General features: G+C 45.7%; 1 protein-coding gene across 1 annotated transcript; it reads right to left on the bottom strand.

Annotated features, from left to right (window-relative positions):
• Positions 1 to 18,200: 18,200 nt before the first annotated feature.
• LOC102900887 (ubiquitin-conjugating enzyme E2 variant 2-like) lies at positions 18,201 to 18,798 on the bottom strand (the record flags this gene model as incomplete). The annotated part of the gene is made up of 1 exon (XM_045050373.1): positions 18,201 to 18,798. A coding segment is annotated over one exon (489 nt), but the record flags the coding sequence as incomplete, so codon positions are not given.
• Between the last annotated feature and the right edge of the window lie 53,291 nt (positions 18,799 to 72,089).

Here is a 72,089-nt window from a genome sequence, read left to right on the forward strand (position 1 = left end):
CTGTAAGGCTCACTTATGTTTTATTAAAAGTTTTTGACATTTGAGTAATCTCTACACCCTCTGTGGGGCTCGAACTCACTCACGACCCCAAGATCAAGAGTTGCACGCTGTTCCGACTGAGCCAGCCAAGCGTCCCTGTTCATCTTACGTTCTTAGGGCAGTGTACTGCCTGTTTTCCAGTGTCCAAAAATTAGTGTCTCCTATATTTTGACCAGTTTTGTAGTTGTTTACGGTGAGCGAGGGTATGTTGAGCCCCAGTCATTCCACTATGGCTGGAAGGTTATTCCCCCGTCTATGCGCCTCTAACTAAAGCCACATTTCTTCATGAAGAGCTTGGATAGAAAGACCAACACTTTTCCAGTATCTCAGCTATGGTGTTTACCAGGAGAAAAGCATTGTTAACTATAGCTTTCCTGTATTACGGAGAAAGGTAAGTTTGGAGATTGTGAAAGTGATGAGAGATTTGCTTGGAGACTTTGGAACAGTTCCAAGGGTCATTAGGGTAAAGAGAGAGTATCTAATATAATAAATGCCATTGATATTCTGCCCCATATCCTCCTGGTTTGCTTGAGTCACTTGAAACTATGGACATTGCAAACAAGCAACTAGCTTCCCACCGCTAGTGGGAACAGATATATATATCTGGGTTTTTTGTCAAGGGCTTTCCCTAGCACAGCAAAACTTGCTCAGCTCTGTGCAGGCTCAACCTGTACAGGATAGTTGGTGGTCCTAGGGACAACTCTCAACCAAGGGGTGGGGAATAGGAGTGCTGGATATATTCGTCAGCATCCTCAATCCCCAATGGGACCACTTTTTTTAAGTGTTTGTCTATTTTGAGAGAGAGAGAGAGAGAGTGAGCAAATGGGGGAAGGGGAGAGAGAGGGAGAGAGTGAGAGTGAGAATCCCAGGCAGGCTCCGTGCTGTCAGCAAAGAGTCCAATGAGGGGCCTCATCTCATGGACTGGGAGATCATGACCAAAGCCAAAATCAAGAATCAGACGCTTAACCGACTGAGCCACCCACGTGCTCCGAGGCTGCATATGATTTTTAAAAACCAGTTGGAATCAGGGTAAAATTGTCAATGTAGAAGGACGAAGCATAAAATATCAAGCATTGTAAGTCCAACCACCCTCGGGATAGCCTGATTCATGCTCAAGAGTGAGCAAGGTTACACAAAGTACTGCCAACCGGTAGAATCTCTTACGCTTCCCTGACACTTTTTTTCTGATTTCCAGTCGAATGTCACACATGTTCTTTAGTTTAATTCAAGACTATGGGCTGTTGGGGCTGACTGTGGCGTGAATATTAATAGTGTGGTCAATGTTTTTTGGGGAAGTCATCTTATAATTAATTGTGTGTGACATAAGAAGAAAAGTGAAGCCTAAGTCTAGTTTTGATACCTAGAAAAAAAAATCAGCTGCTATTTTAAAAAAAATGTTTTAATGTTTATTTATTTTTGAGCGACACACACACACACACACACACACACACAGTGTGAGCGGGGGAGGAGCAGAGACAGAGGGAGACACAGAATCCGAAGCAGGCTCCAGGCTCTGAGCTGTCAGCGAAGAGCCCGATGTGGGGCTCGAACTCACGAGCCGTGAGATCGTGACCTGAGCCGAAGCCAGACGCCTAACCGACTGAGCCACCCAGGCGCCCCTTTTCTTTATTTTAAAAAAAAATTTTTTTTAATGTTTATTTATTTTTGAGAGAGAGAGAGAAAAATTAGCTGCTGTTATAGGTAGTGCAAATTTCTGCAAAAGGGAATCATGCCCTAGGAAAATAAGGTGTTTTGTTAAAGGGTAGCATGTCCAAAACTTTGTAAATTCAGATTTTTAGAAGATCAATTGTGACTGCTTTGTTCTTTCTTTTTTTTTTTTTAATTTTTTTTTTTTCAACGTTTATTTATTTTTGGGACAGAGAGAGACAGAGCATGAACGGGGGAGGGGCAGAGAGAGAGGGAGACAACAGAATCGGAAACAGGCTCCAGGCTCCGAGCCATCAGCTCAGAGCCTGACGCGGGGCTCGAACTCACAGACCACGAGATCGTGACCTGGCTGAAGTCGGACGCTTAACCGACTGCGCCACCCAGGCGCCCCTGTTCTTTCTTTTTTTAACCCCATAAGGTTGAATAAATACTGCGTTCATACTAAGGAGTTATTATTTATTATGCAGGCATTAGTTGAAATGTCATCTCATATTTTTATTTTTATTTATTTAAATGTTTATTTATTTATTTTGGGAGAGAGAGGACCAGAGAGAGGGAGGGAGACAGAGCACAGGGCCCAATGTGGGGCTTGAATGCACGAACTGGGAGATCGTAACCTGAGCCCAAATCAGGAGTTGGCTGCTTAACCGACCGAGCCACCCAGGTGCCCCGAAATGTCGTCTTAACGTTTTTAAAGAGCTTTAGAATTTTCCGAGCAGTTTTTCATTTTACTCTTTTTGTGACTTCCTAAGAACATGTAGATTATAAACATGTTCAAGTAAGTAGAACAGGACGATTATAAACAACAGAGTGAGAATGCAGGATGCTGTGAGAGTAATTCCCGCCCCAGACCGGGTAGAAATCCCATTCGGTTGAGGGAGGAGTGTCATTTGGAGAGAAAATGAGGGGGTTAGAGATAACTGAGTCCGTAAGGGACAGTGGGGCCTGGCTCTCAATCTCTGGGATGGGTCTGGGGTGGGAGGAAGGGATGCATGCCTGTGATGGGATGTGAGGGTGAAAGAAAATATGGCACCCATGTCAACTGTGGCCTGGAGACTGCAAACCTTTGAGTAGCCTCTCATTTAGCAAGGCGCCAGAGCAGAGGATACTGATGGTGACACAGGTCCCCCGGGCAGATGTACCTGATGTCGGCCTCACAGGGGCCCTGCCCGTTGGGAGGAGAGCGGCTGAATGTTCCTAACCTCGGAAAGTCTGGGAGCGCACTAGTGGGCCTGAGGAGTCTGGGTTCAAGATGGCGAAGGATCAGGATTATGTTTTGGTCGTCAGAGGCCATGATGAGATTCTGGGCTTTAGCAATGAATGCCGGAACTGAATGACAAAGGCCAGGCGAGCACGTTAAATTCCGATTCATTCTGGTAAAAGGCAGGACCTGCGTATTTGGAAACCCTGTTCATATTGAAGCCTGATCTGTAGTGAGTCACCCAGGAAGAACCTAGCTTATTTCTGAGGAGAAAGGGGATGTGAGTGTCCATCTGGAAATGGCTGAATTACCTTGGATTGGGCAAGATGACGCTTTCTACTGCTGACTGCCTTGGGGGCTCCATAGCTAAATTAAATCTAGTTAAGGAGAAAAAAGGAAGTTTCGTTTAGTTATTTGAAAGTCCTTTGAAAGTGTAACGATTTTAGACAAGATGTATTTAAAACACATTGATTATTTACAGGATTTCTATAGTGATGACTGCAACAGTGAAAAAGTTTCCTATGTAATTAATGAGTTATCTAACTTCCAGCAGGATATTTGCACATTAGATTTAGAAGTCACATGTTTCCACACTCACATTTGGGGACTGTGAGTTTCATATGTACTACCTTTGTGCAGTTAGGTCACAGATTTCCCTATCTCACGGAAAAAAGATTTTCTGCTCTTGGAGGGTTGTAGACGGCATCTGTCTATCTGTCTGTATTTTCCTCTCCATCGTTACCTCTGTCTCTGTCTCTGTCTCTGTCTCTGTCTCTGTCTCTGTGTCTACTTCTGTCTCTCACTCCTGCCCTTCTTTCTGTCAAGAGTTCTTGGAGTCTCTCAATGAGCTCCATCCCTGGTGTTCCCAATAAATGGGCCAATATAGTTTATTTTTTCGTTTAGCTCATCTGCTTTGGTTCCTGTCGGTTGCAGCTGAAATTCTGGACTAATTAAAAGAGTCTCGCCAAGGGGGGGGGGGTGCGCAGGCTGGCTCGGTAGAGCGTGCGACTCTTGATCTCGTGCTGTAAGTCCGAGTCTCAGGTTGGGTGTAGAGATTACCTTAAAATAAAGTGTTAAAAGGAGTCCACTTAAAAAAACAAAAACTTACAAGTCTTTTATGAATGAAAAACTACAGTACTTTACATTATGTTCTAGAAGAAGATCTGAATATAAATGGAGAGATAGAGCAAAATTCAGAAAACTAGAAATTATTCACAGGCATAGTGGTCATCAGAGTTCAGCAACATGGGGCGCCTGGGGGGGCTCGGTCGGGTGAGCATCGGACTCTTGGTTCCAGCTCAGGTCATGATCTCCCAGGTTGTGAGACCGAACTCCGAGTCAGGCTCTGCGCTGACACACCCTAAGGTGACCGTCCGATGAGTCATGCCCTTGAATAACCACTTTCCTTTGAGTGTGGGTGGAATCTGTGACTTGCTCCCAGCCAATAGAATAATGAAGCAACCTGCTGTATCGTGCGGGAGCCACATAGCAAAAAACACTAGGAGGTGGGAGCAGCCCGTGACCAACAGCCACCAACAAGGCAGGGACCTCAGCCCTACCGACGCAAAATGCTGAATTTTGCCAACAACCAAGTGATCTTGGACAAGGACCTGGAGACCCAGATGATCATGCAATGCCTTGATCGAAGTTTTGTGAGACCCTTGGGACAGGAGCCAGTTACGCGGGCCCAGTCTTCTGACCCAGGGAAATCGTGAGAGGACAAACGTAGGTTGCTTTAAGGTGCTACATTTGTGCTAAGTTGTCACACAGCACTAGAAAGCTAACAGGCCAGGGGCACCTGGATGGCTCAGTTCGTTGAGTGTCTCATTCTCGGTTTCAGCTCAGGTCGTGATCTCATGGTTTGTGAGTTCGAGCGCAGAGCCTGCTTGGGATTCTCTCTCTCCCTCTCTCTCTGCCTCTCCCCTGCTCACGCTCTGTCTCTCTCTCTCTCAAAATAAATAAATAAATAAAAACTGAAAAAAAAAAAAGTAGCAGGCTAACCATATTCCTGCTGGGATTAAAACCCTACAAGCTACGTTCCCCAAACTGCCTGTTTAGCTGGCTTTCTGTTGTGTTTTGCTGATGGGAAATCATGGCGGAAATTTTAAAGGCAGCGGACAAGTCCTTTCTCCCACTTTTGGAGGAAGTCTCTGACAAGAGCACCACCGGAGAAAAGAACTGAGAGTAACCGGAGAAGGCTCTGGGCATTAGTGCGAGTGTGGGATACTGGTTTCCTGCTCAGCCATAGTGCAGTTTCTTTTCCGTGGTTTCTTTCTTTTAATTTTTTTTTTCAACGTTTATTTATTTTTGGGACAGAGAGAGACAGAGCACGAACGAGGGAGGGGCAGAGCGAGAGGGAGACACAGAATCGGAAACAGGCTCCAGGCTCTGAGCCACCGGCCCAGAGCCTGACGCGGGGTTCAAACTCACGGACCGCGAGATCGTGACCTGGCTGAAGTCGGACGCTTAACCGACTGTGCCACCCAGGCGCCCCTACGTGGTTTCTTTCTTAAATAGGTTTCACCCCCGGCGTGGAGCCCAACGTGGGGCTTGAACTCGCAACCCTGAGATCGTGACCTGAGCTGAGGCCGAGAGGCAGACCCTGAAAGGACCCAGCCACCCCGGCGCCCCCAAAGTGCAGTTTCAATGGCAGTGGCAATACTGTCTTCAGAAGCTCGACGGTGACCACAGGCTCATGGGCCCCGGCCCGGGCACAGGGGTGTTGTACTCATGATCTCTGACTAACACTCTATGCACAGTTCCTGCCTCACCCTTTTTCTCTGGCCTCCTTCTTCCGTTTGCTCTTTCAGCCCTTCCAACACCCTTGGAAGAAATTCCTTGTGTTAAATTCCCTCTGCTTGAGCGTCCAGGATGGTTTCTGATTTTTCAATTGAGCACCGAGCGACCCAAAAACTGTAGTTATGCATCTTATTCTCCGGCCTCTCTTCGTGTTTGCTTTCCTTCCAGACCTTGGTGTTTCCTAAGTGTTCTGAGTTCTAGAAGAGCTCTACTATCATTTCAATATATTCCTTTTGTATTTAAGTTAGCCGGAATCTATTTGTTTTTTTAAGTTTTTACATTTATTTTGAGAGCAAGAGCAGGGGAGAGAGAGAGAGAGAGAGACAGAGCACGAGCAGGGGAGGGGCAGAGAGAGAGAGGGAGACAGAATCCCAAGCAGGCTCTGCACGGTCAGCGCAGAGCCCGATGTGGGGCTCACACCCGCAAACGGTGAGATCATGACCTGAACCGAGATCAAGAGTTGGGCGCTGAACGGACGGAGCCACCCAGGCACCCCTAGCTGGAGTCTGTTTCTGTTGCTTGCAATCAAATATCCCAACTGTTGTAGAAAGTGCAATAATGTAGAGTGTATTAATTTCTGTTGCTACTGCAAGAAAATTACTAAGCCTTTATTTTTATTTATTTTAAAACTTTATTTTATTATTTTTTTAGCACGCTCCACACCCACCATGGGGCTCAAACTCATGCATGCTCTTCTGACCGAGCCAGCCAGGCACCCCTGAAATTGCTACAACTGTAGCGGCTTAAAACAACATTGGTTTATTTCTTTATAGCTCTACTGTTTAGAAATTCAACTTGGCCTTCACTGGGCTAAAATAAAGGTGTCAGCAGAGCTATATTCCTTTTTAGAGGCTCCGGGAGACAATCCATTTCCTTGCCTTTTTCAGCTTCTAGAGGCCACTGCATTCGTTTGCTCACGGTCTCCTTCCTCCGTCTTCAAAACCAGCAACATCGCACCTTTCTGACGCTTCTTCCAAAGTCCTAGCTCCCTCTGACTCTGGTCTTCTGCCTTCGTCTTTGACTTTTAAGGACCCTTAACGATTACTTTTGCCCTACCCAGATAATTCAGCAAAATCTATCTTTAGGTCAGCTGATTAGCGACCTTCATTTCCACCTACAACTTTAATTCCCCTTTGCCATGTAATAGAACATATTAATAGGCTCCAGCATTAAGACATCTGCCTACCACATAGAACTGTCATTTCCCCCCAGAATTAACGCATAAATTTAACGCAACGTTAATTAGAATCTTGATTAGGTGATTCTGAATTTAATGTAAAAGAGATAATGTACAAGAATAACAAGGAAGTTTTTGGAAAGTAGGGATAATGAAGAAGGACTTGCTCTGCCAGACATAAAACACGTTCTAAAGCCAAAATAGTAAAAATACTTTGGCATTGACAGCCAAAGTAAAACCCTTCTAGGTCAAATACGAAATAAATTGCAGATGAATTAAATGGCTAAAGGTTAGAATAGCTTTGGAAGTAGTAGAAGGGGGGAAAAGTATTTTTACAAGGCTGGAATCCAAGAGGGGAAAATATTGACATATTTGAATAGATGCAAATGTCACAGTTTTGTACATTGAAATATACCATAAACCGAGGTAAAAGTTAAGTGACAGGATGGGAGTGTATTTTAAATACATATATGAGGGGCGCCTGGGTGGCGCAGTCGGTTAAGCGTCCGACTTCAGCCAGGTCACGATCTCGCGGTCCGTGAGTTCGAGCCCCGCGTCGGGCTCTGGGCTGATGGCTCAGAGCCTGGAGCCTGTTTCCGATTCTGTGTGTCCCTCTCTCTCTGCCCCTGCCCCGTTCATGCTCTGTCTCTCTCTGTCCCAAAAATAAATAAACGTTGAAAAAAAAAATTTAAGTACATATATGAAAGGATTAATACCCATTGTGTGTGTGTGTGTGTGCGCGCGCGCGCGCGCGCACGCGCAAAAGGAAAACAATGCAATTAAAATTGATTACAGGAAATATTCATTTATTGAAGAAGAAAATTCAATGTCCAATAAACGTGAGGACTAATGCTTTTTTGAAATCAGGGAAATGTAAAATAAGCTATAATAATCTGTTTCTAAGAAGATTAGGGAAAAATATGTAAAATATCTAGTATTCACTAGGGTGGTGGAAATGAACCTCTATACCCTCTTCGGAATTGCATTTTTTTTTTTTTTTTGGATAGTCAATTTGGGAGTAATTTTGAAAATTAAAACTACGTCCATATCTATAAATAGAAGTGATCTCCGGGTGCCTGGGTGACTCATGCGGTTAAGCATCCGACTCTTGACTTCGGCTCAGGTCGTGATCTCACGGTTAGTGAGTTCGAGTCCCACGTAGGGCTCTGCGCTATCAGCACAGAGCCTGCTTGGGATTCTGTCCCCCCCTCCTTCTCTGCCCATCCCCAGCTTACTCTCTATTTCTCTCAAAGTAAATAAAAATAAACTTCAAAAAACAAATGCTCTCACATTTATAATACTCTATGTGTAATTACATTTGCTGAGACACTTTAAAAAAAAAGTATGCACATGATCATGTTGCAGTAAAAATTTAAAAACAGTCTAAGTGGCCATGGATAAGAGAAGGGTCAGAAATAACATGGTACATGCACTATTTGCATAGTTTTTAAAAATGTGGCAGATCTGGGGCACCTGCGTGGCTTAGTTGGCTAAGCTTCCCACTCTTGATTTCGGCTCGGGTCATGATCTCGCCCTTTGTGAGATTGAGCTCCCGAGTCGGGCTCCACCCCTGCTTGGGATTCTTTCTCTCTCTGTCTGCCCCCCCCTTTCTGGGACTCTCTCAAAATAAATAAATAAGCTTAAAAAGAAATGTGTCAGATCTATATGCCCCAATATGCAAAAGTCTCCAAGACATAATGTTAAGTGAAAGAAAAAGGTGCAACAAATATATCTAGAATTATCCCATATATGTAAAACAAAAATATATAATATCTGCATATAAGTAATAAATAACTTATTATAATGCAATAGAATCGTGTATGAACTATGTGTTTAGAAGAGTACACACCATATTGATCTTTTTAAAAGAACCTTGTAAGCCTTTGATTCTTTGACTTGTCTTTAAAAATTTTAAGTTTTAAGCAATCCCTACAAACAACGAGGAGCTCAAACTCACAACCCCGGGATCACGAGTTGCATGGTCCACCAACCGAGCCAGGCAGGCACCTCTCTTTGACTATTTATAACAAATATGTGCTCATATATATATATTTAAAGTAAATTGTACACCCCTCGTGGGTCTGGGACTCATGACTCCAAGTTCAAGAATCACGCGATCTACGCATTGAGCCAGCCAGGCACCCCTCTTTGACATTGTATAATAAACATGTGTTCACGTATTACATGCGTGATTTAAAAAAAAAACATAATAAAAGTGTGGTTTTTCTTGATTAAAGAAAATCCCAGGATAGAGAAAATAGATAGGAAAAAAATGCCCCCAGATTAACAGAAGATTTTTTGGGACAATAAGACCTTGACTGCATAGATAATCCTTTTATGCCATTTGTATGTATAGGTGTGAAAAGAAAGAGGAAGAAAAGTGTTTCACGATACCTAACTTAAGTTCATTTCTGCTGGATGGTAACGGGTAAAGTGGTGGAAGCAAAGACGTGCTTTAGGCTTTGAAGTCCAAAGCCCTTCGTCTATACCCTTGTTATTATATCTTACTCTCTTTGAATTTAGTCCAATTATTTACCATCTTCAAGCGTTAGTTTTCTCATCTGTAAGGTGGATTGATAATGACACTACTTAATAGGGTCATTTTGAGGGTTAAATGAGCTAATGTATGTAATTAACTAGGGGCATTGCAGGTGCTCAATAACCATTCATTCCTTCCTCACGTGACAAACGTCAGGCTGCCTTAGACACTTTTGTGCTGCTCTTCCTGTATTTTCCTTAGGCTACGTTGCACTCCTCACGTGTGTGTAATTATAATGACCGCTGGATTTTGTACAGTTTTAATGTTTACAAACATTTTCACATACTATTCTTTGCTACACATCTTGAATCCTTGTACAGACCTGGGTCGATCTTTTTTTTTTTTGAAAGAGAGAGCGCGCACGAGAGAGAGATAGAGAGATAGTGAGAGAGTGGTGAACGGGGCACAGGATGAGAGAGAGAGAGAGAGAGAGAGAGAGAGAGAGAGCATCCCAAGTTGACCCCACGTTCAGCACCGAGCCCGATGTGGGGCTCGATCTCACAACCCTGGGATCATGACCTGAGCCGAAATCCGGAGTGGAACGCTCAACCAGCTGAGCTACCCAGGCGACCCCAAATTGGGTCAATCTTATTTTTAGCTTCCTTCCACTTGGGTGCTCAGGAGTAACGAGGGTGGTATGTATATCTCTAAGAATGTTTCTACAAGAAGAAAATTCTAGCGCTCCCTCAGTCCCCTCATTCTACAGCGTTACAGAGTGCTTACGTGTTCTAAGGGCCGTGATGTCAGTGAGCTTTGGCTGCACCGCAAGTACCCTAAATCTTAGTGGCTCCAAGTAGCCATTTATTTGGCTCTTCAGCGCGATGGCAGTTTTTATGACCTGAAGCAGTGCAGCTTTTCTGGACTGGGCTCCCTGCTGTGCCTGGAACCCTGGCTGGAATGGCTGGCGTAGCTAGATCGCCTGTCTACACGGGCTCTTCACCTCCAGTAAACTGGTCCAGGTCTATTCACTTAGTGGTGTCACCTTCCAAAAGCAGCAAGACTTACAACTCACATGAGGTCACTTCAGTTGCTGTCTTGCAGCCAAAGCGAATCTTGAGAACAGCTACGATTTTAAGGGCGGGGCGATTTTTGATGGTTGAAGCTGAAACGGGGAAAAGCGACGGTCAGGGGTTTTTTGCAGTCTATCCTGATACATAGCTAATTAGTGGCTGTGCTTTGAAGAGAAGTCAAATCTGATGAGTGTCGAGCCAGCAATTCCACTTCCGGGAATATAGCCAAAGGAAATGAAAACACCACGTTAAAGAGATATCTGCAGCCCCAGATTCACAGCACCGTGATTTACGATAGCCAAGTCACAAAGGCAACCTAGAGGTCCATCGATGGATGAATGGATCAGCAAAATGTGAGATAGGGATACATACATCATTCAGCCATCCCGACGTTTGCAACAGCATGGATGGTCCTTGAGGGCATTATGCTAAGTGAAATAAGTCAGACAGAGAAAGACAAATACTGTGATCTCACTTACACATGGTATTTGAAAAAAAAAAAAAACCAAAAAACTCGTCGAGGGACACCTGGGTGGCTCAGTGGGTTAAGCCTCCCACTCTTGGTTCCGGGTCAGGTCACGATCCCACGGTTCATGAGATCGAGCCCCGCATTGGTCTCTGCGTGGACAACACGGAACCTGCTTGGGATGCTCTCTCCCTCTCTCTCTCTCTCTCTGACTCTCCCCTGCTCATGCTTGCTCTCTCTCAAAATAAATAAACTTAAAAAAATATATATGTATATAGCTTATTACCTATAAAAAAAAAAAACCAAAAACAAACACAACACCTCGTAGAAAAAGAGATCAGACTTGTTACCAGAGGCAGGTGGTGGGAAATGCAGGAATTGAAAGAAAGGGGGCAAGAGGTACAAACTTCCAGTACCAGGTTTCTCACCAAACAAACAAAGCCCAGATGACTGATGAATCTAGACCCAGTGCCATCTATTTTTGTAACAACAAATACCGAAATCTGAATGCATTCTTAATTTGCTCTTGCCCTCTTCATGCCCTTAGAAATGCACGAGTTTCACCGGTGCCTGGGGGGCTCAGTTGGCTCAGGTCCTGATCTCACGGTTTGTGAGTTCAAGCCCCGCTTCGGGCTCTGTGCTGACAGCTCGGAGCCTGGAGCCCGCTTGGGATTCTGTGCCTCCTTCTCTCTCTGCCCCTCCCCCACTTGTGCTCTGTCTCTTTCTGTCTCTCAAAAATAAATCAATGTAAAAAAAAAAAATGCACGAGTTTCAGTCAAAAGACTGGAGTTAGCCGTCTCAGAGAAGTAGAATGACTTCTTCGTGACATTCTTAAACAGGGACAGTAAAACTTGTCTTCTATAGACCGAATCTAGGACAAAAGTGTTGAAAAAGATGAGGGGGTGATGGCAATATACATAAGGCCTTTAATGTCCCTGAGTCAGTCACGAATGGAAAGTTAAAAAAGAAAAAAAAAAAAAAAAACAACCCACAATACTTAAAAAAGTCCGCCTCAGGCAATCTCAAAATGTTCGACATTTCATTTATTGGAAAAATGTAGCTTTTTGTAATTAAAAAAGTTTTGAAACTGAAAGTGACTTTAAGACCTGTTCAAATCAGGTCAGCGAGGCTGCTGCTGATATCCAGGTTTTTATCCTAACGTTGAGGGCTTTGGAGGCTGTGGTTTCGGAGCTGTACCTGTGATAGGGTACCGCAGAGGGAAAATGCATCCCGGTGAAACATTTTTAGATTGTGATGATGCATAGGGTTGCCGAAGCCTAGGGGATCCAAAAGAAGTTTTATTCGTGTCCTACTTTTACATGGCAACCCTGAAAGAAATAAGCCCTATTAAGGTAGTGTTTTAAAAAAATTTTTTTAATGGGTATTTATTTTTGCGATTGAGAGAGAGACAGAGCGTGAGCAGGGGAGGGGCAGAGAGAGAGGGAGACATAGGATCCGAAGCAGGCTCCGGGCCCTGAGCTGTCAGCACAGAGCCCGAAGTGGGGCTTGAACTCACCAACGGGGAGATCGTGATTATGGTAGCATTTTGTTGGAAGTGAACCTTATTTGATTTGTCAACTCTGTCAACAGCATCTTGACTGCCGTGGTCGCCTAGTGTCCACGGGATCGAGATGAGCTCCCGACAGCAGTGTGAAAGCAAGAAAAGGATTAATTACGCCAGTGCGGTCCTCCCCTCCCCTCCCCTCCCCTCCCCTCCCCTCCCCTCCTGGATCTAGGTTCAGTGCATCCCTTATTTGTGTCCACACTGGTGGATGCTGGGATGGTCCAATCACTGCGCATAGTTCGCTCTAGATACATAGCCTATGCCACAGCAATTGCGAAGGAAAAGTGGTCTACTTCTGGAACCGCCTCTGAGTGATTATCGGACCATAGCTGTATTGTATTTGCACAGCCCCGCAGTCTTCAGCCTCCTTCGACGCGAGCTCTCCCTGTTCTCGTAGCTTCCTGCGGCCCGCTTGCTCTAGGGCCAGGGGAGGAGTGTGCCAGCTCTTTTCATGTGCCAGGGAAGGCACTTTGCCACTAAGGGTTCTTCACAAATAAATCTCTTGCATGCTCAGTTTCAGGTAGACTTTCTTCTTTGGAGGGAAAGTAACTGACTCCCGTCCGCTGAAATGATAAAGGCCTTCATTGGGAAGGTACCACGTGGCCCACCGAACCAGAAAAAAGGCTGAACTGGCAAGCCTTAGAAAAGACGGGAACTGGGGACGCTTCAGGAATCAGGCGGCAGGAATTAAGGCGAATCCTTCCAAATTCCAGAGCGGGGAGGGGATCGTATTGGTCTGGCTTGTATCAAATTGGCCAGAACAAGGGCAGGCCATCTTGATCGACACTCCACAGAGACCGTAGGTGGTGTGGGAGGGGGTGATCGCCTAAGGAAATTGGAGATCCTTCCCTGTAAGTGAGGGGGCAGGGGGCTGCCTGGCTGGTTGCCTCAGTGGGGAGAGCGGGCGACTCTTGATCTCTTGGGGTCATGAGTTCAAGCCCCGCTTGGGGTGTAGAGATTACAAAAAACATAGATTAAATAAATGTGGCAGGAGGGCACAGCAGATGTTCCTACACTTGGAAACCTAGGTACTTCTGGTCAAGCACCCTCTCTGGGTGAAGAAGTACGGGGATTTGTTTTGTAATGTTCCATCCCTGAACTTCATGGAACTGTTCTTGAGTAGGCAAAGGGGTAACACGAGGCAGGGATAAATGAGGGACCTTCAGGGAGGCAGACCACAGGTACACTTGGGAGGGGAAGGAGAGGACCTGTCTGGGCTAGATGCCGTGCATGAAGTCTCACAAACTTTCTGATCAGGTCCCAAGAAAAAGCTCCGGGCAGAAACTGTCTGTGGCCACCCACTCGGGTCCCCTCTCACTCTGGAAAACTTTACCCTTTCCCCCGAACTCTATCGCGTTGCTCACTCGCTGTCGTGTGCGAGATTCATCCTTCGACTCGGTGAGACAGGGACCCGTGTCTCCGCCACCCTTCTGTAAACACTCTGGGCCACATTTAGCTGGATTTTGGAGACGGTGTGCCTGGATTTGAAGCCCGGTGCTGCCATTTCGTAGCTTTGTGAGCTTGAGACGTAACCTGTCCGGATCTTGGTTTTCTTATTTGAAAAATGGAAATCATACAAACATTTTCATCACAGTGTTGTTATGATGATATGGCTATAATTAGGGAGAGACAATGCATTGTTGTGTTGTCTGAGATCTTCAATTATGGTTTAAAATATTCATTATTCTTGGGGCCCCTGGGTGAGTGTCTGACTCATGATTTTGGCTCAGGTCACAATCCCTGGATTGTGGGACTGAGGCCCACATTAGGCTCCGTGCTGAGTGCAGAGCCTGCTTACGATTTTCTCTCTCTCTCTCTCTCTCTCTCCCCCCCCCGCCCCTCTCCTCCCTGCTCTTGCGTACGCGCTCTCTAATTTTAAAAAAGAAAAGCAAAAAATTATGCTTATTGAAACTACGAAGTGGCCTTCCTCTCCTGGCTTCCCAGGTCATAATATTCCTGCTGGATTTTCACCACGTCAGTTTTCTTTGCTGCTGTAATAAATGAGCACACGTTTAGTGGCTTAAATATATGTTTATTTCTTGCAGGTCTGGGGGTCAGGGTTTCATTCCTTTGGGAGGCTTTAGGAGAGAATCTATTCCTTGCCTTTTCAGTTTCTAGAGGTTGCCTGCATTCCTTGGCTCCTGGCCGCTTCTTCTGTCTTCAAAGCCAGCAATCCTCTCTGTTTTCTGGCATCGCATGACTTCCCTTTCCCTTATAGGGACCTCCTCCCTCTTTCCCTTACAAGGACCCTTACATTACCTTGAGCCTGCCTGGATAGTGCAGGATAATCTCTCCATCTCAAGATTTTTTTCCTGTAAAGACTTTATTTATTTTTAAATTTTTGATTCTTTATTTAAAAACAATTTTTAATCTCTATTTATTTTTGAGAGAGAGACAGAGCATGGTGGGGGGGAGGGGCAGGGAGAGGGAGACACAGAATCCGAAGCAGCCTCCAAGCTGTCGGGACAGAGCCTGACGCGGGGCTCGAACCCACAAACTGCAAGATCATGACCTGAGCTAAAGCGGCCGCTTAACTGACTGAGCCACCCAGGCGCCCCAAGACTGTATTTTTTCTTTTTTTTTTTAAGTAATCTCTACACCCACCGTGGGGCTTGAATTTACTACCTTGAGATCAGGGGTGGCCTGCTCTCCCGACTGAGCCCGTCAGACACCCTTCCACGTCAAGATCCTTAACGTAATCACATCTGCGAAGTTCCTTTTGCTTTGCAGCTTCTGCGGATTAGGACAGGGACAGCTTTTGCGGGGACATCTTTTGCAAGCACTTAATAAACAGGTGCAACATTATAAATTTCTAATTAGTTCTTATCAAGAATGGTGAAGCCTGTTCACCGAAGTCGACATGGCTCCTTTGTTGACCTCTTCTATCAGATAGATCTTGGCTAGAGTTTGAAATGCCAAGATTTGAAATGCCAAAGTGGATTAAGAAAAGGATCCGCTCCCAAATATAGTATTGGCAAGTTTGACACCTTTGAATTAAGGAAGTGTAATCCTTGGGGTTTGGCCCCGGGGGGGGGGGGGGGAAAGGCTTGTGTATTCTGTGTCAGGTTCTAATTAACAGACTCTTCTCTGTAGCTTACCTGTGAATGGCTTTGTGTCTCCCGCAGTGCAGTGGTTCTGGATGGGGGGGGGGGGGGTGATTCTGCTTCCCTCCCTCACCCGGAGGCTATTTTGATTGTCAATGACAGGGTGGGTGGACATTTGGTGGGCAGAGGCCAGGGATGCCGCTAAACAGCCTACAATACAGGGAACAGCCCCCCACACCCCGCAAGAAAGAATGTTCCCACCCCAAATGTCCCTAGTGTTGAGGCTGAGAAACCCTGCTTTAGTGAGTATTCCAATTTTGTCCCTTGACTATTTTTTTCCCCTTGATTATTTGATTCGTTCTGAGACAGTACCTTACAGATTACAGGAAAGGTTGTTTTAGCCAATTGAATTTAGATTTTACCGAACCATGTTTTCCTATCATTAAGCAAGTATAATTTTGTCTGTTAAAAAAAATAACCTATACTTTGTGATGATTCTTTTAGAAACGTCATGATATAAGACTAAAAAATATGCTGGAAATAAGAAAGAAATTCATTTTAGACTCAGTGTTTCAGCTTTTTTTTTTTTTTTTTGTAACTCTTTCGTAACATTGATTTAAATAAAACATTTATTTTCCTTTTATGTGGGAGGGGAGCCTGACTATAACTGCAAATGTTTTCTCCGTGGAGGGTTTGTGAATCCTTTAATGAACTTTCTGATTTTCTGCACCAATCCGTCATGTGACTCCCTGATTTTGTAAAGGCAGCCTCTGTTTTGGAGTTTTCTTGTGAGGCTATAGATTCGGTACCTGACCGAAATGCACAGGGCTGTGCGACGTCTCTCTCCGAGCCCTAAAGGACCAGGGGGAAGAACGAGCTCTCTTTCCCTGAATGATGAAGGTGATGTTAATCCAGAGCTGTGACTTTTCTCCTGGCAGCTGGAGTCCTGCAGCTGGGTGAAAAGCAAGCAGTCCCCTGGAGATGGCAGTCGCAGGCAGGGATGGAGATGTTTTGCCAAGCAGCCCCAGCCAGAACGCTGGGCTCCTGCCGGGATCTTGGTCTGTCCGGACAGGTGGCCGTGATGGGTGCTTGTAGCCGCAGAGGGCTGCTCTTGCTGGTGCCTGTCCCGGTGAAATTCCACCTTCGCTTTCTCTCAAGTTTAGCGGTCAAGGGCTGCCTTAAGTCCTTTTTGAACAACGTCTTGTGTAAGTGAACGAATACGGAAATAATATTCCTGGGGCTGGCTACACGCTACTGCATTTCAAAACCTATTGAATTGCAGGCACGATATTCCCAGGACTGAGGTCCAAAAGGTAGTAAGAGCGAGTCCTTGGGCTGGAGAGGTTTCAAAACACACGAATCAAGGATTTCAGCATAATGTACGACGAGCGGCCTCGTAACCCAGTGCTATCAACGCCGGGGGATCAGCTTAACCCAGCCAGAGGGGTAAGAAAGCCTTTCCCGAGGAGATGGCACCCGGCCTGAGTTGAAAGGAATAAATAAGAATTAGCCAGGTGAAGAAAGATAAAAAGAGTGTTCCAGGGGCGCCTGGCTGCTTCAGTCGGCAGAGCGTCTGACCCTGCATCCTGGGGCTGTGACTTCTAGCCCTGTGTCCCCATGTTGAGCATACAGATTACTTAAAAAAAAAAAAAAGAAAGAAAAGAAAAAGAAAAAGGGTGTTCCAGACAGGCGGCACAGGATGCGTAAAGATCTATGGGTGGGACACATCATGACATTTGTTTTATTACTGGATCGCAACACGGAAGCCAGGGTGACTGGAGAGTTAAGTAGCGACCAAATCGAGGAAGTGCTAAAAAATAAAGATGCTTTGGTATTAAAGACGTCAGTGGTATACGCAGCGGACTCATCTGGGGGTCTCGTTTTCAACGGATTCCCTGGGTCCATCTGTAGAGATTTCTCCACACCCCGCCAGCCAGTGGACCTCGTGTTGGAGTTGAGTGAATCTCGTTCCTCAGTTCAAAGCGCGTTGACGTCTGTCTGGGCAAAGTTCTTCCCTTTGATGCTTGCCTGTCTGTCTTCTTACCATTTACCAATTCCCCCCCCTTTGCCCCTGATCCTCACTGCCATTCCACTTCAACTCTGCTCCCCTCTCTATTCGTGGATCTTTATTTGAAAAGGAATAGCGTGTTTAGAAACATACTCATTTTTTTTTCCTGAGGACACGTACCACCTTTTATTTACATTTTAAGACTAACTTTAATCTCAAAATCACATATCCATACACCTGATTCCTTGTTTTGTTGATTTCACTTAAATGCATGGTTTGTCAAAGACTGTAAACAAATATTTACCGTGTCTGTTACATGTAACACACAGGAACGGCTTTTAACAGATACTCATCGGCCTCCCCCACGACATTTTTTTTTTTTATCATAAATACAGGTATCAAAACAACCCTGAACTTATTTTTCATATTTCTCGCAGTCAGCACCCACACCGCTTCAAAAATTAACACAATTTGTGACAAGAGTCATCGTACCTGCCACTTTAGACAATTTCAACTTGAAGCTCTTTCGCTAAGCAAGATGGATAAAGCATGCCGTTTCGGTTTTTCCTTCTTGAGATTTTTTGACTTTTCAGAAACATACATGCTTCCACAGCATCTGACTTTTCTCTCCGTGCTTTCATCTTGTAAACCTGAATTCTATGTTGAGTACTCCAGGTTTATGCTTAAATGACAGTGCCTTAATGTGTGGGTATTTTGCATTGTGATAATTTAATCAAGACATGAACATGAGTAGAAGGGCTGTTGATTCAAGACAAGTTTGAGATCCACTAAAATTAATTGTTGTATGTTTGTCCTTCTGGTGGCTGTGGAAGCTTCATATTTTCTTTGGACATCGTTAGACGTCTTAGCTCTTGAAGTACAACTTCAATGCTATATGAGTTTTGCCATTTTGCTAACACTGGTATGCTCCGTGCATCCACCATGCCACTGGAATTATTAATTCCATTCATATTAATTTTGGTTACAAATCTAACTGATGGAGGAGCTTCTGGGTATTTAGGTCCACATTCTACTTTCAGGCTATATATTCTGTTTTCATAATTTGTCCTTGGTGGCCCAGTAATCATGCCTGTCCGCCTTGTAAGTGTCATATCTTCATCATCTTCAAGGCTCCAGCTAACCGTACCATCGCCTACTCCTTTCTGTCCTTCTTCAAGTTCTTCCAACAAGTGAAAATTACGAGGAACTTTAACTCCTGGCGAGACCTCCGTCTTCTCCTGCAGCCCGACGCCGAAACATACTCGTTTTAAATGTACACAATGTTACTGTGCTCCACATCAGGTCTCTTGCAATTTTTGTTCAACTCTTTGTTTTTCTACCCTCGTCACCTTGCTCTGTGGTACATCCCGTTCCTTGCTTGTTTCTGACTGCAGTATGACTGCACACATTTTGCTTATCCAAGGTATCACGGCTGATACATTGTTTTTCCAAATCCTTCCATGGCAAACAGCTCTCTGATGAGCGTTCTCATTCACACCCCCTTACGGACCAAATAAACACTCTTCTGCCTCCCAAAGTCCTGATTCAATAGGTCTGAAGTGGGTCACAGATAATTTTTTAAAAATTTATTTAAGGGGCTCCCGGAGGGCTCTCTCGATTAAGCATCCAACTCTTGATCCCAGCGCAGGTCGCCATCTCACGGTTAGTGAGTTCGAGGCCCGTGTCTGGCTCTGTGCTGACAGCGTGGAGCCTGCTTGGGATTCTCTCTTCCCCCTCCCTCTGCCCCTCCTCAGTTCTCACTCTCTCTCAAAATAAATAAATAACCATTTAAAAAATTAAAAAAATTTTTTTTAAAGTAATCTCCATAGATGCCTGGGTGGCTCAGTTGGTTAAGCATTCGACTCTTAGTTTCAGCACAGATCATTCTCTCATGGTTTGAGCCCCTCATGTGGTTCTGGGCTGACAGTGCGAAGCCTGCTTGGGATTCACTCTCTCTCTTCCTATCTCTCTGCCCCTCCCCTGCTCTTGTGCATGCTCTCTCTCTCAAAAGAAGTAAACTTAAAAAAAAAAAGTAATCTCTATACCCAACATGCTGCTCGAACTCATGATCCTGACATCAAGAGTTGCGTGCTCTTCGGACTTTGTTTTGAGAAATTATATTCACCTCTTGTTTGATGCAGTTCCTAGAGAGAGATTGCCCCTGGATAAGGTATGAAGGTCAGCTTGGCTGTCTCCCCAGCCCTTTAGTGCTGCCCCAGGACAAGTAACAAAACGGTCGGAAGATCTCCCTCCCTTCAGAAAGGCAAGCTGGCGGGCCTCCAGGGCTTGGCTGTAGAGTGAGGTCAGTCCACTCCTCAGATCAGGTAAACCGAAGCAGCTTGTGAGGCAGAGCAGTTCACAAGTCGGAAGACGAAGTCCCGTCTGCAGCAGAAGGCTTGAAGCTGTGCAGCTAACACACTACTTGACATCCCTTCTGGAATGGTCTGGCGCAGGGAATGAAGTTAAAATCAATCCCACAAGCACAAATAAGCGAAGCGGACCACTGGTGTTCAGAAACTTCTATCTTGTTGATTTTAAAGAGGCTCAAAACAATGTCGGGTCCGGAGAAAAGAGCCATGCCTAACTTTCGCAAGGATCTAAACCCCGCGTCTGAAACGAATCCGGTGTTATATGTCAAAAATACCTCAAGTGCAACACAGAAAACAGAGCCAGGCACCGCCCTGTTGCGTCTTTCCCTTGAGGTACCTTGGACACCCTCTTCCACCTGCTTGAGCAGGGAGAAACAAAGAAGGAAGCATGGGGGAGAGAACACTGTAGTTCCCATCTCGGAAGTATTATCCATCCATGCCTCTGACGATATGTAAACAGATTCTGTGCATGAAATTCCTCAGAACACAATGACTCCCTCTCCTTGTATATTACATAAGTATGTACACTTCTTTAGTACGATTCAAGTGGAAACGTCCCTCTGCACGGAGCTGAGGCTTATGCCTCTTCAAGGTAAGCGCCGGGGGAGATTTCGGTGGTGCATGCACTCTAGGGAGTGTTGAGCAACTAGCTCTTGCCTAACACAGCCCCAAGGAGGAGTATCAGCGCCCCCACCAGGGGAAAATAGGAGATGCAATGAGTAAACAAACAACTGATCACCATTTCTTAGGTATGCTACATGCTTCTCTGACTGCTGCCCTTGCTCACGGCCTGGAATACATCCGCCCTCTATCCTCTTCCTTCTAATCTCCAGCTTGAAATTCTCCACGGCCCAGCTGATAGAGGTTTCTTCCGTGAAGTCTTACTTGATTCTTCCCATCCCCGTCCCCATCCTGATTTACCAACTGGAATCCTTCTCTATCTGGCTCTGTCTCTCTCTCTTTTTTATTATTTCCTTATTTTTGAGAGAGGGGGGGGAGGGGGGGCAGACAGAGAGGGGGACAGAGGATCCGAAGTGGGCTCTGTGTGGACAGCAGCGAGCTCAAGGTAGAGCCAAACTCAAAAACCGTGAGATCGTGACCCGCGCCGAAGTTGGATGCTCAACTGACTGAGCCACCCAGGAGACCCTGTGTCTGGCGTTTGGTGCCGTTATTTGTGTCTCTAATAGAAAGCCTGTGCCTTTCACTTTCGGGGGGAACATTTTTTATTGTGGTAAAATATACGTAACATGAAATTTACCCTTTTAACCGTTTTTAGGTGGACAATTCGGTGGCGTTACGTGCATTCACAACAGCCATCACCACTTTCCATTTCCAGAACTTTTTCATCATCCCACACGGAAACTCTGTACCCATAAAACAATAACCACCACCCTCTACCCTCGGTCACCTCTATTCTACTTTCTACCTTTATGAATTTGCTTATCCCCGATGCCTCATAGAAGTGAAATCATACAATTTTTTTTCCCCCGTATCTGGCTTATTTACTTAGTATACTGCATTCAAGGTGCATCCGTGTTGTAGCATATGTCAGAATTTCCTTCTTTTTTAAGGCTGAGTAGTATTCCATTGTATGTGGATGTCAAATAGTTACTTATATGGTTATGTAAGTAAGCTTTATGCCCAGCGTGAGGCTCAAATACTCACAACCCCAAGATCAGGAGTCGACACGCTCCACTGACTGAGCCAGCCAGGGACCGCTTGTGTATATCACATTTCGTTTATCCATTAAATCTGTTGATGGATGTTTGGGTCGTTTCCACCTTTTGGCTGTTGTGAACAAAGCTGCTATGAACACCGGTGTGCAAATCTATCTGTTTGAGTCCCTGCTTTTAATTCTTTGGGGTGTATACTCAGAAATAGGATGGCTGGATCGTAGGGTACTTACTTCCATGTTTAGCTTTTTGAGCAAGCGTCCTTCATTTTTTAGCCTACGGAGACAAAGGGAAAACACAAGAGCCTGACTAATAATGTCTGTGATACCTGGCTAGAGCTCCCGGCCAACTTCCTGGAGCTCTATCTCCTGAGAATTCAGTCTGGTCGATCCAATCCAAACCCTTGCTGCTCTGAGCAGCGCATCTACCCCAAGAGGGGGGGTGTGGGGGGGACTCCGAGCAGAGGGGCATTTTATCACGTCTTCGGTAGCGTGATTCTCACCCCAGACCTCTGCTATTTTGTCTTCTCAGGCTCTTGGGTAACCTTGCATTTGTGGTATAGGGCTGCTTTTTTAGTTTCAACTGTTGATTTGTTCCCCTATTCCCAATGAGGAACACAGCACTTTCTGAAGAGGACGATACATCCTACCTTCCCCATCTGCAGTCCCGCTTTATATGTTCTCTTTCAGCTGCCGCTGAGTAATTGACCGTTGAACATTAACAGTTTGCCAGTTGCACCATAGGTAGCCTTGCTGGGCCCAAGACGGCTGGCGTTCACCAATCTGGCCCTTCTCTAGGCTGGGCACACAGCTAAACCGAATTTCTCAGCCACCCTTGCATCTAAGAGCGAGGCCGTAACTGAGTTGTGGTCCGCGGGATTCGGGCAGAATGGATGTATGCCGCTTCTAGGCATAGCCTACGTATCATTCCACATAATGGTCTATGTGTACCTCTCGTCAGCTGTTGGCTAGATGGCCCCAGAGGTACCGAAGCCACGGACAGAAAGCACCGAGTCCCTGAGTCATTTGGAGGACAGCCGTCCGGGAGAGCTGCTCTGACAAGAATGTCCACTAGCCCTTGCAGGGAAGAAGAAAGACACCTGTGGCTGCGTGAAGCCACTGAGATCACCTACTCGGAATACATTTGCATTTCCACTTTGACGACTCCACTTAACAAAGACCTAGACGAAGACCATGGGAAGCTGTTTCGTATAATCTTTTTTTTTTTTTCCCTGCAAGAATTTTAGCAGCACATGGCCATTTGCTTTGCACTTTTTTTTTTTAATATGAAATTTATGGTCAGATTGGTTTCCGTACGACACCCAGGGCTCATCCCAACAGGTGCCCTCCTCCAGGCCCATCAGCCACTTTCCCCTCTCCCCCTCCACCCCCCATCCACCCTCAGTTTATTCTGTCTTTAAGAGTCTCTTATGGTTTGCTTCCTTCCCTCTCTGTAAATCCCCCCCCTTTTCCCTCCCCCATGGTCTTCTGTTAGGTTTCTCAGGATCCACATAAGAGTGAAAACATGACATCTGTCTTTCTCTGCCTCACTTATTTCACTTAGCATAATCCCCTCCAGTTCCATCCACGTTGCTGCAAAAGGCCAGATTTTATTCTTTCTCATTGCCAAGTGGTATTCCATTGTATGTTCCGTTTAATCTTACTGACTACCTTCCTTCGTTCTTACTCCTATGTCTCGAATTAGGTGCGATCCTTTGGCTCACCACCCTCTTAGGCTTTTCTACTTTCCTGGACATTTTTTTTTTTTTTTCCTGGGGGAAAGAAGGCAACCCTGTAGCAGATTCTTTCTGAAAGAGTCTTACGCCCAGCACTAATCCATTCTTGGGCTGCAAAGTACTTCCCAAAATTCTTCCCGGAGGATTTAGGGACCATAAATAACTAAGACATCTGATAGATTGTGACATTTCTGTGGATTGACTAAGTATGCAGTAAGTAAGTTTGATCCTAGGGTACTCTTTTATTATTTATTTCATAATAGTTGGTTGAGTACCTGTCCTTTGTTTTTTGTTTTTTGTTTTAAATCGCCACTAGCCCCCCCCCCCCCCGCCCCCCCCAGGCCCAAAAGGGTTAGCAGGAACTTGAGAGTGGGGATTTTGAATTCATCTTTATATCTCTAGTAATGCCCAACACGTTATCCTTCAGATTCAAGCAGTCAGTAATTGTCTGTTGAACTTGATGGGGCGGATCGCAGGAATTTTATCCACATACCCATGACCTCACTGATTCAGCGACTTCCTCTAAACTACCAATATGTGAACTTGCAGACAGGCTGATGTAGGATCCACTGCGGACTCTGGGCAACATTTTCTTTTTTTCTAAACTCTTGCCCAGAACCCAGCGTGAATTTTTCAGCCAACCTTATCGAGATACAATTTACGCACAATAAAATGCGTAGGTACAAAGTAAATAGTCTGATGAATATTGACAAATATTAACAGCCCTAAAACTTCTACATCAATAAAGATCTATAAATTTTTTTTTCAACGTTTATTTATTTTTGGGACAGAGAGAGACAGAGCATGAACGGGGGAGGGGCAGAGAGAGAGGGAGACACAGAATCAGAAACAGGCTCCAGGCTCTGAGCCATCAGCCCAGAGCCCGACGCGGGGCTCAAACTCAGGGACCACAAGATCGTGACCTGGCTGAAGTCGGATGCTTAACCGACTGCGCCACCCAGGCGCCCCTACATCAATAAAGATCTAAAACATTTTCACGACACCAGAAAGTTTCCTTACTCCCCTTGAAGTCAACCCCCTTCACCACTGCTATCCCTGTTGCCCCAGGGAACAAATGAACTTTTTTTTTTTTTTTTTTTTTTTTTTTTTTTTTTAGTTTATTTGTTTTGACAGAGAAAGAGCACAAGCAAGGAAGGGGCAGAGAGAGAGAGGGAGACCGAGAGAATCCCAAGCAGGCTCTGTGCTCCGCACTGAGCTCCACGCAGGGCTTGAACTCGCGACCGTGTGACAATGACCTGAGCCAAAAATCGAAGGTCGGATGCTTAACCGACTGAGCCCCCCGGGCGCCCCGAACTTTTTTCTGTAACCATAGATTAGTTCTCTGTGTTCTAAAACTTTATACAAATGTAAACTGTAGAGTATGTGCTCCTTTGTGTCTACCTTCTTTCACTCAGCACAGTGTTGGTGAGATTCATCCAGCTTAGTGTTAGTATGAGCAGTTCGTATCATTCGTGTTTATTGCTGGGCAGCGATCGTTGTATGAACACGGCACACTTTGTGTATCTATTCATGTGTTGATGGACGTAAGTGTAGTTTCTGCTCTCACATCTTATATAAGTCTCATTCTTGTCATCACTTGGTATTGTGGTTGCTAGTATAAATTTACTTGTAACAAATGCTTCATTCTAGAAGGAGAGAGGGAGAGAGAGATTGAGAGGGAGAGGGAGAAAGGGGTTGGGGAGGGAGAGAGAAGAGACAAGGAGCCGGGAGGAGGGGAGAGGGGAGAAAAGAGGCAAAGAGAGGAGAAGAAAAAAAAAAGTGCAGCATTTAAGACATAGAGTCATCAGTACAATCAGGTTTTCCCGGGTCTGCTCTGATCTCTTATCAACTAGGCTGCATTGCCTTTCAAGGGAGAAATATGAAGCCATATTCTTTCTGCTCTTGAGGGGGTGGACTGAGCTGGACATTACGTAGAGTTTATTCTAGGAAGCCGGTGGTTTCTCAAGTATAATTTGGACAGGAAAAACTGCAATTCTAAAAGAACGATCTGCGTGTCAGGAACTGGTAATAATGTTGAAGTTCCTGTTCACGTTGTAAAACCTGGCTGTTTTGTGCTTGTGGGAGGAGACCTCTTTTTTCTTTTGTTACTACGTGAAAACGAAGCCTTTATTCCTTGCAGGCGCGTTCACACTCATGATCAGCAAAAGAGGCAAAAGCCAGTAGCTATGACAGATAATATGGGGAGAGAAGGGCAGGACATACATTCTTCAACTTCACTTTTACCTAAACAAGGACAAAGCTCATCTGGCTCAGTAGGAAAATACAACGAGTGTAATTATGAGGCATGATTCAGAGAACTAGTCTTTCTAGGGTAAAAGCGTGATCCTTCTGAGAATGATGAATTTGAATACGCAAAGCAAAAGAGGCATTCTAAGCAGCGAGGCCAAAAAAAACGGATTTAAAAAAATTCGTTGGAAATGACCACCGTTATGAACATCTGCTCAGTATTGAAAGTGTTCTCCTTATTGAGACATAATTAAAAAAAAATTTTTTTAATGTTTATTTACTTTTGTGTGAGAGAGAGACAGCGTGAGCAGGGGAGGGCAGAGACAGAGGGAGGCACAGAATCCGAAGCAGGCTCCAGGCTCCATACTGAGAGCAGACAGCTCCTTGCGGGTCTCGAACCCATGAACCGCGAGATCATGACCTGAGCCGAAGTCAGACGCTTAACAGCCTGAGCCGCCCGGCCGCCCCGAGACGTAATTTTTTTTAAGTTTGTGTATTTATTTTGACAGAGACAGAGACAGCACGAGTGGAGGAGGGGCAGAGAGGGAGAGAGAGAATCCCAAGCAGGCTGCACACTGTCCGCGCAGAGCCCGACGTGGGGCTCATATCCACGAAGCTGTGAGAGTGTGACCTGAACCGAAACTTACATGTGTAAGTGAACCGACTGAGCCACCCGGGTACCCCGAGACCTAATTGGATGTCACTCGTCTGCTCCCCGGTGCGGGACTCTGGATCATTAGTGCCCATCAGCTTTAAATCTAGAATATAGTGAATGAGAGAGGTGTCCCCAGCTTTGTCCCTTCGGGGTCCTTGCTGTGCATTCAGTGGGCGGCATCGCCCAGGGACAATCGGTGGGGAGTTCGCATTAAAAGAGACATTTGTCTCACGAACCACTGATCAAGTCTTACCCAGCGCCCTGACCACCACGGGCGAGGCCGAGATGGTGAGCCAGCACCCGCTCTGTTACGAATTTTATTAAGGCGCCTGTTGTCTGGAATACACGCAGTAAATGTGAGCTTCCTTTCCTTCACTCACTCATTCACTCATTCATTTCTGTACTTAATATTTATCGAGGTCCTGCTGTGGACCGGGTACATGCTCTAGGTGCTGGGCGTACATAGTAATGAATAAACAGACAAGAATTTCTGCCTTCGCACCAGCAGGGGAGACAGATAATAAAAATAATAAGCAGGCAAACGATAGAAAGTATTAGGAAATGATGCATACGGAGAAGAAAAAAAGCAGGATAAAGGGAACGGGGGTTTTGGGCGCAGAGAGGGGGTGCCGCTGGGAGAATGATAAGCCGTTACTACTCTCACGTTTACTGAAGCCAGATTTCCCCTGGGCCAGAGAGTGGGATTTATCTCACTACCATGACAACCTAGAACTATGTCACAGTGATTCTAGATGGTCCATTCCGCCCTCTGGAGGAGGAGCCTGAATTGGGACGTCACTGTGTTCAGTGTAGGTGATGACATCACCGTCACGCATCTCAGTGTCTCGTGGTTATCAGGTGATAGGCCAAGACCCGGAAATAAGGTACCAGGGCCACCGCATGCCGTGGAAATCTTGGAGTGAATCCTGCCACCGCCCCAGGGCATCCAGTGCATCTGTTGACTGAACGCCTGCTCTTTTTTCCTTTTCGTATAAATAGCATATCTTTCCTCAGGTCTAGAAATATCTGTTATGACACGGTTTTATCCCTGGCATGGTATTTTCCTTTGTATGTGTTGTGATTTCTGAACAATTCTTATTTTACGACATCTGGTTAATTTCCAAAATTTCACCGTGATGAAAGAGTGTCACACGTAACTTTGGATATATCTGTGGTTTTGTCCTTAAGCTGATTTGCAGAAATGAGTTCAGAAGATAGGCAGGCTTTTAACATTTTTTGATGCAAGTTACCAATTGCCCACTAGAAAGCGTGAATTTGGCCCCGCCTGGCCAGCTGTGTATGAGAACGTTTATTTTCCTATATTCTTACCAATGTTTGTGACACCATTCTTTTTAATTCATTCGTTTTCTTTTTACTTCACTAATTTCAAGGGTGATACTTGGTATCTCATTAATGTTTTCAATTGCCCTATCTTTGATTGTGAGGTTTACTGGGATTTATAGGTTTCCTTTTGGAAATTGCTCATTTCTTTAAAAAAAAAAATTTTTTTTTTTAATTTTTTTTTTTCAACGTTTATTTATTTTTGGGACAGAGAGAGACAGAGCATGAATGGGGGAGGGGCAGAGAGAGAGGGAGACACAGAATCGGAAACAGGCTCCAGGCTCTGAGCCGTCAGCACAGAGCCCGACGCGGGGCTCGAACTCCCGGACCTCGAGATCATGACCTGAGCCGAGGTCGGCTGCTTAACCGACTGAGCCACCCAGGCGCCCCTAAACAAATTTTTTAAAAATCATAAGAAAAACAAGCTCAGTTAAAAAAGAAAAAAAGATTTCAAATGTGTGTAACGAAGACATTTTTGCTGGCAAGCATAAATGAAGTTGACGTGAGGTAACGTCATTGGCTGGGGTTGACTCTCAAGCCTTTTTCCCCCCCTGAAAACAAACGTAAATGCTGCATTTTCAAAATATAAGAGTCTTTCCCCTCGTGGACTTTTGGGCCCACTTCGACACCAGCCGAGTTGACTCACTGAGCAGAACTCTCCTTGTAAGTTCTTTCCTCCTCTCTGTCTTTTCCCTGCTGGTCTCATTATTAAAAACATGCTACTGTCAGGTATAAATGATGTTCCTCACTAAGTCCGCTCAATAGTAGCATTTTTTTTTCCTTTCCCTGTGTGTTTCCTCCAAATCTGACGATGAGCCATCTTGCCTTAGCGAAAAAAAGATCCCAAGCCTCTGTGACTCTTCCCGGGCTTCCGGGCTGGCAGGACTGGCGGTCTGAGTGATTGATCCATAACCTTTGGGCACGCAGGCAATTATAAGTTGCCCATAAGCTTTGCTGTGCCAGCAGAGCAAGTGAAAAACTTGGGGATCTAATTCTGGATCCGCCGAGCTCTCTTTGTGTGATGTCACATGAAATGAGGGGGAGGGGAGGGTGGGAGGGAGGGGGAAGGAAGCAAGGAAGGAAGCTCCACTGCCCATCTCCCGGTCCACTTACCTACCTACATCTAGTATATTTTTTCGTCGCATGTATTTAAAGTGGAGATACGATTCACGTGCCCAAATGCCCATCCTTTTAAACGTATACGGTTCAGAGGCGCCTGGGTGGCTCCGTCGTTAGAGAACAAGGAAAACTGTATTTTCACTTCTAATCGTCGTGAAACATGCTACTGATTACTGATTTGTTCTTCTCCGCCCATGCCTAATTTTTTTTCCTACTTCTGACCTTCAACATTTCCTTCTAGAGCCTTTCCACTAATTTAGGAACACGGGGCCGAGAAAGGCAAGTTGCTGGTGTTCGAAGAAAAATGAAAGTCAGAAATAGCCCGTGTAAATCAAAGTTTCAATATTTCCTTTCCCGCAACCCTGGGAGTTGTCAATGATTGTTATTTTCGCTAATGAGGCAATAACTCAAGAGCCGGTCCTCTTCTGTCAGGAGACAAATATTATGAAACAGAACTGTCATTTGTCTCTGAGCTCTGCTTTATGCAGGGGCGTATTGTGTGAGCTTGTAAGGAAAAAGGGCATTTTCTCAGCCAAGATAGAATGAGCTGTAATAGACTGATTACTAAATGGTTTATCATAAAAATCTCCGTACTGGAAAAGAACATTGAAGGTCATATGGTTCAATCTCCTGTCTACAGATACGCTCATTCAAAGCTTAAGGGCCACGTTAACATGTTTTCAAAGCTGCTGAACACTATCATCATCTAATTGTACGACTTCTCTCTTCCCAAAATGTTCTAGGACACATGGATTTTCAAATCGATTGTCTAGAATTTTGTGACATTGGGAGAAATTGCGGACGTCCTAGACTAGGTTATGATGCTCTTAGGAAAATGATTGTTTTTCCAGAAGCAGAACTGGTTCACTTTTCTGTTTAGTTTAAGCTATTATTTACTGGCTGTAGGAGGAAAGCATTGCTCCTAATTTCCTCGTGGTTGATGGATGGTTAAATTATCGGCCCTCCAGGCATCACCCGTCCCTGTCTGCCCTTACGTAGTCCCCAACCCTCTCCACAGACACTAGGCTTTGTCATGTGACTTCTTTGGACCAATGGGATGTTAGCGGATATGACACAAGCAGAAGCGAGTAAAGTGCTCGTGCATTGGCATTTGCTTACTCTCTTGTTGCTTTAATTTATTTTTATTTTTTTAAATTTTTTTAAATTTACATCCAAATTAGTTGGCATACATATATGTACCACATCTTTATCCATTCACCCATCGACGGACATTTGGGCTCTTTCCATACTTCGGCTCCTGTGGATAGTGCTGCTATAAACACGGGGGTGCATGTGCCCCTTCGAAGCAGCACCCCTGTATCCCGTGGATAAATGCCTAGCGGTGCCATTGCTGGGTCGTAGGGTAGTTCTATTTTCAATTTTTTGAGAAACCATACTGTTTTCCAGAGTGGCTGCACCAGCTTGCATTCCCAACCTGTTGCTTTAATTAAAAAAAAATTTTTTTAATGTTTATTTATTTTTGAGAGAGACAGACTGAGAGAGAGAGAGACAGAGTGCGAGCTGGGGAGGAGCAGAGAGAGAGGAAGACACGGAATCCAAAGCAGATTCCAGGCTCTGAGCTGTCCGCCCAGAGTCCGACGCAGGGCTTGACCTCATGGACCATGAGATCATGACCGAACTAGTCACCCAGGTGCCCCCTCTTGCTGCTTTTAGAACCCAGTTTTCATGTGAACAAGCCTAGGCCAGTCATCTAGAGACGAGAGGACCAGCGAATAGCCAACATCAACTGCCGACATGTGAGTGAGGCCATCTTGGACCAGCGAATAGCCAACATCAACTGCCGACATGTGAGTGAGGCCATCTTAGACCATTCAGTCCCATTTGAGCCACCAGATAACTAAAACTGCTTGAGATGATTCCAGCAGAAGAACTACATAAGCTGAACTCAGCCCCAATTGCTGACCTAGAGCATCCTAAGCAAATAAAATGGCAGTTGTTTTAAGTCACTTTGTTGTAGGGAGGTTTGTTTAGAAGCAATCGGTAACTGCTGCCTTCCTGGTATGTAGTGAAGCCATCTACTTCTCTGGGGTGAGATTTTTCAGTTACCGTGTGAGGAAGAAACCTTGTGAAGTCAATTGCCATTGGATATCCCTTAGGCAGTTACCGTTTACAATCAAAGCAAACATTTTGGGAGAGATTGTTAATTTTCTTTTGAGCAACAGAAGGCTGGTGTTTGTGGCCGTGTGACGTGAAGCACCCATCCCGTATCTTCATTTTTTTTAATTAATTAATTTATTTTTGAGAGAGAGAGAGAGAGATTGAGAGATGGAGAGTGAGCAGGAGACGGGCAGGGAGAGAGAGAGAGAGAGAGAGGGAGAACCCCGAGCAGGCTCCGTGCTGTCAGCACGGCGCTCAAAGCAGGGCTCCATCCCAGGAACTGTGAGATCATGACCTGAGCCGAAATCAAGGGTTGGATCCTTAACCGACTGATTGACCCAGGTGCCCCTCTGTATCTTCAAATATTTGTTTTCCAATCCATTGGATCGTCACCAGAATCACTCCTCTCTTGCATACGCCCCAGCCCCTCGTGCCTTTTCCCCTCATCATGTTTGCCTAGCCAGATTCTAACCCTGGTCACAGGCAATTGTCCTACTCTGCATCGGTGGTGGAGAAACCGAAGTTTGCTGGAGAAAATGCCACAGCCTCTGTTGAAGATTCTCGCTTTAAGTCTCCAGTAAGCCTTGAGTACTCCTGGCCGATCCTACTCTATTGCTCTTGTAAACTCACTTTCCAAACGTGAAACAACTGTTTCACGCTTTCTTCTCTCGTCTTTCATCTCCAATATCCCCTCCTTCCCCCAGCACCGAGTTTAGGTGCCAGGTTCAGTGATTCCTGACAATCGATGTACTCTGTCACCACCACCATGATCCAGTTAGAGAACACTTCCATCATCCCAGAAAGTTCTTCCATGCCTTTTTATAGACATATGTTTTTTGTTTCTCTCGAGTACATACCTGGAATGGAATCGCAGGGTCGAATTTGCCGCCAGATCCAAGCATTGATGAGTTTGGCCAGCATCGCCGTAGGCAGCTTTGCGGTGACTTTCTCTGGTAACTGATTTGCTGGCCATCCCAGGCCTGGGCCACCTCAGCGAGCTTCCCTGTCATCAGAGGGACCATACCCTCTCCAACAAGGTTGTGAATCTCTGAAATGGTGCCCTTCTCCCGGTTTGTTTCTTCCCTGGCCGCTCTCCCAAAGCCTTAGAGACAGTGGCTGCTTCCTTCACTGCTGTTCCCGTAGAGTTAGTTTCACTCTTCTTCGTAGTTAAGCCCCTGTTACTAGTGAATGATGACTTACACTGAATTTTCCCTCTGCAAATGATTGGTCTGGGTTTTGGGTTTTTGTCTCCTGAGCGGATCCTGATCTTTCCTACTGTACCTCAAGAACGTGTCCTGAAATACCCACCCCTTCCCGTTTCTATTGCTAGCAGCCGAGACCAAGCCCCCAACATTTTTCCTTGAACAAATGCAACAGCTTTCTATCTGGTGTCTCTACTTTTCTATTGTCCTGTCCCCAGACTTCTACAGTCCATTCGTATAACAGCCATAGTGAGCCACCCCCCCTTTTTTTATAGTAAGCTGCACACCCAACGTGGGGCTTGAACTCATCACCCTGAGATCAAGAGTTGCGTGGTCTACATACTGAGCCAGTGAGCTTTCAACGTAAATTCAATCATATTACTATACTGCTTAAAATCCTCCGGTACGAACTTCTGGTTTTAGCTTAGAGATGGAGACAGCTGGCGTGAGGGTCTCTCCCATCCACCCAACAGTGAAAACCTGGACAAAGTGGAAATTAGTGGTTTTTCTTGAATGAACCAGAAGACTGAGGTTATAGGACAACCACCTAACCCAACAGCTGAAGGATGCCAAGTTCTTGCAGGGATATATGGGACCTGCGCGTTGGCTTATCTGGGGCCGAGGCCATTCGACTCCATACGAGCTGGCCAGAGGATCCCGCCAACAGCTCTTAAGAAACTGCTCGAGGCCAAGTGTGGGCTGGTTTGAAGACGTCACCCTCTTGCAGGAGTTTCCTCCACAAACCCCAGCACGCACTCCTAGGGAAGTTCAGGGAGAATTGTGGCAAAACTTCCCATCGGGCTGCTGGCTGGCAGAAGCTTACTGGCGGCCACAGGAGCCATTGCTGACGCTCTGCTCAGCCCGTCTTTCCTACTTCCCCGTGGAAAAAACCCTACATTTCCAGGGGAGCACACAGCACGAGTAGTTAGCTCAGGGCACTGGTGAAAACCCACCGCAGTTGAGAAGACAGAAGAAAAAAAAAGAAACTCTACCTCTGAAGGAAAACCGAGAATATGTACTAGGTAGGAGCGCCTGGCTGGCTCAGAAGAGCATGTGACTCTTGATTTCTGGGTCCTGAGTCCGAGCGCCACGCTGGGTGTAGAGATTACTAAATATGTAAATAAACTTACCAAAAAAGAAGAATGTACATTAGGCGAAAACTACAGCTGGAGAGTCCAGAGCTCTTGTGAGACTCAGAGACTCTGCCTAAGACCGATGCTTAGTCAGACCAGCAGAGAATGCTCTTGTATCCTGCCCCTCATCACAGGTCAACAGGCAACATGTCAAAATAACAGTACAATAGAGTGGGGGGCGTGTTGAGGGGGGATTTGCAAGAGACCCACACTTTCCGTGCCATGGCACACATGGGAAATCCAAGGCCAGAAGAGGAGACATTGAGAAAGTAACTCGGGCAAACCAGCCCACATCAAGCATTTTCCAAACGACCTTACTTATCTTGCTCGTTGTTGTGTCTCTGGGACGTAACAGTCCGGGCGCTTTGTAAGTCCTCACTGAACGACGAGCGAATGACCCTCTCTTAGCTGCTGCATCCAGAGACCAACTGAGAGAACATCAGATTCATATCTCATGGAATGAAACGGTCGGAATCCGCTGATATTTAAATGCCAATTTGTTTCCATTCAAATGTATTCACATAAGCAATATTTAACTTATTATCATTTCTGTCTTTCGCTCTTTTTTAACGAATGTAGTTTAACCCGTGTAAGTGAAATGAATAGGTGATGAAGTCCCACTGTGGTATCTCTTTCCTTTTAGCAGCGATCTGTGCCCTAGAAACCCCGTCAGAGTTGCAACCGTGCAAGCTACGTGCTGTTGGTTGCTGTATCTTCACCTGAAATGACTGGTTTTCAAAATTATTCAAATGAGGATTCGATCAAGGAGATGGCCTCATTCATAAACAGCTGGCTGAACATTAATGATGAATCAAAGCCAATCTGGAAAAAGGAAGCTCACTATTTTGGGGATCATAATAGACACAATCCCAGAATCTTCACTCATTTAAAAAATGTGCAGGGGTGGGGGACATTGGGAGGGGAACCCAAATATCAACGAAATGCCTCATCTTTGTTATTATATTGTCTTACGGGGTGACCTTCAGCTCGCTGGGCATCTGTTTCTTATCTGTAAATTGGTAGAATTGGACCAGTGACCTCTAGGTCTTAAAATTGCTAAAGAAAATCAAAGAAAAAAAATCTAGAATAGATAGCATTGCCGAACTGAGAATTCTACATTCCTCTCCACACGCACACGTGCACGCGTGCACACCTTGTTGTCTTGGTGATAAAACAATTTCGTTTTTAAATGTTTATTTATTTTTGACAGAGGGAGACAGAGTGCGAGCAGGGGAGGGGCAGAGAGAGAGAGGGAGGCAAAGCATCCGAAGCAGGCTCCAGGCTCTGAGCTGTCAGCACGGAGTCCGATGAGGGGCTGGAACTCAAGAACCCCGAGATCATGACCTGAGCGGAAGTAGGAAGCTTAACTGACTGAGCCACCACAGCGCCCCAGGTGATTTTTTAAAAATATACCTGACTCTGAAGAAAAGGCTACATTAGCTTCTTATTTCAACTAGCTTATACGTACTTTTGGTTTAGTTATTTTTTAAGGATTTTATTTGTAAGGAATCTCTACACCCAACATGGGGCTCAAACTTATAACCCCGAGATCAACAGTCACATGCTCTACCAACTGAAGCAGCCAGGTGCCCCTACGGTTTTGATTTTAAAAACTTATCTTGTTTCTTGACTGATTGATAAATATGTTCATCGAGTAAAACACACATCTGTGGAACACTTCCTGTGTGCCAAGTGTTAGTTTCAGTCATGAATGGCATATAGTCTCCGACCTCACGAAATTCGGGATGGAGTGGGGATGGGGTAGGGAGGATAATCTAACAAACTAGCATAATAATGTGTTTGAAAATTTGGTAGAGTGGTAGAATGCTGCCTAGTAAGAAAAATAAATAATTTTAGAAAAAATGTGTAAGAATCCAAATTATCTTTTCATTTGTTATTACTAAAGACTTAACTCGTAGATGGGTGCCTAGTTCGCTCAGTCAGAAGAACTGGGTGACTCTTAATCTTGAGGTGCTGAGTTCGAGCCCCAAACTGGGTGCAAAGATTACTTAAAGTCTTAAAAAAAAAGACAACTTATAGAGATCACTGATAATGTAGAATATATTTATTTAAGGGTTGAGAGTCTTACTTTTTTTTAACTTTATTAACGCACAAATATAATTTATTTATGTGCTGATTTTATTTTCCTTTTCAATTTAGTTATTCTTTAAATTAAAATTTACCTGCCCATGATTAAAAGCAATGGTTCTCAAAGTGTGGTCCGCTGACCCCTGGGAATCCCCAGGATACTTTCCGGGTGCCCATGGGGTCAAAATAGTAACACTAAGACTTTATTTGTACTTTTCCCTGTGTTGCCAGTGCGTCCATGGTACAAAAGCAAATGTGGGCAAAACTTCTGACTTCTTAACACAAATTAAGGAACTGACACCAAACTGTACTCATAGTCATTATATTCTTCTTCCGTTGCCAAAAAAGGCAGTTGCACCTCAAAGGTCCTTGAATATGCAGTAAGCATGGTTAATTTTATTAGATATCGATCCTCGAACGTGTGTCTTTTTTTTGAACACATACCTTTTTTTTTTAAATTTTTTTTTTCAACGTTTATTTATTTTTGGGACAGAGAGAGACAGAGCATGAACGGGCGAGGGGCAGAGAGAGAGGGAGACACAGAATCGGAAACAGGCTCCAGGCTCCAAGCCATCAGCCCAGAGCCCGACGCGGGGCTCGAACTCCCGGACCGCGAGATCGTGACCTGGCTGAAGTCGGACGCTTAACCGACTGCGCCACCCAGGCGCCGCTTGAACACATACCTTTTTAATAGTCCGTGTAACGAGACAGATAGTGTGCCGAAGGATGGGGGCTGTCTCAAGGAAAACGACTTGTGGGATTGTTCGGGTTCTAAATTGAATTGGCTGCTTTGTTCAGGGAGCGCCATTTTTACTTCAAAGAATGACAGGAAAAAAAAACAACAACAAAAAAAACCCCCAAAGAATGACGGGAGACAAACTACGGTATTTCTGATGTGGATATTTGGGAGACATTTTCTCAACAATGAATGAAGTCAGCCTGTCCCTATAGGAAACTCAGCTGACACTACTTGTTGCCAATAAAAACTTATTAACTCGCCTTCTTGTTCTTTTTCAACATGTCCGTGTCTCCTGAACGTTAAGGAATTTGTGAGGTGGACCCAAAGACCTTTGGAATTTGTTGAAAGACCACCCAGTTTCCCCGAGAAACAAAGTAGTTCTGAACACCTTGTAAATAAATCTATTTGGGATTACTTGCACATTCCTGTCATTGGTAACCAAGTTTTGCAGGTAGTTAAATGCGTCATGAGTTTACCCACATATTTTGTGTCTTTTCTTGGAGGAATTTCAGTTGTTTAAGGCAATTGAGCTCATTTGAGAAGAGATCCCTTCCTTACCGTCTGCCATGATCTATCCTACTATTTCACTAGGAGGCTCATATCTGTAACCGCAGGTGACATTTACGTGTATACACAGCGTGGTCAAAGTATGGGAATAGATCGTATGAAGACGGGCGGAACTGTTGGCAGACAAACTTAAAAAAACCCCACATAGTACGTTTGTGAAGTTAGTTTAAAAGAGTTTTCTAGTGTAGAACACTTACGATCTTTAAAAAATGATATATTTTCTCATCACATAAATAACACATACTAGTCTTAACAAAATTTGGCAAGAAAGAAAATCGTAAAAAAGATAATGAAAATTCTCCATAATCTCACTATCCCAGATTCACCACAGTTAATGATTTGGTGGGTTTTCTGCCAGGCTTTTTTCTCATCAGAGTCTGGACGAGCTAGAAGGGACCTCAGAGACTATTTAGTCCAACCTACTCATTTTACAGATGAAGAGAATCCATTAAAAGTTTGACGCTATTTCTGGTTGTCTTTCAAGTCGTTTCAGCAAGAACAGTACACTTATGGAAAAACCCCGGGTTGTATTTTGGGTGAGACCCAGACAAAGAGCCTGATGTAACCTAGTGGGCTTCTCAGGCCTTCTTACTTTGATCATTGCCTGGGATGATGTGACATCTGGAGCTGCAGCAGTCATTTTGTGACCTAAGGTGACAAGCCTGAGGATCGAAAGCTCAGACACTGAAGGGGACAAGACTGGCATGATAGAAAGAACATGGGTCTTTAGTGACATAATTGAGCTGCCAGACTAACCCTAGAAATGCACATCCTCAAATGTCTTGGTGAGGAGAGTAAATACTTGACTTGTTTAAGTTCCTTTAAGTTGGCTATTCTGTTACTCAGAGCCCCCCAAATCCAAATTCATAAGCCCTGTGACCTGGAACACATACAAGTATTAACTATTCTCTGCCTAGGTGGCTCCATTGGTGAAATAGAGATAATACACACACACACACACACACACACACACACACACACACACATTTTACAAAATTATACACAATCATTTGTATTCTGTTTCTGCCCTATAACATTGTATACTGAGATTCTCCTCTGTTCTTCAAAATTCTTCTAAAAGCACAACCTTTGATGGCCACAGAGATGTTTGTCCTAAGTTTTTCTCCAAATGCCCTTACTCTTGAGCATTTACATTGCCAGCAAATTTTCTTTCGCAAAAGGAAAGGCTGCAGTGAATCCTCCTTGTACGTGAAGTTATGTACCTTCAATTCTTTTTCGAGGATGAATTTCTAGAAGCAGAAATCCTGTGTCACAGGTTTAAGGCTTATGATATCAATTGCCACGTTGGCTCCCCTCTGTCTCTCACAGACTCAACTTTGCTTTAAAAGTGTACGTGAATGGGGCGCCTGGGTGGCGCAGTCGGTTGAGCGTCCGGCTTCAGCCAGGTCACGATCTCGCGGTCAGGGAGTTCGAGCCCCGCGTCGGGCTCTGGGCTGATGGCTCAGAGCCTGGAGCCTGTTTCCGATTCTGTGTCTCCCTCTCTCTCTGCCCCTCCCCCATTCATGCTCTGTCTCTCTCTGTCCCCAAAATAAATAAACGTTGGAAAAAAAAAAAAAAAGACTGCTAACACCAGTTAGCATAGTGTTAAAAGTGTACGTGAGTGGCACCTGGCCGGCTCAGTTGGTAGAGCCTGGGACTCCTGATCTCCGGGTTGTGAGTTCAAGCCCCAGATTGGGCGTAGAGCTTAAAGTAAAATAAAATAAAATAAAGTAAAATTAAATTAAATTAAATTAAGTGGGAGCACCTGGGTGGCTCCATTAGTTATGCGTCCAACTTCAGCTCATGTCATGATCTTTCGGTTTGTGAGTTTGAGCCCTGCACCGCACTGGTGGTGTGGAGCCTGCTTGGGATTCTCTCCCCCCCCCCCCCCCCCCCGCTCCTTCCCCACTTGTGATCTCTCTCTCTCAAAATAAATGAGTCAACTTTAAAAATAAAGTGAAAAGTGTACATTAGTGGGGAATATTCTTTTTAATAAGTAATGCATTTACATAGTTCTAAATTCAAAAGTAGTGGCATGTGGGTGAGTGTCTGACTCTTGATTTGGGCTCAGGTCGTGATCCTAGGGTCATGGGATCGAGCCCCACATCAGGCTCCGTGTTGAACGTGGAGCCTGCTTGGGATTCTCTCTCTCTCCCCCTCTGTCTTTCTCCCCCATTTGTGTGTGCACGCTTGCTCTCTAAAATAAGAAGAATCTATTTTTTTTATTTTTTTTTAACGTTTATTTTTGAGACAGAGAGAGACAGAGCATGAACGGGGGAGGGTCAGAGAGAGAGGGAGACACAGAATCCAAAACAGGCTCCAGGCTCCGAGCTGTCAGCACAGAGCCCGACTTGGGGCTCGAACTCACGGACCGCGAAATCATGACCTGAGCCAAAGTCGGCCGCTTAACTGACTGAGCCACCCAGGCGCCCCAAAAAGAATCAATTTAAAAGTATACACTGGAAAAATTTCCTCCCATTTCTTTTCCCTAGCCACCCAGTTCCTCTCTCCGAGGTTTCTGGGAAAAACTCCCAAATATATTCTAAGCATGTATGGGGCCCTGGCAGGAAACAGATCGTACAGTCAAATTAATCAATTTGAGGAAAGACATTGTTTACGAAGTAAAGAGGGGTGTTGGGGAGCCCACTAGTAACGGGACTCGGAGGACTAACGGGGTGGGGAGGGGCAGGAAGTGACCCTCGAGGCAGAAAGGCTGTGTGGCGAGGACTGCCTTGACCTTCAGTGGAGACACAGCTAGCCTGTGGCAATCCCGCAGGGAGGCGCTGGGTGAATAAACCCCCTGAGTTCACTGGTCTCCTGTTGGGGCCCCATTCTGGTGGAAACCAGACGGCCAGGGAGCCCACTCCTGGCATTTCCTTTCATATCAGGAAGCCTGATTTCGTGGCAGTATCTCGTGTTCTCAAGGTTGGTATACAGAGAATGGCTACACTGAATTTCTCAAAGCAAGTGTTGCGCTTACCGCTGGTGCCTTCTTTCTTCCTTTAATGAAGGAAGTGTCCTGTGGGCCCTCCCGGGGAAGAGTCGGGGGACGAGGCTCTCCAGTTACTTCTATTAATCCGTTCCTACATTCTCCCTCCCTCCCACAGGAGAGTGCCTCAGTGACATTAGGTTCTTTTCCATCCAGCCTTGTAATCCACTCTGGGGGGCCACTCCCACCGATCCCAGTTGTTGTGCCTAGGATTCTTTAGAAAAGAAAGCCCGATTCAACGCTTGAATCCAAGTGCTTTATTCACCGTGCAGTTTGCCTGTGACTCTCTAGGTTTTAACACTGATTGTCCCACATCCCTGCAGCCCTAGGCAAACCTGGCTGATCTGTTACCCTGAGCAAGAGGTCAAATCCCAGGGCAGCAGCGATGAGGGAAAAGGGAAAGAAAGCAAGGCACGGAAGCAAGGACCAAGGGTAAGCGAACGCGAGGTGGTGTATTAACAAACTGGCCAGACCTTCGAGAGAAAAATACAGCCGATCGCTCGGTCGTGCGACTTCTCTCCAGACAGCCTGTGCCAAACCACTGCTCCGGGGCTCGAACTCACAAACCGCCAGATCGCGACCTGAGCTGAAGTCAGACGCTCAACCGACTAAGCCACCAGGCACCCTCCACCATCATTATATAATCACTATCATTGCACGGCAATCAAACTCCACCGTCACTTGCTCTCACAAAACCTTGCCCTTTCATGTACACTGTGTGATAATTTGAATTATTGTGATGTCGCTGAATGCATAAAGATTACCAGCGTCCCAAGGAAGGTCTCTATGCACACTTAGAATTTGTGATCCATCGTATCCCAGAATGCCATTTTAGCGTTCCGTGTCTTAGGTCCAATTCTGGTACCAAATTCTGGATCATGCAGGGTCCCAGCGTAAACCATACGGCACATTTCAGCCGGTTGATTGACGTGAGTTAATAAAAGGGCCATTTAATGGGCACCTGGGCGGCTCAGTCCGTTAAGTGCTCGACTTGGGCTTGGGTCATGAACGCGCCGTTTGTGAGTTTGAGCCCCACATCGGGGTCTGTGCTGGCAGCTCAGAGCCTGGAGCCCGCTTTGGATTCTGTGTCTCCCTCTCTCTCTGCCCTTCTCACACTCTCTCTCAAAAATAAACATTAAAAAATATATATATATTAAGAAAAGAAAGGGGCCATTTACCAAGGTGGGGGCAGGGCTCAGAGAAGAGATGGTGTGATACTCCAGGGCTAGCAACAGCATGAGGGAGCAAAGGGAGGGAAGAATTACCAGAACCAGGTGAGAATAACTGTATGGAAAGGGACACTAGACAGTTTTTATGGCCTTTGGTAGAAGGATATGGCAACTCACAGTCCAGCAGAAGAGGAGTAAATATCCTGTCCTTACTCTCCTCCCACCTTCCAGTCTCAAGATGACGTTCAGTTTCGGGGGCACAGAGCAGAATATGGATAGGTAGGGAGTAGACTGGATGGTCAAATGGAAACATCCAGCACAACTCTAAATCCTGTACTTGTCATCGCTATATCTGAAGACACTGGCCCACATCTATTGTTTGTAGTATCTAAATAATGGGAAGTCTAGGAAAATGCCACTGTTAGTTTATTTTATAGCCATCATTTCATAAGTCGCGTTGGATTCCCCAGTACAGATGACGCTCGCCATAGAGTTTCGAGGGCAGTGTGACTCACACCTACTACATTTTTAAAGCATATATATTTCATACACTTTTGATATATTAAATTTAAAAATTTAATTAAAAATTGTGATATTAAATGGGGTGCCCGGGTGGCTCAGTCGGTTGGTTAAGTGTCCAACTCTTGATTGCGGGTGAGGTCACGATCTCCCGGTTCGTGAGTCTGAGCCCCGAGTCGGGCTCTGTGCTGATGGTGCGGAGCCTGCTTGGGATTCTCTCTCTCCCTCCCTTCCTCTCTGCCCCTCCCCTACTCGTTCTCTCCCTCCCTCTCTGTCTCTCTCAAAATAAATAAACTGAAAAAAAAAGAGACCTATTTTGGACACGTTAGTTTGCTACCCATGTGGAGATATCTAGCAGGTAGTTGGTTCTAGAAGTCTGCCATTCAGAATAGACGGCAGGTTTGGGGGTTCCTGGCTGGCTCAGTCAGTGGAGCGTGGGACTCGATCTTGGGGTTGTGAGTTTGAGTCCCACGCTGGATGTAGAGATTACTTAAATAAATAAACACTTAAACTTAAAAAAAAAAAAAAGAAGAGAGAACAGGTTTGGAGATACAAATGTGAGAGTGACGAGTGAACAGGCAGTATTTAATGCGATGGGACAGGATGAGTTACACAGGCAAGTAGTGTAACATAGAAAAGCCCAGAAGCTCCACCGTTAAAGACCAGAAAGAAGAGGCAGAATCAGAAAAAGAGAGTGAAAAGGGCCGGAGCGGTAGGCGGGGGGAGTTTGGTTTTCTCGAAGCAGGTTTGAGAGAGTGGCGCAGGCAGAAATCCAATTAAAGATTAAGGATATTCAGTAGAAAAAAGGACGTGGAGATAATGAATCTACACAATTCTTTCGGTAAAGTTTACTGTGAATGGAACAAAGAAATAGAGCTATCCGTTGTTTAATCTTTTCTTTTTTCTCTCTCTATAAATGCAGTGTTTAAAGAGTGATACCTTTTATGACACTTAAAAGAATTTTAATTTTTTTTTTTCAACGTTTATTTATTTTTGGGACAGAGAGAGACAGAGCATGAACGGGGGAGGGGCAGAGAGAGAGGGAGACACAGAATCGGAAACAGGCTCCAGGCTCTGAGCCAGCAGTTCGACGCGGGGCTCGAACTCACGGACCGCGAGATCGTGACCTGGCTGAAGTCAGACGCTTAACCGACTGCGCCACCCAGGCGCCCCTTAAAAGAATTTTAAAAGCTTAAAAGGGGGTTACCTGGGCGGCTCAATCTGTCAAGCGTCTGATCTTGATTTTAACTCAGGTCATGATCTCACAGTTGTGAGAACACGGTTGTGTTCATCTGTGCTGATCGTAGAGCCTGCCTGGGATTCTCTCTCTCCCTCTCTCTGCCCCTCCCCAGCCCACATGCGGGCTCTCTCTCTCTGAAATTAAATAAAACTTTTTAAAAAGGGCCTCAAGGGTATTTTTCATAATGGAAAATATTTATAATTTGCTGTTATTTCGCTGGTAGCCCTTCTGGTCTGGGGAACCTAGGCTGAGGTTGGCTTATTGCGGGTGACTTCGTTCACGTGTCTGCTTAGGTCTCTATGTCGCGTGAGGCAGGGGATGGTTTGACCACAGGTCTCATTATTCAGCGGACTAGCCTGGGCTCATTCGCTTGGTTTTAGTTAGAGAGTACCCGAGAGCAACACACAAATACTTTTTAAGTCTTTGCTGGTGTCACATTTGCTGTCGTTCCATTAGCAAAGCAAGCCACGTGGGCAAGCCAAGCGTCAGTGTCGAGGGCACAGAGAGAGGAAGGAAATTATTCCAATTCTTTTTGCAAACAATCCCCTACAACTCTTAGTGAATCTCTAATGATGTGAATTCATCCTTTGAGTTGCTCCCCTTAGAAACCTCAACGTTGTTTTCTACCTCTCTTTTTCTTCTCGTGTCAGATGGAAATTCTTTAATTAGCTAAGTGAAAATGTATTTGGTGGGAAATCATTTTCTCTCGGTACGTCAATAATCCACACACGAATATAAACTTTGATTACAGACCCATTACTGTTTTAATTAATTGCATTCAGAAACTGGAAAGAAAGAACATAATTGGCAGACGAAAATATAAAATTTATTTAAATTCCTTACAACAAAATGTGGCTTCATATCCCGGTAATACGCTTCATTTTATTTGTTTTCTTACAAATATGCAGAGGTAATCACCGATAAGTGGTGATATTTAAACACTTAGAGAAAATATTAAGTGGTACTCCTGCCTTAGATGATTGTGTATATGCTTCTTATCTGAAGTTGGCAGCAACTGAAATTAAGTGGTTTTCCAAATGACTGCTTTGTCAGTCCGTTTTCTTTCAGCTAATTGACTGATTTCTGTCATTGCTGCCTCCCCAGGGGGTCACTTGCACTCACTCGGAGTACTGACAGTCCCGTGTGGCACTAAAGCTTCCCACAGCCATCCGTCGCATCCGTGGACACAACCCTGTTAGGGGCCTTTAATTAATTATTAAAATTTTATTTTAATTCCGGTGCCGTCGACATACGGTGTCATAGTAGTTTCCGGTGTACAATATAGCGATTCATCAATTCCGTATATTTATTGCTCCGCGCTCCTAGTGATAAGGGTACTCTTTCGTCCCCATCGTCCATTTCACCCACCCCCCAGTGACCTCCTGTCTTTTGACCGTCAGTTTGTTCTCTGCAGCTAAAAGCCTGTTTTTTGGTTTGTCTCCTCTTTCCCCCCTTTGCTCAGGGTTTTGTTTCTTAAAGTCCACACATGAGTCAAGTCGTACGGTGTTCGTCTTTCTCTGACTGGCTTATTTCGCTTAGCATACGTTCTCCAGCTCCAATCACGTTGTTGCACGTGGCACGATTTCATTCTGTTTACGGCTGGGTAATATTCCGTTATATTTATATATAGCACATCTTCTCTATCCATTCCTCTCCTGATGGGCACTTGGGCGGCTTCCGTGATCTGGCTGTTGTAAGGAATGGCGCAATAAACACAGGCGTTCACATGTCCCTTCGAGTTGGTGTTTTTGTGTTCTTTGAGCACATACCCAGCAGTGCAATTCCCGAATCGCAAGGTGGTTCTATTTTTAACCTTTTGAGGAACCCCCTAACTGTTCTCCGCGGTGGCTGCACCAGTTTGCTTTCCCGGCAACAGTGCAAGAGGGTTCCCGTTTCTCCGCATCCTCGCCAAACACTTGTTTCCTGTGTTGTTGATTTTAGCCATTCTGACAGGTCTCAGGTGGTATCTCTTGGTAGTCTTGATCTGCATTTCCCCAGGGCTGAGCGACGCGGAGCGTTTTTTCACGTGTCTCTTGGCCCTCTGTACGTCTTCTCTGGAGAAATGTCTGTTCGTGTCTTCTGTCTAGGGGGCCTTTTAGAAAACACTGAGCAGGGATCCTTTCTTACCCGGAGAGCTGCACGAGGACACGAGCATGGCCTTCTAGAGGCATCTCATTGGTCTCCGTTCCAATTAGCTTTAACAACCTGGGCCCTAGTTGATTCATCTGAAAGCCGGGGGATTGCCTTTAAAGTCTTCCTTCAACCTGCGGCATTCTGAGTCCAGGGGGGCTCGGTTGGTGCAATGGAATCAGCAAGCTACTAACCGTAGAAACGGAGGAGGGGCCCTGAACACCCCCCCCCCCCCGTTCTGATAAATACAGGAGGCAGAAGCAATCGCGAGTTTACCTTCTGCCGACACAAATCCCAAGTTCAAGTGACACAAGTAACAGCAGGGTAGGACTCCAAAACTTCACCAAAGAGTTACAATCATCTGTGGCTGCTGTTGGTTGCATAACTGAGCCCTACGTCCTTTTTCACATGTTAGAAAATGTCTGTGCGGCGTCACCTTGCGGCTGAAATGACTGTCCCCCTGCTCTCTGCGGTTCATCGGGGTGACCAGATCGGGAGGGAGCGTCCACCACTTTCTGGGCCCCAGATGGCTGAGAAGCTGTACGAGTCCCAGGTGCGGGCAGTCCTCCGTGTAACGTGCACATGCACGGGGCCACGCCTCTCGGGCAAATGATCCAGAAGGCTTCGTGGGTCTCAGGTGCCGCGGGAAACCTGCTTGCCTGGCTAAGCGCTCGCTCCCCTTCCTACCGCCGACCTGTGTCAGGACCCCAGGCGTCACTGGCTCAACCCCAGCTGGCACCCACGTCACTCAGGCCGCTCATCTTGAAAGCAAATGCCTCATCTCCAGGTACATTCTGTGTCCCCTTCTGTTTGCTTTTTCTCCACAGGCCTCAGGGCTTCCGTGTTGAGTAAACACTTTGTCAGTCTAGTGTCGCCCTCAGAGAGTTTAGAATAGATCTGGGAGTCCCAAGTCTCATGGTCTTTAGAGCTGAGCCCTCGACTTTGCTCTGAAATATCCCCATCTCTTCCTTCCTCCCTCTCTGCCTCCCATTCTTAGAACCACCAAGAGCCAAAGGCCCTCCAGTTCCCCGACTGCCATGCAAAACAGCCTTTTTTCCTGACCGCGTAGGACGTCTGTGGTATCGTTGTTCAAAACTCTCGGGGCGCCTGGGTGGCTCAGTCGGACGGGCGGCCGACTGCGCCTCAGGTCATGATCTCGCGGTCTGTGAGTTCGAGCCCCGCGTCGGGCTCTGTGCTTCCGATTCTGGGCCTCCCTCTCTCTCTCTGCCCCTTCCCTGCTTGGTCTTTGGCTCTCTCTCAGACATAATAAATATTAAAAAAAAATTTTTTTTTTAAACTCTCCCCACGAGCCGCTGAACAACTGCGGCTCTCACGGGGGCAGGGGACACCATCACCAGCCCTTTAAGCTGCAAGTAGAGGAAAACCCGCCTTACAGCAGCTTAAATACAAATAGAGGGTATTTTGTTTCCCTCAAAGCAGAAAGTCTGAATGTAGGCGGTTGCTTGCCTTCATCCGGGATCTCAAGGACTTTGGAGCCAGCAACTCTGTAATCATTGGAGCTTTTCCTTCTGTTTGACCCCCTACGGTTTTCATTCCGGCTTTGTTGAGATATAATTGACAGAGCGTCGTGTAAGTTTAAGGCACACAACGTGTCGACTCGATAGGCTTCCGTATTCTGAAATGATTACCACGGTAGGGTTAGTTCACCTCGCACAATTATCATTGCTTTCCTTTCTGGGGTGAGAACATGTAAGATTTATTCTCAGCAACTTTTAACTATGTAATACGGTATCGTTAACTGCAGTCCCCAGGCTGTACGTTAGCTCCTTAGAACGTGTTCATCTCATAATTGACAGTTGGTACCCTTGGCTGACACCTTCACCGCCCTGGCCCGGACCTGCCCCCGGCACACCGGCATTCCACCCTCGGCTTCTCCGAGGACGACCTTTTCGGATTTCACCCATGAGTGATGGCTTACGGGATTTTCTTCGTACGGCTCTGAAGATCCAACCGTGTTGTTGCAAATGGCAGAACTGTGTATATTCTCGTGGCCGAATAATTATCCGTTGGATACGTGTGCTGCCCTCTTCTTCACTCGTCCGCAGAAGGACAACTAGCTTGTTTACATCTCTCAGCTCTTCGTAAATGATGCTGCCCCGAACGTGGGGGTGCAGGTATCTCTTTGAGACCCTGATTTTATTTCCTTTGGATATGCACTCAAAGGAGGGATTGCTAGATCACGTGTAATAGTCTTTTTAGTTTTTTGAGGCACCTCCATACCGTTTTCCACGGTGGCTGCGTTAATTTCCATTTCTGCCAATGGTGCCCAGGACTTCGTGTTTCCCCACATCCTTGCCAACGCTTGTTGTCTCTTGTCTTTCTGATAATTGCCACTCTAACGGGTGTGAGGTGACAGTCTCCTGGTGGTTTTGATTTGCACCTCCCCGATGATTAGTGGTGTGGTGCATCTTTCCGTATATCCATTGGACGTGTATCTCTTCCTTGGAAAAATGTGTCTTCGGTGCCTCTGGCCGGTTTTCAATGGGATTGTTTGTTGTTGTTTTGTTTTGTGCTTGCTTTTGAGTCGTATGAATTCCTTACATATCTTGGACATCAGCCCTTTATCAGATATGTTGTTGGCAAGTATTTTCTCCCATTCTGGAGGTTGCCTTCTCATTTTGTTGATTATAGGGCTACTGATTTATTTTTGCTTTGGTTGACTGTGCTCCTATTCAAAAGATTGCTGCCAATGGGGCGCCTGGGTGGCTCAGTCGGTTGAGCGCCCGACTCCGGCTCAGGTCACGATCTCACAGTTCATGAGTTCGAGCCCCGCATCGGGCTCTCTGCTGACCGCTCAGAGCTGGGAGCCTGCTTGAGATTCTGTGTCTCCCCCTCTCTGCCACTCCTCCGCTCGTGCTCTGTCTCTCTCTCAAAAATAAACATTAAAAAAAAAAAAACCGCTGCCAAGACCAATTCGAATGAGATTTTTCCCTATTTTTTCCTTCTAGGAGTTGTATGGTTTCAAGTCTTAAGTCTAAGTCTTCATTTTGAGTTAACTTCTGGGGGTGGTGTAAAATAGGACTCCATTTTCATTCTTTTTGTGTGATTATCCACTTTCCCCAACACCACTTATCGAGGAGACTATCCTTTCTCCATTGAATGTTCTTGGTTCCCTTTTCAGATACGAATTGTCCATATATGCTTGGGTTCATTTCTGGGCTCTTGATTACGTTCCATTGGCTTAAGTGTCTATTTTTATGCTAGTACCATACTGTTGATAATTATACTTTTGTACTTGATGGTTAGGAAGTGTGATGCCTCCAACTTTATTTTTTTTCTTGGGCTTGCTTTGGCTACTTGGAATCTTCTTGGGTTCCCTATGAATCTTAGAATTGCCTTCTCTATTTCTGTGAAAAATGCCAGTGCACTTTTGATAGATAATGACGTTGAGGCCGGAGATATTTTTTGGCTAATATGGTCATTTTAACAATGTTAATTTTTCCAGTCATGAGCACAGAATATCTGTCCTTTTATTTGTTTCTTCTTCAACTTCTTTCATCAAGGACTTAGTTTTCAGAGCACAAATCTTTCACCTCCTTGGGTGAATTTCTTTGTAAATAGTTTTATTGTTTTTGATACTCTTATGAATGAGATTGTGTTAATTCTTTTTCAGATAGTAGGCTGTTCGTGTTTTGACGTGAAACTGATTTTTCTATGTTGATGTTCTATGAGCAACTTTACTGAATTAGTTCATTAGTTCTAACAGGTTTTTTTTTTTTTTTCTGGTGGAGTCTTAACAATTTTCTCTATATAAGATCATATCGCTTGCAAACACAGCCATTTTTACTTCTTTCTTTCTTACTTGCATGCCTTTTATTTCTTCTTGCTTAATTGCTCTGATTAGGGCTTTCAGTATTGTGTTGAATAGGAGAGGTAAGAGTGGGCCCCCTTATCTTGTTCCCAATCTTAGAAAAAGAGTGTTTGGGGGCGCCTGGGTGGCTCAGTCAGTGAAGCGTCCGACTTCGGCTCAGGTCATGATCTCATGGTTCGTGAGTTCGAGCCCCGCATCAGGCTCTGGGCTGACAGCCTGGAGCCCGCTTCAGATTCTGTGTCTCCCTCTGTCTTCCCCTCTGCTGTTTGCACTCTGTCTCTCGCATTGTCTCAAAAGCAAATAAACATTAAAAAAAAAATAGTTTTCAGTCTTTCATCATTGAGTGTGACCTTAGCTGTGGGCTGTCGTATATGCCTTTACTATGTTGAGGTACTTCATTTTGTACCCAGTTCGTTAAGCATTTTTATCATAATAGAACTTAGATTTTGTTAAATGCTTTTTTGAGCATCTATTGAGATGATGCTGAGATCTTTTTGTTTTCTTGTTTTTTTTTTTAAGTTTTTTGAAGTTTATTCTTGAGAGAGAGAGAGAGAGAGAGAGAGAGAGACTGTAAGCGGAGGAGGAACACAGGGAGAGGCAGACACAGAATCCGAAGCAGGCTCCAGGCTCCGAGCTGTCAGCACAGAGCCCGACGCGGGGCTCGAACTCACGAACCGCGAGATCAAGAGCTGAGCTGAAGTTGGACGCTCAACCGACTGAGCCACCCAGGTACCCCTCCTTTTCTTGTTCATTAAGTTTTTATTTTAATTCAAGTATAGTTGATTTTGAACTTTGACTCCTTTAGTGTGGTGCATCGTGTTGATTGATTTGCATACTTTGAAGCATCTTTGCATCCCAGGGATGAATTCCACTTGGCGGTGATGTGCGATCCTTTTCCTGTGCTGTTGAATTTGGTCTCCTAATATGTTTTTTTAAATGCTTCCAATAATTTTATCTTTTAATGCTTCTAACAATTTTATTTTTGTTATTGATTTTATTTTTTTAAATTGACATCCAATCAGTTAGCATATACGGTCTCCCAATATTTTGGTGAGAATGTTTGCATCTATATTTATCAGATACTGGTCTGTGGTGCTGTTTTCTTGGAGTGTCCTTATCTGGCTTTGGAATCAGAGTCATGTTGGTCTTGCAAAATTAGTTTGGTAATGGAAATTCCTCTTCGATTTTTGGAAGAGTTTGTGAAGGAATGGCATTCATTCTTCTTTCAATGTTTGGTGTCATTCCCCAGGGAAACCATTTGAGCCTGGGCTTTTCTTTGTTGGGAGATTTTTGGTTATTGATTCAATTTCCTTCCTGATTATTTTGCTCTGTTTATGTTTTCTATTTCTTCATGATTTCGTCTTGGAAGTTGTATGTTTCTAGGAGTTTATCCCTTCCTTCTTGCTTATTTAGTTGGTTGGCATGTAATTATTCAGATTTTTTTTTTAACGTTTATTTATTTTTGGGACAGAGAGAGACAGAGCATGAGCGGGGGAGGGGCAGAGAGAGAGGGAGACACAGAACCGGAAGCAGGCTCCAGGCTCCGAGCCATCAGCCCAGAGCCCGACGCGGGGCTCGAACTCCCGGACCGCGAGATCGTGACCTGGCTGAAGTCGGATGCTTAACCGACTGCGCCACCCAGGCGCCCCAGCCCTCTTGTTTTTTAAAAAATTCTTTAAGTTTTAAAATTTAAAGCCCCGGTGGACCTTGACCTTACAACCCTGATATCAATAGTCACGGGCTCCACTGACTGAGCAGCCAGCTACCCCTCTAAAATTCTGTCTTAGAACTGCTTTTGCCTCGCCTGTAAGTTTTGGTATTTCATATTTCTATTTTCATTTGTTTCAAGATATTTTTTTTACTTTCCCTTTTGATTTCTTCTTTGACCCATTGCTTGTTCAGGACTGTGTTGTTTAATATCCAAATATTTGTGAATTTTCCAGGTTTCTTCTTCTTGACTTCTAGTTTCCCATCATTGCGTTCAGAAATGATACTTGGCATGATTTTAATATCCTTAAATTTGCTAAGGCTTGTTCTGTGGTCTAACCTATGAACTATCTTGGAGGATGGTCCATGTGCACTTGAGAAGAATGTGTACTCTGCTGCTGATGGATGGAATATTCTGTACCTGTGCGTTAGGTCAATTGGGTCTAAAGTATAGTTCAGTTGCAATGTTTCTTTATTGATTCTCTGTCTGGGTGATCTATTCATTGTTGCAAGTGGGGTATGGAAGTCTCCTACTCTTCTTGTATTGTTGTCTATTTCTCCACGTAGATAGGTTTGTATTTGTTTAATATCTTTAGGTGCTCTGGTGTTGGGCTCATATATATTTATGAGTGTTATATCCTTTAGATGAATTCACTCCTTTATCATTATAATAAGACTTTCTTTGTCTCTTGTTACCATTTTTGGCTTAAAGTCTATTTTGTTTGGTATGAGTAAAGCTACCCCTGCACTCTTGGTTTCCGCTTGCATCGAATATGATTTTCCATCCCTTCACTTTGAACCCGTGTATCCTTAAAGCTGAAGTGAATCTCATTCCTACAAGGAAGTATGTACTTGTGTCTTGTTTTTTTTTTTTTTTTTTAATCCATCCAGCCACTCTATACCTTTTGATTGGATAATTTGATTCACTTACCTTTAGAGCAATTATTGACAAGTACGGATTTACCAATGCCATCTTATTAATCGTTTTCCCTTCTTTATTACGTAAAGCACAAATCTCCATGTCTTTGAAGGTGGTTATTAGAAGATTTTTGTGATCCTTTGGTGGTGTTATGTTTCCCTGATTTTTCATGTTCTTTCAAGTCTTGCATCACTGTCTTCCCATTTGAAGTGGGAGTCGCCTCCTCTCGTCTTTACTAACTGCTATCAGGAGAAAAACACCTTCGTTCAGCCCTGACAAGGTTCTGAGGCTTTCCCAGACCTTCTATGGATACACTTGTTCCATGTTTCTTGCTCCCTTGTTTGGCAGAATTCTTTTTTTTTTTTTTATTCAAATGTTTATTTTTTAGAGAGAGAGAGAGAAAAAGAGAGTGTGTGTTGGGGGAGGGGCAGAGAGAGAGAGGGAGACATAGAATCTCAAGCAGGCTCCAGGCTCTGAGCTGTCAGCACAGACCCAGACGTGGGGCTTGAACTCACAAACCGTGAGACCATGATCTGAGCCAAAGTCAGAGGCTTAACCCACTGAGCCACCCAGGCGCCCATTGTTTGGCAGAATTAAAAAAAAATTTTTTTTTTAATGTTTATTTATTTTAGAGACAGAGAGAGAGAGAGAGAGAGAGAGGATGAGTGGTGGGGGCGGGGGCAGAGAGAGAGGGAGACACAGAATCTGAAGCAGGCTCCAGGCTCTGAGCTGTCAGCACAGAGCCCGACGTGGGGCCCGAACTCATGGACCGCGAGATCATGACCTGAGCCGAAGTCAGACGCTCAACCGACTGAGCCACCAAGGCGCCCTGTGTTTGGCAGAATTCTTAAGCTTGGATGCCTTCTCTTGATCTTGCAAAGTGCCAGGCTTGTGCGCTGCTAGCCTCCCTTTTGCTTTCCCGGGGACAGTGCTAAAGCTCAAGTTTGTGGGCTCTCCCTGCCCCCACATTTAGGCAGGCTTTCTTGCACATGCTCACTAGCCATCTGCAAAGCTTGCTTTAGATGATCAGAAGCATGGAGAGGGAGCTGGTCACAGGGTGGGGGTGCATGGGGATAAGGCACAGAGCACAGGGCTCATTGCAGGGATCTGTGGGTGAAGTGTTCTGAGCTGCACATGGGTGGGCTTCTGGACGGAAGCCTTGATGGAGTGATTAGGATCTGCATCCTTTAATGCCCTCTGAGTGTCCTGTCAGCTGCTCTCCCAGTCTACTCCCGCCCCCAGCCATGCAGGTCACAATTCTGTGCTCTGGATGGGGCGTGGGAGAAGAATACGTCTCTTTGGCAGCATCCTGCATAGTTGAAGAAACTGGGTGCTTATTCACATACTCCCCGTGGGAGAAATCACGGGTTGGGAAGGTCTCCTTGGTATTGAGCTATGCCACCCGAGGGGCGCCTGTGTGGCTCAGTCGGTTGAGTGTCCGCTTCGGCTCAGGTCATGATCTCATGGTTCGTGGGTTCGAGCCCTGCGTTGGGCTCTGTGCTGACAGCTTGGAGCTTGGAGCCTACTTCAGATTCTGTGTCTCCATCTCTCTCTCTCTCTCTCTGCCCCTCCCCTGCTTGTGTGCTTGTTCTCTCTCTCTCTCTCTCAAAAATAAATAAACATTTTAAACCTGGCTCTGAGCTCTGCCACCTGGGGAAGGGGGACACGGGTAAAGTCAAACTATTCCTTTTACCCTCTCCAATGTGTCCAAAGTCGTATTTTTTTTTTTCTCCAATGGTGTGCTGGAAAGTCTCTTTTGGAAACCTGAACTTGCACAAAGGCTCTCTTGTCCGTGAGTGATTATCTGAGACTGTGTTCTCCAAGGGCTCCTGGACCATGGCCAAGATGGAACGAGTTCATGGGCCCCTGCAGAGTCCACAGCTGAGACCAAGGTCTGTGCACTCATTACCTGATGCATGGATGGGTGATACTTCTCCCGAGTCCCTTGGCACACCGTGCTGCATCACACAGCTCCCACAAAGGCCCTTTTGTCCGTGGAAGGATTCCAAATTGTTGTTGTTAAAGTGGGGATATGAACGAAGGACATCTTATTCAGCCATGATATCGCTTGTGACTTTTTATGGTTTTAAGATGGCCGTCTCAGTTCCGTATTTTCAGCAGACCCAACGTAGTATGTATGGAATATCCAAAAGTTAATAGTTCCCAAAACACGGTTTCCCAAAACTGAGTGACCATGGGCAAGCTTCTTAACTCTCCGAGATTCATCACTTTGGTCAACGAATATCTGTTGCTATGTGCAGAGCCCTTTGCTAAGGAAAGCTTAGCAAACCAGTAACAGTTGCTGTAGTCAAGAAGCGTACGTTGTAATTGCGTGTTTCACACTGATCCGATACCCAAGTAAATAAGCGTGTGATTATAAATTGTGACAAATGATATGAAAGGGAAGAAGACAATTTATGTAAGAACCCTAGTATCGTCTGTAAAATGGGGTTAGACACTATCTGTCTCAAGAATTAGAGGAGATAATGCATGAAAATCATTTTGCATGGCATTTGGTGTTCGAGAAGTGCTCAACGAGCATGAGCGATTTGGGTGTTAATCTATTTTTGTCACGTAATTCCAAACTGTAAGTATCTTATATATCAAAGTATTGCTGATTTATAATGATAAATCATTCTTAACAATTTATGGCCCGTTATTATGATTTACTACCGTTAATTCACCAACTTGTTACTCTACCCTTCTATAACTAAGAAGTGAGGATACGTAGCTTCTATGTCCCAATACAAACATGTATGGTTTGTTCCTATGCACACGAATCACAGGGTTCTATTAACTCTCTTGCTGTCAGAATTGACAAACAAATTATGTGATCTTATTTGCCTTATTTTCTGCCCAAACACTAAGAATTGATATTATTTAGATCATGCAAAAACCAGACTGACGTCTAAATCATTCTTGCCAGTGTTTACAGTCAATTATTTACTTAGGTCTGTTTTCCTTTTTCAAGCCGTCCCGCCGAGTCTTACTATGTTGATTTACTTCAACTCGATGCCAATCTTTTCTCCACTTGGAAGGCATTCTTGGCACACGGCACCGGGAGGGAGATTACCCTCCCTGGTAGCCTCTGTGCCATTCTGAGAGTCTCGTTGTGTGACTGGGAGGGACCAGAGTGCCTGTCTCTGAGGACGAAAGGTTGGAGTGTTCCCCTCCGGCCTGTGGCACGGGGTTGACCACGGCCTTGTGCTGTGACGTGTCTCTGGGCTCTTCTGCCGTTTCCCTGTGTTCATCAAATTGCGGGCGATGATGCGGGTCCTAGAGTCATGTGACGTGGAATTTTAGGCCTGAGTGGGCTTTAAAGCCCATCCTGTCAACTCCCCAAAGTCCACTTAGATCCCTTGTACGTTATGTTCGTATCAAGTGACCATTCAAATATATCTTTCCCCTTGGAAGAGCTATGGCTCCGTCTGTATGGAGAGAACTTTATGAGGAATTTGAGGTGCTGCCTTACTTAAATGGGATCTACCTGCGCTTGAAGGACCTTTATCAACCGTGAAGTAGAATTTCAATTTAGGGGAAGATTCTCCTGCCGTGTCATAAAACGGATCATAGGACTATATCTCCTAGAGAATACTAATTAATAATAATAATATGAATAGTAATCATAGTAATACAGTCAAATAATAATAATAATAGCTAAATTTATTAAAACTTTAATAGCTGTCAGTCCTGCACAGTAAAAGGTAAGCCCTTTACCTACGGACCCATGTAGTTCTGGCAATACCTGCCTGTGGGATGTACCGCTATTCCCAGATGGCGCGACTGAAGCTTCGAGAAGTTGTGAGTGTCCAAGAGACTGTTATGAAGGCCACATGGTTGCTGATTCCCCCCTCCCACAAAATAATGTTGCATCTGTATGGACTTCTTTAGAGTTTACAAACTTCTTTGGCATATGTTATTTCCATTCGCTCTTTCCCCCCACGGGCTGGTGAGAGGCTTCTCGAAACATATCTCGCCTGCCGTCTATTTTTGCACCTTTCATCTGAGAAACTGGAAAGCCTTATCCATACAACATTACCCACGTCCTGGAAACAAGGGACTGGAGGGTGGGCCCAAACGTGGCCTCCGTGGTTTGTTCTGGGCCATCGGAAGTTTCTCCAGGTAAATGGCGGTTTGGGTAAAGAAGCAGATTGCCCAATATTCCCGGGAAGCCCGTGATTAGACACCTAGCATCCGCTGCTGCCTCCAGGCCCCCCTCTCCTCCCTGGAGTCACAGCGAAGCCAGGCAGAGCCAGGAGCGGGGAGGGTCGTTCCAGGCCACAAGGGGCCGGCAAGCCGCAGTCAACAACCTCCGAGCTGGGGCCAGAGCGGGTTGCTTCTCACATTAGGACAGTGATGTTCCCGTGGATGGAACTAGAGAGTATGATGCTAAGTGAAAGCAGTCAATCAGAGAAAGACAAGTACCGTATGATTTCCCTCAGATGTGCAATTTAAGAAACACAACAGATGAACGTCGGGGAAGGGAAGGGAAAATAAAATAAGATAAAAACAGGGAGGGAGGCAAACCATAAGAGACTCTTAAGAATAGAGGACAGGGGCGCCTGGGTGGCGCAGTCGGTTAAGCGTCTGACTTCAGCCAGGTCACGATCTCGCGGTCCGTGAGTTCGAGCCCCGCATCAGGCTCTGGGCTGATGGCTCAGAGCCTGGAGCCTGTTTCTGATTCTGTGTCTCCCTCTCTCTCTGCCCCTCCCCCGTTCATGCTCTGTCTCTCTCTGTCCCAAAAATAAATAAATGTTGAAAAAAAAATTTTAAAAAAAAAAAAAAAAAAAAAAAAAAAAAAAAAAAAAAAAAGAATAGAGGACAAACTGAGGGTTGATGGAGGGAGGTGGGTGGGGAATGGGCTAGATGGGTGACGGGGACGAAGGAGGGCACTTAGGATGAGCTCTGGGTGTTGTATGTAAGTGACGAATCACCGAATGCTACTGCTGAAACCGTTACTACACCATGTGTTAACTAACAGGAATGAATTTAAATTAAATAAATTAAAATAAATAAAATTAAAATAAAATTTAAAATAAAAATAAAAATAAATAAAATAAAGTAAAATAAAAATAAGATAAAATAGCAGGAAGGAAAAAAAGCCCATGTGTTCCCTTTCAGCATAGTGCTTCCCTTCCTCCCCATCCCTGTTTGAAATAAAAAACAACTTTAAGTGTTCTTCCTCCCTCCTCTCCTCTAGTTGTTTGATTTCCCAGAAGCGATCAGGACTGTCTGGCTCTTTCCTCACTTCTCTTGTGGCCAGCTGCCCCGGCCTGTCCTATTTCTCATGCTTGCTTCTCTCCTCCCCCCACGTCGCACTTCTAGAGGGAACAGAGGAGGGCTGCCGTGCCCGGAGCAGGGGAGGGCACGTGGGTGAGGGCTTTACCCAGGCCAGCACCATGGTGCACTGCTCTGGGGTCCCAACCACCTAGCTGGAGGGGCCCCTTTTCTACGTTTGTTCTTGGAGTTTCATTTAAAAATTTGTTAAATGTTTATTTCTTTTTGAGAGAGAGAGACAGAGGCAGAGCGAGAGTGGGGGAGAGGCAGAGAGAGGGAGACACAGAATCCGAAGCAGGCTCCAGGCTCTGAGCTGTCAGCACAGAGCCCGATATGGGGCTCGAACTCATGAACCTCGAGATCATGACCTGAGCTGAAGTTGGAGGCTCAACCGACTGAACCGCCCAGGTGCCCCTGGAATTTTAGTTTTTTTAAATGTTTATTTGTTTATTTTGAGAGGGGTGGGCAGGGGCAGAGAGAGAGGGAGATAGAGAGTCTCACGTAGGCTATGAGCTGTAAGTACAGAACCTGAAGCGGGGCTCCACCCCATGAACCTCGAGATCATGGCCTGAGCTGAAATCAAAGAGTCAGAGTTTAAAATTTTTTTTTTCAACGTTTTTATTTATTTTTGGGACAGAGAGAGACAGAGCATGAACGGGGGAGGGGCAGAGAGAGAGGGAGACACAGAATCGGAAACAGGCTCCAGGCTCTGAGCCATCAGCCCAGAGCCTGACGCGGGGCTCGAACTCACGGACCGTGAGATCGTGACCTGGCTGAAGTCGGATGCTTAACCGACTGCGCCACCCAGGCGCCCCAAAGAGTCAGAGTTTAACTGACTGAGCCACCCAGGTGTCCCTGTTCTTGGAATTTTAAAGGATATTTTCTTACTTAGAACACGTATACTAAAGTGTTTCATGTATAGAGCCACAATGTATGCAATATACTTTCAAATGGTTTTATATATATACACGTATATATATATATATGTGTATATATATATGTATATATACACGTATATATATACACGTGTGTATATATATATATACACGTATATATATATATATATACACGTGTATATATATATACACGTATATATATATACACGTATATATATATACACGTATATATATATATACACGTGTATATATATATATACACGTGTATATATATATATACACGTGTATATATATATATGTATATGTATATAGTAAAATCTTGGTTTGAGAGCATGATTCATTCCAGAAACGAATTATGTAACCCAAAGTGCTTGTATATCAAAGCGAATTTCCCCATAAGACGTAATGGAAGCTCAGATGATTCGTTCCACAACCCGAAAATATTCATATAAAAATGATTATAATACTGTAATATAAAAATAGTAAAGAAAGTACAAAATATAAAGAAAAAAATTAACCTGCACTTACCTTTTGAAAACCTTCATGGCTGGTGTGAGGGTGACAAGAGAGAGGAGGGTTACTGTGCAGGACCACTTTCACTATCACGAAGGGAATCACTGCTATCTGTTGGCTCAATGGAATCTTTTTGTTTTTGTGCAACTTTAGCAAGGAGCCTATCCAATGACACTTGCTTTTACCTCCTTTTGAGCATTTCGCATTGTGACATTGCATTGATGATCACCCACAATCCCAGAGAGAGAGAGAGAGAGAGAGAGAGAGAGAGAGAAAGAGAGACGAACCATTGGCTCAGTTGTGATCACGTGACATAGGGCATCACGTACTACTCGCATCGCAAGATATCACTCGTTTATGAAGTTAAAATTTATCAGAAATGTTTGCTCGTCTTGCGGAACACTCACAGAGCAAGTTACTCGAAATCCAAAGTTTTACTGTGTGTGCGTGTGTGTGTGTCTGTGTATGCACACACTGCAGTCCACGTATATACAGTCAGCGGCTTGTGGTGGTTCCGCTTAGGGTTTTTCAACTTTACGATGGTGAAAAAGCAATATGCGTTCAGCAGAAACTGTGCTTTGATTTTTGAGTTTGGATCTTTTCCAGGCTGGCAGCACGCAGGATGATACTCTCTCGTGGTCTACAGTTGGGCGAAATAATCTGACACCAAGTTATTTTATAATGAAGTGTCGAACATCCCATGTAATATCCTGAATTCAGTACAGACTCATGTTAAGTGTGTGTTCTCAACGGGTTTAAGTTGGGCTCGGCTGAGTTGTGATGGTCAATAGGTCCGGTGTAGTAAACGCAGTTTTGACTTATGATATTTAAAAAAAAATTTTTTTAACGTTTTATTTATTTTTGAGATAGGGAGAGACAGAGCATGAACAGGGGAGGGTCAGAGAAAGAGGGAGACACGGAATCTGAAACAGGCTCCAGGCTCTGAGCTGTCAGCACAGAGCCTGACACGGGGCTCGAAGTCATGGACCATGAGATTGTGACCTGAGCCAGAGTCGGCCGCTTAATCGACTGAGCCACCCAGGCGCCCCGACTTATGATATTTTAATCTGAGAACAGGTTTATCGAGATGTGAGCCCACCGTAAGTTGAGGAAGATCTCCATATACACATATATACCAAATCATTTGAGAGTAATGGAGACACACACACACACACACACACACACACACACAATGAGAGCACAAATGATAAAGCAAATGAGGCAAGCTGTTAACAGTAAATGACTCTGGATAAAGGGTCACCCGTTCTTTATTTTTTGTGTTTTTTAATTTGTATTTTAGAGAGAGCATGGGGGAGACGGGCAGAGGGAGAGAGAGATCATCTTAAGCAGGCTCCACACCCAGCGAGGAGCCTCACTTGGGGCTTGATCTCATGACCACGAGATCAAGACCTGAGCCCCAATCAAGAGTCGGAAGCCCAACCCAGTGAGCCGCGCAGGTGCCCGAAGGGTCACGTGTTCTATGCACGACGCGTGTTCTTGCAATTTTTCTGTTCCTCGAAACCACCTTGAAACAAAAGGTTCCATGTAAAATCTTAAAACCCTTTTTTCTAAAATGAAGTTTTGTGTGCAATCTACTTTTCAAACTACGTTGCCCGCTCTTCCAGGAAGCGTGGCCTCAGCGCGATCTTGACCCTGCCGTGTCCGTGTCCGAGGGAGGGAGGAAGGAGAGGCTCAGAAGAACCTCTCGTAGCCCCGCCCCTCCCGCCTGGACCCTCCCCGTCTCCCTTCTCACCCGTTCAGCAGGTCACTCCTCCGGAAATGGGCACCCTCCCTCCCCCATTCTGTCTCCAGACGAGTAGACCCGGATGGGGCCTTTGCCCTTCCAGCGTGTTCTTTATCTCTTCTTGCCAGGTGTCTGCTTTGACCGCCTCCCGAGGCGGCGCGCAGCAAACGCAGCGCGGAGCCCCTGGGAAAGGGCTCCAGAGAAGCAGTCGGTCCCACCTCTTTCTTCAGTCCCTTCGCTCTGTGCTGTTACCTTCCGGGAGAGTGACAAAGGAGAGCTAATCCACGCAGGAAAGTGGAGCGGGGTGTGGGCAATCAAATAGCTATGTCGTGGGTTTGGAGATTATAGGGAACGCCTTGCACAGCAGCACGCTGCTTTCTGGCCTTGCTGAACACAGCGGCCGCGCCTCCCTTACCTGGTTAACGTCCCTCTAGGGGTTCGGTCCTGCCTTTGTTCATACGTTCCTTAGGCCGTGTTGTTTTCCCGCGCGTTTTCTATACGTTCTTACCGGCAGGTAGCCCACTGACGTACCGCGCGGTGTTTCTCTACGCGCATGTTCGATCAAGACGGGAGCCGGAGAGCAGCTCAGGGAGACTTCCCTTAGCCCCCCCCTCGCCTCTCTTGACTCGCACGACAGGGGTCCTGGGTAATCCTCTCTGCCGTCCTCTCCTTTGCTGCGCGAGGCTGAGAGCCGCACCCGCGGCGGAGGCTGGGGCCTGCCTGTGGAGCTGTGTGTGCGTGCCCCTGTTGGACGTGGCCTTGCACGCCCTCCCATTCGAGGGTGCCCTTTATTTCTCCGATTCCTCCACCTGGGCTGGCCTGTGTCCCGGGACCCTGACCCAAGCAGAGGTTTGAAAGCCCACGTGCTGGGACTCACCCTCTGGCTGCTCTCGGAGCTCCCATCCCGCCACGTGAGCCAGCCCGAGCTGGCCCGCTGGACGATGAGAGGCACACGCGTGGCCACGTCCTCTCCCTCGTCCAGGCCGGCGCGCAGCCAGTTGCCACACGCGTGAGCAAGGCCGTCCTGGGCTGCCTTTCCCCTGCTGAGCCGCCAGCTGGCCCTCCACAGGGGTCAGGGCAGTGGCCCCCGGGGCAAAAAGAGCCGCCCCACCAGCCCATAGAAGAGTGAGAAGTGACGCTCTGTTGCCTGAAGCCGCGCAGTTCTACCAAGGCTTGGCCTGCGGTGAGAGCCACCTGTCCCAGGGCCCGTCCCCAGCCGGCAGGAGTGCTGTGTTTGCACTCGGAGGCCCTTACGGCCTCGCCCAGCACTGACAGCTGGCTTGGTTACCCGTACACACGGCTTCCCTCGCAGCCAGCTGGGCCCCGGCCACTTGTCACTTGCTGAAATAAAGGACAGGAGAGTGGCGTGGCGTGGCGTGGGACCGTATGACTAATTTATTGCTGAAAGTTCTACGGGTGACCTGGGACGCTTCCTCTCTACGGCTGGCGAATCCGTGCACTGAAAGGAGCAATTCTTCCTCGTAAGCTGCTCTTCTCTTTAAGAAACCGAACAGTTAAGCGTGTACGTGGCCTGCTCGTCTCGATGACGGGTTCTGTCTAGAGGGTGATATCTTTATCAAGAAGTAGTCAAGATGTCGATTAGTACCAGAGGGGTTACTGGCAAAATACCCCTCCGCTGTATACTTCATAATAGCAACGGCCCCCATCTGTCTCCAGAGACGGAAGGAGGTAGCCTGAGAGGGCTTTGTAGTTCTGTGAATAAAGGTTTATTACTTTTCTCTACCTTCCATCAATCAGCTCAATGTTAGGAGAACTAAAAAGGAAAAAGCAAACCTAATCTTTGTGTCTGCTCGTAAAAGAGGACGGGCAGAATATTCCCTCGTTCCTGACCTTGAAAGTAACTTTTTCAAAGTTGGGTAAAACCGGGGAACGTTATCTGATTAGACCTGGAAACCGGAAGAGAGAATCCGTAGCTTTTAACCTCAGCTCTGACATTGGTCCGGCTGTCACGGTTCAAGTCAGGGAACATTTATGGCGCCTACCCTGTGCAGGCAGCAAGGCCGACGATGCGGAGAACACAGACGGGCCAGGCGCGGGGTCTGCCCTCTCTAGACTCACCAAATAGCAGGGAGTGAGCATCGCACAACTACGATACGCCCCAGAAGATGTTAGAATCAGAGAACCGCCGAATGAGCTAACAGGGACGGTGCAGATCAATTCTGACTTTGGGGCCGGGCCAATTTACTAGAGTAGGTGGACTTGGTAAAAGAACTTGGCTTTCACGGGTGGCAACGGTGAAGAAGACAGCTGTCTGAGAGGTGGGAGACTCGGGCAGCTGCCTTGGATCGAGGGATGGAAGCCATATCTTTGGGAGGCCTTGGACTCCTTGCGCCCTTAAAAACTTTTAACAAAGGGGTGGGTGAAAGTAGTCAGAAAAGATACGAACTTCTGGTTATAAAAGAAGTCACGAGAATGTAATATACGGCCTGGTGACAATAGTTAATTATACTCCATATTTGAACGTTGCTAAGAAAGTATATCTTGAAGGTCCTCGTCCCAAGAAAAACAATCGTGTAACTCTTTGTGGCGAAGGATGTTAGCTAGACTTATTGTGGGGATCACTTCTCAATATATACAAATATCAAAAAATTGTGTTATGTGCCTGAAACTAATATAATGTTAAATGACAATTGCATATCGATTTAAAAGAAAGTTGTGGGAAGGGGCACCTGGGTGGCTCCGTCGGTTAAGCGTCCGACTTCGGCTCAGGTCGTGATCTCACAGTTCGTGAGTTCGAGCCCCACATCAGGATCTGTGCTGACGGCTTGGAGCCTGGAGCCTGCTTCACATTCTGTGTCTTCCTCTCTCTCTGCTCCTCCCCCACTCATGCTCTGCCTCTCTCTCCTTCAAAAATAAATAAAACCATTAAAAAAATTTGTTTAAGGCTGTGGGAAGGAAATCCTGGACAACGGAAAGGACATAAGTCAAGGCAGAAAACGAGTTGTGTCAAGCAGAATAAAGACTACAAGAGGCCATGGGGCGCCCGGGTGGCCCAGTCAGTTGAGCATCCAACTCTTGGTTTCGGCTCAGGACACGATTCGTGAGTTCGAGCCCTGCGTGGGACTGTGCACTCACAGCGCGGAGCCTGCTTGGGATTCTCTGTCTCCGTCTCTCTCTGCCCTTCTCCCGCTCATGCGGTCTCTTTTCTCTCACAAATACATAAAAAAAAACATTAAAAAAAACCCTACAAGAGTCCGATGAAGATTGGATAGGCAGCAGTGATGGGACATGGAAACGGGAAGGTCGAGAAGAGATTGTTGGAAAGGTCAGTGGGGGTTAGGTCATGGAAGGCTTGTCTGTGTGCTCAGGTCGTCTTTGAAAACATAATATTCCCCCCAGAGAATTTTCTGATCCTCTCAGATGACTCGGGTCTGGGCTACGAGTTCATGGTAGGTTTGCTTCTGGCTTCCTCTGATTCCTAGAGTGGCTTACTAGGGTCCCTACCCTTGGCAGCCCCTGGACCCTGACTTTCGTCTTCCCAGCCCCGAGAATCTGTCAGACCACCACTTGTTCTCTCAGCTGCCTGGTCAGGACGCTGCGGTCACCTCCCCGGATGTCCTCCCACATCGGCCTCGCGTTACTATCTTGTACTTGATGTTTTTAAGGAGATTGAAAAAATATGTTGCCCGGCTGGAACCTTGCTCTGAATCCCTTCGGTCTCCTTACCGGGTGTGGAAGTTCCGCTGAGTTGCTACTGTAAATTTATGACAAGAAAATTCTGAGGTGAACTCTCAGCACCGCCGAGCAATCTTAATACATTCGGTAGTGAAGTCACTTCCGCTTTCTCTGAGGGAACTGATACATGCTCCGCTCTTTCTTCTCAACTGTTCGGCACCCCTTCCTGCCTCATTTTCACCTGGGTCTTTCGCGTCAAATCGCGGTGAAGTATTAGAAGTGAAGGGGGTGGCTTCCTCTTTGCACCACTTGTCGTCGTCACTGTGGCGTTACCCGTGTGTTCCTTGTCTACCGTCGATGAAACGTCTGAGCTCCTACTGGAGCCGAGGGGTCTGCTTATCGCGGGGTCCCATCCCCTTGTGCCTCCTGCAGCGACTTTCTGCCGTCATTCATCCCCTTGTCATGTATCACCCCATTCTCTTTTCCAACTGCACCGTCGTGAAAATGTACCCATCACATATTTACGATGTTTCGTATTGAGAAACAGAACAATAGCCTTCTCTTAACCACATATGCCCCTTCGGCTAACCAAAAGTCCCTGAAGGCGTTGTTTCTTCCTTGATCCTGCTTTCTTAACCTCTCGTTCTGTCACCAACACGTTCCACTTAGGGCTTCTTCCCTGGCACTCTGCTGAAACCTCTCCGGTCATGGTTGCTTAGGACCTCCATCGTGCTAAACCCCAAGGTCAGTTCGCAAGCAGCTTTTAACATAGTTGGTCTCTCTCTGGTCTTTTCACTTTTTATTTTAAAATAATTTGGGGGGCGCCTGGGTGGCGCAGTTGGTTAAGCGTCCAACTCTTGATCTCAGCTCAGGTCAAGGTCTCACGGTTTGTGACTTCAAGCCCTGCATCATGCTCTGTGCTGACGGTGTGGAGCCCCCTTGGGATTCTGTCTCCCTCTCTCTCTGCCCCTCCCCCACCTGCTCTCTGTCTCTCAAAAAGAGGTACAAATAAACTTAGAAACATAATAGAACAATTTAAAACTTATGGAAAAGCTGAAAGAGTAGAACAAAAAACTCCCACATATCCTTCCCTCGGTTTACTAATGGTTTGCCGTGGCTTCGTCATTATTTTGTCTCCTCCTCGTCCTTCCCCTCCTTTTTCTGTCTCTGTCTCCTCTGTCTCTCTCTTCTCCTTTTGTGATATTTATCTTGAGTCAATAGAGAGTAAATTGCAGATGGCATGCCCCTTTACCCCTAAATACTTCAGCAGTGTGTCTTTCCTAGGGATAAGGACGTTTACTTGCATAATCATGTTATAATGATCAACAATCATGATAAAATTTTTTTTAACGTTTATTTATTTTTGAGACAGAGAGAAACACAGCATGAACGGGGGAGGGGCAGAGAGAGAGGGAGACACAGAATCAGAAACAGGCTCCAGGCTCCGAGCCATCAGCCCAGAGCCTGACGCGGGGCTCGAACTCCCGGACCGCGAGATCGTGACCTGGCTGAAGTCGGACGCTTAACCGACTGCGCCACCCAGGCGCCCCGATGATCAACAATCATGATAATACAATTCTGTCATCTAACCAGCACACTTCATTCAATTATCGCCCATTCCTCCAGTAGTGACTTTTATGGCATTTCTTTTTCTACTTTAGGATCCAATTCATTTCATTTTCATATCTTTTTAGTTACTTTTATCCTGGAACGCTTTCTCAGCCTTTCTCTGATTATCATCACCTTGACATTTTTGAAAAGGAAAAGCCAGATATTTTGTAGAATGTCCCTCAATTTGGGTCTATCTGATGCTTCCTTATGATTGGATTCAGTTATGCATTTTTTTGGTAGAAACACTGCATACGCGATACTGTATCCTTCTTGGTGCATGATGTCAAGAGACACATGATGTCAGTTCCATTCTTGGTGCGAATGATGGTTTTTGAAGTCATTATTCCTTCTAGATTTATTAGGTAGCATTAGTATGTAAGAAGGAGATTTTTCTATCTTTCTTTTCTTCTTTCTTTCTTTCTTTCTTTCTTTCTTTCTTTCTTTCTTTCGTTCTATCTATCGTCAATACCGAATCATAGATTTTTTTTGTTCTATTCAGTGGGTTATAATTCACTGCTATTTTGAAATATTTTGACATTAAAGTGTTATACATTTAGCCAGTGGAATCCTCTTAAGGATGACTACTGGGTACTTTTGTTACACACTGTAATTTTCTGAGTACTTTTTAAATTTTCTGGCACGCACACAAAATAATGTTTCATTTGCATCTTATACTTTGTATATCCTAGCCCTGAAATCAGTCCTTTGTCCAACGACCCTTGACTCCTTTTTTTAAAAAAAAATTTTTAGTGTTCATTTATTTTTGAGACAGAGCGTGAGCGGGGGAGGGACACAGAGAGAGGGAGACAGAGAATCCGAAGCAGGCTCCGGGCTCTGAGCTGTCGGCACAGAGCCTGACGTGGTACTTGAACTCACGAACCATGAGATCATGACCTAGCTGAAGTCAGACGTTTAACCGACAGAGCCACCCAGGCGCCCCGACCCTTGACTCCTTTTAGTGGAAATGGTATTTAATGGGAAATTAAGATTTGGTGCTAGGTTGTCTCGTTGCTCTTGTCGTGTTTTGCTTCCCATACGGTGGACAGACCTACAAAAGAATTGTGGCTAATTCCAACTCACTGTCAAAATATTCTTTCTAGTCTTTATTCAGTCCATGTTTACATCTCCCTTCTCCAACAGTGAGAAACCTGGCTCCCACTATCATCAGTATATTTACTCATTTGCTCAAGCCTATAACACACATGAAAGAATTTCAGAGTTGCAAACCGACACCATTAAGAAAAACAAAGTAAAACCCACGAATGAAAGTTCAAGATTTGTTTGGAGTTCTTTTTGTCTTTAAATTACAGATATGTTGTCAGAGTACTGTGTTCAAAAGTTAGTGTATCTTTTCACCTCTGTATTCAGTTAGGACACATCGATAGCTTGACATCAGCCATGAAGGAAATACTCACACTATGAACACTGGCAAATGCTACACATCATCAGGACCCACCCCCCCCGGCCCCGCCCCCAGAGTGTCATTTGTCAAACATGTTCCAGTACACTACTCCTATAATTCTCCCATTTGCTCATGCCAAAAACCCAGCAGTTATCTTTGATAACTTTTTTCTTAACTTTCATGTCTACTCCATCAAATTATGTCCATAATCTGACCACTTATCTTATGGGCTGAATGGTTGTATCTCCCCAAAGTTCAAATGCTGAAGCCCTAACCCCCAAAGTGATAGCATTAGAAAGTAGAGCCTTTGGGGGCACCTGGGTGGCTCAGTCGGTTAAGCGACCGACTTCAGCTCAGGTCGTGATCTCGCGGTCCGTGAGTTCGAGCCCCGCGTCGGGCTGTGTGCCGACAGCTCAGAGCCTGGAGCCTGTTTCAGATTCTGTGTCTCCCTCTCTCTCTGCCCCTCCCCCGTTCATGCTCTGTCTCTCTCTGTCTCAAAAATAAATAAACGTTAAAAAGTTTTTAATAAAAACAAGAAAGTAGAGCCTTTGGGAGAAAATTGTGTTTGGATGAGATCATGAGACTACAGTCCTTATAATGGGATTAGTGTCTTTATAAGAAGAGGAAGAGACACACAGGGTTCTGCTTTTACAAAGAAGAGGCCACGTGAGCACACAGTGAAATGGTGGACCATCGGCCAAGAGAAGACCCCCACCAAGAACTGAATCTGCCAGCCCCTCCACCCGTATCGAACTCCCCAGCCTCCAGAACTGTGAGAGATAAATGTGTATGGTTGAAGCCGCCCATCTATGGTGTTTTGTGATAACTGCCCTCGTTAAGACAACTTCTCGCAGGGGGCGCCTGGGTGGCTCAGTCGCTTAAGCATCCCACTCCAGCTCAGGTCCTGACCTCACGGAGTGTGAGTTCGAGCCCCGCCTCGGGCCCATCAGCACGATCACATTGCGCCACTCTCCTGCTCCAAATTCCCCCACAGGTTTCCTCCCACTGAAACTAACATGTAGTCTTCTTACCGTGGCTTACAAGACCCTATATTGTCTCGGCTCAGTCGCCTCATGACCTTATCTCCTACCATTTCCCCCCTCCCGCTCCACACCAACTGCTGCGCTCACATTCACCATTTGGGTGTTCTTCAAACACTCCCGCGCGGGGGTGGGGGGGGGTGATTTCTCCCTCAGGGACGTGGCTCTTGCTGCTACCTATGCCAGAAACACCTTTTGGGGGACAGTGGATCCAGCCCTCTCCCTCGCTACTTTCAGGGCTCTGTTCACATGTCACTTCCTCCGAGAGGCATTCCCTTAAAATCGCATCTCAACTTGGCAATCCTTATTTGCCTTCCCTCTCAAGCCCCTAGGCCTGCTACGTTTTCCCCCAAAACGTTCATCATCATCTTACCCTCTCCATAATGCCTCCATTAATTATTTTCACGTTCCCCGCCGCGTTCCCCGCCGCCACAACAGCAGCTGGCACGTGGCATTTAATAAATATTTGTTCAATAAGTGAACAAACGAATTCTACACTTTTACGCCCCAATCTTAATGTGGAACCTCACGTTGCTGAGAAATCCTTCTGCTTAATTACTGTTTATCTTCTTAATGATTACCTGAGACATTTACTGGTTGCTTGAAATCGTCCTCCCTTTTAGCCGAGGAGTCACAGAGAGCATTTATTTTGCTTTTTTGGCTTCCCAGAATCTTCAGAAAACCCTTCCTGTGCTCCCGTCTCCCCAACGTCTAAGGTATGGTTTCCCGGTTTCCTAAGAAGGTAATGCCCAGCCAGCGATTTCCATACATTGTCAACCTTCTCCTTCCCTCCTTCCTGCCTGCCTTGGAGGAGGCACCGTCTCCAAGGGCTTTGATCACGGTTGATGTCTCCACACAGGCACTTCCTCCCATCAGGGGCCATGGCACCCGCCACACCCATTGCTCTCATTCTCTCTCAAATCCTAATCTTCTGTTTGCTTCCTCCCCTCTGAGTAGAAGTACGTTTGCATTGCTGTCATTCTAAGGAAGGTCTTGCCATTGTCCCTATCCCTCCAAAACCTGAAAAACAGACGCCTTTTCCTGTTCCGTTCCTTGATTTCCCGCTAAGCTTTTGAGAGCAGATTCCATCTCAAACCCTGTTCCACCTGCAGTAGCCCTTCTGCTTCTCCAAGTCAGCGGCCCGTTCTCCTCCCTTCATTCTCTGTGACCCTTGTGCAGAACTGGGGCCCCCAGTGGCTCCCCCATTCTTCTTCTTAAATACTTCATCTTGTGGCTTCCAGAACACCGCTTGCATCTGGTTTCCTCGTTGTCCCTTTGGTTGTTGCTTGCATTTTCCTGACTCTTCCCTCTCCTCCAGATCTTTGGATATTGGAATTGCCCATCATTTTGCCTTCAGGGGTTCCCTCTTTTTACTCTGAACAGCCTCTAACGAACTGCATCGCTTCCTGTGTCACTAACTCCCACGTCCTAGCCAATAGTATCAAATCTACATTCTTGCTCACTTTCTTAAGTGTAGACCATGTTTCTTATTTCGGCACAGACCTACCACCTGTATCTCAGACTTCACCTTTCTGTATCAGTCAGGGTTTTAGCAGAGCTAGAAGCACTAGGAAGTCACATATATGTGATCACACACGCGTGTGATCGCACATATATGTGATTTCCTACAGGGACTTGACCTTTTGTTTTTGTCTTTTTTTTTTTTAATGTTTATTTATTTTTGAGACAGAGAGAGAGCATGAACGGGGGAGGGGCAGAGAGAGAGGAAGACACAGAATCCGAAGCAGGCTCCAGGCTCTGAGCTGTCAGCACAGAGCCTGACACGGGGCTCGAACTCACGGACCGTGAGATCATGACCTGAGCCGAAGTCGGATGCTCAACCAACTGAGCCACACAGGCATGCTGGGACTTGACCTTTTGTAGTTATAGAAGTTGGTAAATTATTTCTGTAAGGCTGTGGTCTCCACACTAGATTAGCTTCAAGTCAGCAGGGTGGGCAACTGGGAAGGGGAAGGTAGCTATAAATTGGGGTGGATCAAGGACAAATAGGAATCCATGAGAAAGGACTGGAGCCCCTGTCAGTCTCTCGTGGCCTGTGCCTGTGACTTGGATGATGTAGGGGTCCTACAGGAGAAGAGAGCATCTTTGCTCTGGGGCTGATCATTACCCTGGTCCAGCAGTCAGAGGAGCTGAAAGCGGAGAAGGTGAAAGGGGGGAGCAGCTGCTGACCCGCATGACCAGATGAGCCAACAGATAAGTGACAGTGTGCCCGAACTGCAACATCCCCTGGTGTGTCCCCGCACCAACCTTGTGAATCTCGCCCCAAATGTCGCCTAAGACCAGTCCTACCCAAAAGCATTTAGAGAAAGGAATTCTGGGAAATAAGGATTAGCCGAGGCAAGTTGACATGTTAGAAGGCCACCCTCCTTTTCAAAATTAGATTCACCATCTTCCTATGTCTTTTTCCGCAGAAAAAAATGCTCTTCTGACACCCTCCCTATCTCAATACCATCCTCCTACTTGTCTAATAACTTAGGAACCGCTGACTCATTTCTACCTTTTTTCTCACAACCCTGCCCACTCCCCCTCATCATACATTCAGTTAGTCACCAAGTCTTGCTAATCCTAACTCATTAATTTTTTTCACATTTATCCTCTTCATGCAATCCCATATCTTAACCATGTCTTGTCCGGCCCGTGGATCATAAGCACTGGCCCAAATGCCTCCAAGTCGTTCCCCACCCCATTCATCTTCCACGTAGTCACCAGGATGAACTTTCCAAAATTGAGATCTAATTATGTCATTTGATTTCTTAAAAAAAAAAAAAAGTTTTTTAAATGTTTATTTAGTTTTGGGAGAGAGAGAGAGAGAGAGCACGCGAGCGAGCGGGGGGGAGGGGGGTGGGGACAGAGAGAGAGAGAGAGAGAGAGAGAGAGAGAGAGGGAGACATAGATCCCAAAACAGGGTCCAGGCTCTGAGCTGTCAGCACAGAGCCCGACACAGGTTCAAACTCACGAACCGTGAGATCATGACCTGAGCCGAAATCGGACTCTTAAGTGACTGAGCCACCCAGGCTGCCCTAAGGTTTTTTTAACGTTTATTTATTTATTTATTTATTAAAAAAAAATTTTTTTTTTAACGTTTATTTATTTTTGAGACAGAGAGAGACAGAGCATGAGCTGGGGAGGGTCAGAGAGAGAGGGAGACACAGAATCTGAAACAGGCTCCAGGCTCTGAGCTGTCAGCACAGAGCCCGACGCGGGGCTCGAACTCACGGAATGTGAAATCATGACCTGAGCCGAAGTCGGCCGCTTAACTGACTGAGCCACCCAGGCGCCCCTAATGTTTATTTATTTTTGAGAGAGAGAGAAACAGAGTGCGAGTGGGGGAGGGGCAGAGAGAGAGGGAGACACAGAATCTGAAATGGGCTCCAAGCTCTGAGCTGTCAGCACAGAGCCCAGCGCGCGGCTCAAAGAACCGTGAGATCATGACCTGAGCTGAAGTCGGACGCTTAACCGACTGAGCCACCCAGGTGCCCCATAATTATGTCATTTTCTTAGTATAATGTTGTCCATGTATCATTTAATCTGTAGAGTGAATGAAAACCCCTAACCATGTAGATTGGATTATTGTTCCTCACTCTTCGCTGTCCCTACAATAGAATTATATTTCCGTGCCTTTTGCTGTGTGACTGCAAATCTTTATGTAAGGTGAACACAGTACACTTTCCCATCCCATGTAACTTGCATTGGTCAATGGAATCTTGGCTGACGTGATATGAGAAGACTTTAAATGTGCTTATATGCTTTAGATCCTCCTGTCCCGTTTTAGTTATTGTCATGAGGAATGCATGTCTAGAAATACGTGCTGTGTACAGGTGGGTACAGGTCCTAGAATGAGACCTGTGGAGCAGAACTGGTCTGCACCCTGTAGCCAACCCTGGCTGAACTTGTGTAGGCCCAGCAAAAATCAACCCAAGTCAACCAAACCTCAGCTGACCCACCTGTGAGTTAAAAGATAAATGTTTGTTATTGTAAGCTAGTAAGATTTGGGGTCTTATTCGTTACACAGCGTTATTGTAGCAATAGGTGAGTAATGCATGTAACATACGAGCCTTCCACAGTCTCAACTCGGCCAGACATTTAGTGCCAATGTCAAGCCATTTTCTCCCATGCGTCCATAGGAATACTCGTTCTCAGGTATTGCATATGTACACTTTCATGCCCGATCGACTTGCTCAGACACCCAGCTAGTGAATAAATAGCAGAACTAAGGTTCGTGTATGTCACGTTCCAGAGCATCATGTATTCTTCTCACATTTTTCTTTTGTTAATCTGTTCTCCAGCCATATTGTTGCTTGGGATTATCCAAACATGCCTATAACATGAACCCTATAATTCTCCATCTACTTTTGTACGTCAAGCTTCAGGCTCCCTTTTATGTATAATCTGGTCACATTAATAGTGACTACATTTATTGAGCGCTACGTTGCAGACACTATGTTCTTAGTTACTCATTTACTCTTTGCAACGACCCTGTAAAATAGGTACAATTGTTGTCACTGTAACAGAGGAGAAAACTGTGACCCAGAGGAGAGTAATTTGCAAAGTCACACAGCGAATCACAGATCCAGGATTCAAGCCCAGTTTAACTCCAAAGCCTCTGCTCTTAACCACTCTACTGAATCCCCAACAACTGCTGTTGGGTCTCTATGTCCCTGTCCTACTCTGCACATATCTGTATTATAACTCTGCACGTTTGATGACGATTATTTATACTACTGTTTCCCCCATTTCACTCTGAACTTTTAGAAGTCAGGGACTCGGGGCACCTGGGTGGCTCAGTCGGGGGAGCGTCCAACTTGGCTCATGTCATGATCTTGGGGTTAGTAAGTTCGAGCCCCGCGTCGGGCTTACTGCTGTCAGTGTGGAGCCTGCTTCGGATCCTCTGTCTCCCTCTCTCTCTGCCCCTCCCCTGCTCTCACTCTCTCTCCCAGAAAGAA

The sequence above is a fragment of the Felis catus genome, chromosome X, assembly GCF_018350175.1.
Source record: "Felis catus isolate Fca126 chromosome X, F.catus_Fca126_mat1.0, whole genome shotgun sequence".
Classification (NCBI taxonomy): Eukaryota; Metazoa; Chordata; class Mammalia; order Carnivora; family Felidae; genus Felis; species Felis catus.